The 69,730-nt window shown below is 43.6% G+C and overlaps 6 protein-coding genes across 8 annotated transcripts in view; 5 read left to right on the top strand and 1 right to left on the bottom strand.

The window, feature by feature from the left end:
- Positions 1-4,986, top strand: part of prpf19 (pre-mRNA processing factor 19) — a 6,857-nt gene extending 1,871 nt beyond the window's left edge. Inside the window, exons 5-16 of the mRNA XM_042062285.1 lie at positions 183-253; positions 603-668; positions 847-888; positions 1,205-1,279; positions 1,427-1,502; positions 1,745-1,854; positions 1,973-2,128; positions 2,692-2,761; positions 2,918-3,091; positions 3,205-3,287; positions 3,862-3,967; positions 4,229-4,986. Coding sequence (XP_041918219.1) covers positions 183-253; positions 603-668; positions 847-888; positions 1,205-1,279; positions 1,427-1,502; positions 1,745-1,854; positions 1,973-2,128; positions 2,692-2,761; positions 2,918-3,091; positions 3,205-3,287; positions 3,862-3,967; positions 4,229-4,326 — 1,127 coding nt within the window. The 3' untranslated portion in view covers positions 4,327-4,986. The remainder of the gene's footprint in view (positions 1-182; positions 254-602; positions 669-846; positions 889-1,204; positions 1,280-1,426; positions 1,503-1,744; positions 1,855-1,972; positions 2,129-2,691; positions 2,762-2,917; positions 3,092-3,204; positions 3,288-3,861; positions 3,968-4,228) is intronic.
- A 266-nt stretch (positions 4,987-5,252) lies between these two features.
- Positions 5,253-24,948, top strand: tcirg1b (T cell immune regulator 1, ATPase H+ transporting V0 subunit a3b). Its single transcript, XM_042061816.1, has 20 exons — positions 5,253-5,441; positions 6,264-6,386; positions 6,810-6,888; positions 7,007-7,155; positions 7,489-7,584; positions 7,873-8,061; positions 8,445-8,527; positions 8,661-8,754; positions 10,200-10,412; positions 10,610-10,760; positions 16,546-16,685; positions 16,902-17,059; positions 19,271-19,361; positions 20,140-20,258; positions 21,450-21,663; positions 22,012-22,125; positions 22,270-22,365; positions 22,808-22,928; positions 23,030-23,201; positions 23,895-24,948. The coding sequence occupies exons 2-20, from the start codon at positions 6,270-6,272 to the stop codon at positions 23,977-23,979; spliced, it is 2,481 nt and encodes an 826-aa protein (XP_041917750.1). The 5' UTR covers positions 5,253-5,441; positions 6,264-6,269; the 3' UTR covers positions 23,980-24,948.
- Positions 24,949-27,682: 2,734 nt separating this feature from the next.
- mcm7 (minichromosome maintenance complex component 7) lies at positions 27,683-40,380 on the top strand. 3 transcript variants are annotated; one of them, XM_042062101.1, is made up of 16 exons: positions 27,683-27,871; positions 30,522-30,601; positions 30,769-30,933; positions 31,110-31,234; positions 31,483-31,663; positions 32,031-32,168; positions 32,780-32,929; positions 33,145-33,259; positions 33,635-33,766; positions 34,172-34,255; positions 34,802-35,013; positions 35,859-36,124; positions 36,386-36,554; positions 38,234-38,343; positions 39,745-39,986; positions 40,019-40,380. In XM_042062101.1, exons 1-15 carry the CDS (start codon positions 27,841-27,843, stop codon positions 39,968-39,970), a joined length of 2,184 nt encoding a protein of 727 aa, XP_041918035.1. In that variant the 5' UTR covers positions 27,683-27,840; the 3' UTR covers positions 39,971-39,986; positions 40,019-40,380. The 3 variants fall into 3 exon arrangements, with proteins under 3 accessions (XP_041918035.1, XP_041918036.1, XP_041918034.1); XM_042062102.1 differs by having other exon boundaries at positions 39,745-39,990; positions 40,022-40,380; XM_042062100.1 differs by having other exon boundaries at positions 27,684-27,871; positions 39,745-40,380.
- Positions 40,381-42,331: 1,951 nt separating this feature from the next.
- Positions 42,332-44,648, top strand: LOC121681917 (extensin-like). The gene is made up of 5 exons (XM_042061880.1): positions 42,332-42,371; positions 42,689-42,751; positions 42,873-42,917; positions 43,391-43,551; positions 43,861-44,648. The coding sequence occupies exons 2-5, from the start codon at positions 42,700-42,702 to the stop codon at positions 44,596-44,598; spliced, it is 996 nt and encodes a 331-aa protein (XP_041917814.1). The 5' UTR covers positions 42,332-42,371; positions 42,689-42,699; the 3' UTR covers positions 44,599-44,648.
- A 1,172-nt stretch (positions 44,649-45,820) lies between these two features.
- Positions 45,821-51,404, bottom strand: cops6 (COP9 signalosome subunit 6). The gene is made up of 10 exons (XM_042061949.1): positions 51,256-51,404; positions 50,538-50,663; positions 50,115-50,246; positions 49,843-49,931; positions 49,123-49,185; positions 48,885-48,932; positions 48,464-48,578; positions 47,839-47,931; positions 47,182-47,282; positions 45,821-46,394 (listed from the first exon to the last, which is right to left on the bottom strand). The coding sequence occupies exons 1-10, from the start codon at positions 51,296-51,298 to the stop codon at positions 46,254-46,256; spliced, it is 951 nt and encodes a 316-aa protein (XP_041917883.1). The 5' UTR covers positions 51,299-51,404; the 3' UTR covers positions 45,821-46,253.
- A 175-nt stretch (positions 51,405-51,579) lies between these two features.
- LOC121681979 (F-box/LRR-repeat protein 12-like) lies at positions 51,580-53,877 on the top strand. The gene is made up of 3 exons (XM_042061948.1): positions 51,580-51,736; positions 52,086-52,161; positions 52,571-53,877. Exons 1-3 carry the CDS (start codon positions 51,636-51,638, stop codon positions 53,699-53,701), a joined length of 1,308 nt encoding a protein of 435 aa, XP_041917882.1. The 5' UTR covers positions 51,580-51,635; the 3' UTR covers positions 53,702-53,877.
- The last annotated feature ends 15,853 nt before the right edge of the window (positions 53,878-69,730 follow it).

Genomic DNA, 69,730 nt, shown 5'->3' with positions numbered 1-69,730 from the left:
AAATTTGAAACTCTAGTCGATTTATTGACAACTGGCTAATTGTGATCCATAAACCATGAGTGCCTGCATGGAACCCTAGAAAATCTTAACAATTCTGAACTGTTTAGGCAGCAGCAGGTTTTCTGAGTTTTATTACCACAATATCAGAAGGAACCCATCTCACTCATGATTTCCCCTGACAGCTCTTGCCACACTCAAACCTCAAGCTGGATTGGTGGTTCCACAGGCTGCTCCTGCTTCCCAGCCAGCCGTGGTATGTAATTGGTTGTTCTCAGTGTCGTTTTAAGAATCCTCTCCAATGTTTTTCCTGTGTTTCTCCTCATAGGTTCTCAGTACCATTCTCTCTGTTAAGGGTTTTAATAGAGTAGCGTTTTCAAGGCAGCAATTTCACTGGATCTAAACAAACCAATCTAACCATAGTGGTGGCTTTTTTAAATTTGACATGTTTATTAAGTGTTTAATTGTGGAACTGAACTAGTGAGTGTAAACCTATCTGCCTTGCCCAGTTACATATCTCTGGTGTGTGTGGTCTAGTGTCTTAATCTATACTTTCCCCCTCTGTTTCCCCCGCTCTTCCTCCACTCTATCTCCATCCTGTTTAGGGTGCTGGTGGGGAGCCTATGGAGGTCACCGAACAGGTTGGCATGACAGCAGACATCATACAGAAGGTAAGACGCGTTACGTGTGCCTTAGTGTCGTGTCACCTTTTATGTATTCTATAGTTCTATTATGCATGTCTGTGCATGTTTTATGCACTCCAACCATTTGAAGATGAAAGTTGTTTTTAATATATGCTGTGTGTGTGTGAAAAGTTAGTCTCTAAACTTGATATTTTCTTGTTTTTAGCTGCAAGACAAGGCCACTGTGCTGACAACAGAGAGAAAGAAGGTAAGGGGGGAATGAGAGACTGATAGAATTACATATTTGTGTGATTCATCCCCCAAATATACTCTCTCCTCTAGTTTAAGTGTTTAATAGAAGTGTTTACTCAGCACGGGTAGATAGCTCCTGGAGTTGTCTAGACTGCAGTAATTAATCCAACTTTAATAGAGTTGTGCCTGATTGTGTTTTTAAATCCTTTCTGGACATTAGTGGCAGAGGGGACGGGGATTCCCTCGAGTCTCACTCCTACTCATTTCTGACTCTTGAGTGCTGTCCTTTGTGCCCTCTCCCCTCACCAACTCTCCCGTTGTTCCTCCGTTAGAGGGGAAAGACTGTGCCAGAGGAACTGGTCCGAGCCGAGGATCTTGGCAAATACAGACAAGTGGCTTCTCATGTTGTAAGTGTATACACAGACACACACAAAAATGACACGCAGTACATTTTAGGATGTAGGATTGACAGTACACACATTTGGCTATTCCTGTGGCTGTATGTTCGTGTGTTAGATTTGTTTTAATTAATGATGTCTGTTTCCCTGTCCCAGGGGCTGCATAGTGCCAGTATCCCAGGAATCCTCTGTCTGGATCTCTGTCCCTCAGACACCAACAAAGTACTCACTGGTAGGCTCACACAATTTATTTTCTTTTCATTTTCATTTCATTTTTTGGATGGATGTTGAAGTTTCTGTAGTAATTTGAAGTGGACCAGACTGTACTTTTAAAATTTAGCAGCACCTACTTTGTCAAATAACAAGTGCCATTCAAATAGCTATGTCTTGTTTCCTTTGTCTAAATGTACCTCTAGTCCCTCACCCCTCTTATTTTCCTCTGATAAACTCTTACCTGTGTGCTGTTATTTCTAGGTGGTGCTGATAAGAACGTGGTGGTGTTTGACCGTCGGGAGGAGCAGATTGTGGCCACCCTCAAAGGTCACACCAAAAAGGTCTCCTCTGTCATCTACCATCCTTCTCAGGTAATCCCTCCCCCACACCGCACAACTGCATAACATTAATAAATCACTTAGGTATGACCGTAATGGATATGTCATTTGTGTGATGTTCATGTATTATTTTGTGTTCTTTTTTCCTCAGTCAGTGGTGTTCTCAGCTTCTCCCGACACCACCATCCGGGTGTGGTCCGTCACCGGGGGCAACTGTGTGCAGGTGGTGCGCGCTCATGAGGCGAGCGTGACTGGCCTCTCCCTGCACGCCACTGGAGACTACCTGCTCAGCTCCTCTGAGGACCAGGTAAAAACACACACACACGCACAAAGAGCACAACTACAAAAGTGAGTGCAGGCTTCTGCGCTGTGCCAGTTGAATTGATCATGTGTTCTTAGGGTCGTTTTTTTTTTTTTTTTTTTTTTTTTTTAACACACACATCTCATTTTGACATGATGCCTTATCTCAGACTAAGGCCTTTGTCACTCACTTGTGGACACCACAGAGTCGAAGTTATTGTTCTTCCTAGTCCTCTTGGTATGGTCCACGGTTCATGCACAGTCGGCGGACTTTAAGGAAAGCGACTTTGCGTACACGGACACACCCTCCGATGACGAAATTTGCATCAATCAGACCCTATTGGATTGACCCTAGCCTCTGATCCTTGGAACAGCAAGTTCTACAGTAGTTCTGGATCATTAAAATAGGTGCAGAACAAGGAACCAGACAGTTGTTGGTAGAAGACTAGTACACTTGTAAACCATTTGGAAAGCAGTTGACATAAACGTATGTCACTTTGAACATTTACTTTGGGAAATGGACAGAGTGATTTAAGAGATTTGTCTAAACTGATATCTGTTCTGTTTTAGTACTGGGCCTTCTCTGATGTCCAGACTGGTCGTGTTCTGACTAAAGTGACTGACGAAACCGCAGGATGTGGTGAGTATGCCTTTGTGAAATGCAAATTTACAGCAGAACTAGGAATAATTAGTAGAATAATAATTAGTAGAATAATTATTTGCCTTGTTGATATATATATATATATATCAGCACTGTTCAAGTGTAACCTTGTTTGTGGTCCCCCTCTGCCATCAGCTTTGACATGTGCTCAGTTCCACCCTGACGGTCTGATCTTTGGTACTGGCACTGCTGACTCTCAGATCAAGATCTGGGATCTGAAGGAGCGCACCAATGTGGCCAACTTCCCTGGACACTCTGGCCCAGTCACGGCCATTGCCTTCTCTGAGAATGGTTATTACCTGGCCACAGGTAAGTTGGGCACCAGCAATGTATGCAGTTTTGGAATTCTATGTAATGAGTCATCTGAAGTGATGAGCACACACTGTGTTGGTTTAACTGTTGTGATTGCTTTCCGTGTATAGGTGCCCAGGACAGCTCTCTTAAGCTTTGGGATCTGAGGAAACTTAAGAACTTCAAGACTATTGCACTGGATAACAATTATGAGGTTAGCCTCCATAACACACACACACACACACACACATAACATACATATTTAATCAAACGGTCATGAGGTTTTTCATCTTAATGATTATTATTATAGACTATGATCAATCTTCATCATTCTTGTAAATGCCCTTTTAAATGTTCTCTGTCTTGTTATAATGTAATGCTTAAGCCATATTGGTTTTATCCCTTCCAGTTTTGGGTGGAAGGTAAAAATGGTATACAGCATAAACAGGATTTTGACTATGCCAGCATTCTGCTAAATACTGCCACAGTAGATAGTAGGGTATTAATGTGTCCAAGTAAACATGCACGCAAATTATTGATGCAAATTATTTTGGAATGCAGAAGCAATAATACCACTATCTGCAATAATAGAGAAATATGAGTTACTAATTTAAGATACTTCTGTGCAATGGGAGGTACGTCCTAGTCATACTGTTAAGAGTACAGCAGTAGCTGCCATTTAGTTGCCATACCTGTGCCTTTCCCCTTGAAAAGCATACATATCGAAATTTGAGTCTATAACGCCCAGCCATATTTCCTTATTTAATAATCCTTTCTTGCTCTCGCAGGTGAAGTCCCTAGTGTTTGACCAGAGTGGTACCTACCTGGCCGTGGGTGGATCTGACATCAGAGTTTACATCTGCAAGCAATGGTCTGAGGTCCTGAACTTTGGCGGTGAGTCCACGCCCTGCTTCTATGCTTGTTCACGCAGATCAGTTCCTCCCACCATCTGTCTCACTATTCCCATGATGAGTTTGAATCAGCCCTATTTTAATCATCTCAATGTGTGCCTGTTTCCATTTCCTGTTTTTTTTATTTTATTTTTTTTAATTTATTGTTCTCACTTCCTCTCACCTTCTGTTCTTCACTGATTTCTGCCATCTTGTGTTCATTCATTGTCTGCTTTCTTCCTCGTTTTCTAATCTCTTTCTGTAGATCATACTGGACTGGTGACCGGCGTGGCTTTCGGAGAACATGCACAGTTCCTCTCTTCCACTGGAATGGACAGAAGCCTCAAGTTCTACAGTCTGTAGGATGAAGAGATAGATTAGAGAGAGAGAGAAAGAAAGTGTGTGTGTGTGTGTGTGTGTGTGTGTGTGTGTGTGTGTGTGTGTGTGTGTGTGTGTGTGGGGGGGGGAATGAGAATGAGGGGAAATGAGAAATTGAGGTGTCCAGTGGTAGCAACAACACGTTTTGTATTTTAGCATGTGTCAGGAATGATGTGAAGCAGCCAGAATCAAAAAATTCTGTATAATTTTTGGTGACCAATCATAAGAATTGTATTTGCATAAATATTGGTCGGTACCCACTGCATCTGTGTGCTATGTAAGCATTTAAAGTAGGTTTCTTTCTTTTTTTTTTTTTAATGTTTGGAATTGTGGAGGCAAGGGTTTGAAATTCGCTCCTACATGTCCAGCTATCAGACCCTTTGTCTATGATTCATTAGCTCTGATACTAAACTGCTTTTGAAATAAGCATTTTGTGTCTGTACTTGCCATTTTATGATTAGCAAGGAAAAGTACTGTCAAGTTCAAATGTGTACCTTTTTTTTTCCTTTGTTTCCTTTTTCAACTTCTAAACCTCTTTGTCAGCGTGAGTTCATAGACCTGTATATTTTGTCTTCTACCATAGTTACTTCTGTAGACTGGTATATCAATATGAATTCAAGCTCAATAAAGACATTTTTTCCTGTATTTCATGGTCACTGTTTTTGACAGATGCCAGGGCTCTCCAAATCGTTTTGTCAAGGCCCTTGCACCACAAAGAAACATCAGCATAAAAACACTGTCCAAATCACCAGTAATTCTAGATGTGGGAGGTGGACATTTTGACTTTCATTAAAAATGTTTGATTTTACGTTCTGGCAAAAATACACATTTAAACTTGTGTCGCGGACCACACGTCCTGTCGTCACGTGAATACGCGAGTAACGTGACTCCTTGGAGAAACGGGAAGTGAGTGAATCATGATCATATGTCGGCGGTTCTCGAGAACTACAGTCGTGTTCTGAAATGAGAAAACTTCAGTAGGGCACGATCGCTTTTGTTTTGCTTTGTTTTTTTTACTTACCTTGGTAGTGGCTGCTAAGTTAATCAAACGATTCTGCTAACTTGAAGGGGAAAAGGCAGCGGCGCCAGACTTAAAGGAGGTAAGTTTTGGATCTAAAATGCTTTCATTTACGTTTTTCGCTGAATTTACCCAAGTGTCAATAGTAACATCCCTGTCTTATTCGAGACTTCGTTTTCACTGAGTCAAGTAGCCTATCCAGTTTAGGTTTCGCTTAGAAACGGCAAGGTCAACGTATGAACTGTGTTTAGAACAGTTTGTTAAATTCATACTTAACTCAGATTATAAAAAAAAAAGTTAGTGCGATGTAACGCGACTGTAACTTCAAAGCATGTCACTGTCATTAACTTGCTCTGATTTGCATTTCCCTTGTCTGTCTGTCAGTAAGTAAGCCCAACTTTATACTGTTATTTGTTATACTGCTAAACATATGAAACCCCATAGTGCTAGTGAGTAAATGTTGGAAGACAAGCGCAACTCACTTTCAATATTGGATATAACTTAATACATTATTAGCTTTATAGCCGGCTAAACGCTCACTGATATGTAAATTATGTGTTACGTATTGATGTGTAATGTAACATGAGATAACAGACGATCACATCGAGGATAAAATCACCTTAGGCCAGTTGAAAGTAGGTTAAATCTTCACTTAGGTGTCCTGCTACACGTATCTGCTAGCCTTTTGGCTGTATGATGTAGTAGGCTAAGATGACCAGACTCAGTTTGAATATAGATTGGGAAATGGGAATTTTTGACACGAGTTTCAGTTCAGATTTTAATAGAAGTGGGGTAGTCCAAGATGGGTACATTTGTGAAATACTGTATATTACAACAACCACAGTAGGAAGTGTAACAAACTTCATATGACCCTCCCTCCTCTCTCTCTCTCTTCCCCTCTCAGGTGACTATGGGGTCTTTGTTTCGGAGTGAGGAAGTTTGCCTGGTGCAACTCTTCCTTCAGTCCAGTGCTGCATACAACTGTGTCAGTGAACTGGGAGAGCTGGGAATAGTGGAGTTCAGAGATGTGAGAATCAATTGCTCCTTGGAAACTTTACACATAAAGATTGCACTCACTCACACACTCTCATCTTAGCCTTTTTTGGGGGCCCACTAGCAGGTTTCATACCGCCCCAAATCCAACACACCCCTGCCCTAGATAAACCCTAAGATGGATCAGGTCCTAGCACTGATCTTTTTTTCTTTTTTAAAAAAGTGCAATCATCTGTGCCATGTAAATCAACTGTGCTTTATATTGCTAAGCTGGCATTATGAGGGTCATGCAAGTTGAATCAGGGCTTTTGTATATGTAGTGCTAAGATCACTAAGAGACAGCTTTAAATCAAATCAGCAGTGTTAAATCTCTCTTTCTTTCTTTTTCTTTTTCTTTTTTTTTTCTCTCTCTCTCTCTTACTCTTTGCTTCTCTGTCTTTGTTTCTCTTGTTTTCAGTTAAATCCCAACGTAAATGCATTTCAGAGGAAATTTGTGGGCGAGGTAAGACGCTGTGAGGAAATGGAGAAAACTTTCGGTGAGTTTCAGTTGTGCTGCTGACCTCGTTGCGGTGTGCAGACAAATGCACCCAACAGCTCTCTTACCCTCGGTCTCTTCTGACCCAGTCTTATCATATGCCCCCCCTCTCCTTCCAGCCTTCCTGGAGCAGGAGATTGGTCGCTCTCTGTCTGCCACTCTGCGTAGCCCGCTACAGCCGCCCCTGCCGACCCCCCTCGCCCCCCAACCCAGGGAGCTGCTCACCATCGAGGAGGAGAGTGAGAAGCAGGCTCGTGAACTCAAAGAGGTAGTTATTGGGAAAGACATTGTATCCATGATCAGGATAATCAGTCCTGAAGAAGACCTCTGTTTACCTACAGATATGTGTACCAAAGATCCTTGATTACTAACTGCCTCAACCCTTTCTGTGTCTACTGTACAGGACAGTGTACAAGCCATTGACTGTAAAAAGCACAATGTTTTACAGTCACCGGTGCAAGCATACTGAGTGCCATATTCTATGTTGTAAAAGTTGCTACATGTCATAATGCTCACGTAGGTACACGCCATGGTCACTATATGTGTTGGGTTGATTGTATTGTATGTGTTTGTTTGTTTGTTTGTGTGTTTAATGCCACAGGTGTCCAGGAACAGAGATAGCCTCCGTGCCCAGCTTACCCAACTGTGCCAATACAGGGGAGTGCTCAACCAGACACACTCTATAATGGCATCACAGGTCAGGACTACAGTGATTATCACCACCCTATTCTACTCACACACTCATACTCACTCATACTCTCTCACACACACAGACACACTCGCACTCACTGACTGACATGCTTTGCAAGTAAAAGTGCTCCCAGCCATCACAATGACAGTGTGCCAGTTGTAGCAGTTTGGTAATGGACATTTTGTCACTATTTTCTATGGCTATGTACAAAATCTCAAGCAGGAAGCAGTATACTCAACCATTTCCATCATCCCCATTTTCTTTAAATCTTACTGCAACTGTCATTTTGAGCAGGCACCACCACCCTCCTTTGAAAACGCTGGCCTCATAGAGAACCGGCAGGATGTGCACCTCAGCTTTGTAGCCGGCGTGGTCCACCCCTGGAAAGTGCCGGCCTTTGAACGGCTGCTGTGGAGAGCATGTCGCGGTTACATCATTGTTAACTTCTGTGATATGGAGGAACAACTGGAGCATCCCGACACAGTAAGGAACCGAGATGTGTGTGAGTGAGTTAGTTAGTTAGTAGTCAAGTCCAATAATAACAATATACCGGTAAACTAAAGTTTACATGCATTTATTTCAGGATATCTGAAATTGGATAAATGAATGTTGCCCACTGTGGTCACATAGTAAAGGCTTTGTTGACCGCACAAAGCCACCCACAGCCTAGTAGTGGGGCATTGTAGATATAGGTATATGTATTTCCTCTGCTATTGTGTTAAGTGAGAAGTAAAGTTTTTGAGTAGAGAGGAAGTGTGCGATGTCAGGCCTGCCTGGTTAATAATGCATGTCTGGGCTACACTGAAGTGAGGTTAACATTTGAAATGTATTAATGTATGTATGTATTCTGCTATCTCAAACCACAGGGGGAGTTGATCCAGTGGAAAGTCTTTCTCATCTCCTATTGGGGAGACCAGATTGGCCAGAAAGTGAAAAAGATCTGTGACTGGTTAGTAGTACTGTTTGCTGCAGTGCCTCATGCTCACTGTCTACTATCGAATAAATATTGTAACCATATCGTGCCACAGTAAAAAAATAAAGAACAAGGACATTTAGCTAATATTGTTTGTTTGTGCTCACAGCTTCCACACACAGACATTCCCATATCCGGACACTGCTGCTGAGAGAGAGGAGATTCTTAGTGGATTGGGGGGAAGGATTGAAGACATCAAGTCAGTGAGTATGGCTGTCAGGTGGAGACTTGTGGTTGAGCAGATACTCAACAAGTTCAAGTTCTATTTACAGTGTTTCAGAGGCCTAGTGTGAAATAAAAAAAAATCACCATGTGTCACCACTCTGTGCTTTCTGTCTTTGATTCTTATCTCTTACACTCCATTTTGTCATTCTCTTGTCTTTTGATCTCCTACGCTCTATGGACCCTTTCAAGAGAGTTCCATTATCAGCATCATAGTTGGCCCCACAAGACTTCCTTTTTAACATTCCATATGTTATCTTAATGTAGAGGAAGTAGATTGGGGCCCAAATAGAACGTTCAAGCATTGTTTTTGTTTTTATTGTTGAAAGGGTCTATTGGATGGGCCAACACCTGTCCACTATCTCTACCGGTTCCTTTTTCTTTTCTTTCTCTTCCTCTTCTCCTTCTCTTCTCTTTCTTTCAAGTCAAGTCAACTTTATTTATATAGCGCATTTCATACACAGAGGTCATTCAATGTGCTTTACATTAACAAAAGCAAACATGAATAGTTGATAAAAGCATAGAAGGGCTATAGTCAAAGAATAGTTTAAAAAGTAAAGAATAATAATAAAATAATAATAAGAAGAAAACACACAAGGTGATAGTACATAAAAGGGCAATAATTTTAAGAGTGTTTAAAAAGTAATAATAATAATAAAAAAGAAACTATTAACATTTTAGCTGAAAGACTTTCCCAGATTTAGAAATGTAAAAAATAAGTGTCAGTTATGCTAAATCAGTTAGCAGAAAGCATCCGAGAAGTTTGGTCTTAAGTCTAGATTTGAAACTGGCTTCAGTTGGGGCAACTTTGATCTCATCTGAAAGTTGGTTCCAGAGCTGAACTGCATAGCAATTAAATGCTGCTTCACCATGTTTAGTTCTAACAGTAGGTTTTACCTGAGACCTGAGAGGTCTGGAAGGTGTGTACTGCTGAAGCATGTCTGCTAGGTAATTTGGTCCCATTCCATTTAGTGATTTATAAACAAGCAGAAGCGCTTTAAAGTCAATTCTGTGACTTACTGGAAGCCAATGCAGGGACTAAAGTATTTGAGTAATGTGGTCAATTCTTTTAGTTTTTGTGAGAACCCTAGCCGCTGCATTTTGTATCATCTGAAGCTGTTTGATAGTCTTTTTAGGAAGGCCTGTGAAAAGCCCATTGCAGTAGTCAACCCTACTGGAGATGAATGCATGAATAAGTTTTTCTAGATCATGTTTAGACATTAGCCCTCTAAGTTTGGCAATCTTTTTGAGGTGGTAAAAAGCTGATTTAGTTATTGCTTTCATGTGGCTATTTAAATTTAGACCACCAAGATTTCAGCAAAAGTATCCTTTGCTTTAAGCCCTTTAATATCAAGGAGAGTGGCAACCTTAAGTCTTTCCTCTTTTTCTTTGGCTTTTTTCTTCTCCTCTCCTCACCCCTCCTCAGGTAATGTCCGAGACGGAGCAGTACCTGCAGCAGCTGCTGGTGAGGGCTCTGGCCCTGCTCCCCCAGTGGAAGGTGCGTGTGCAGAAGTGCAAGGCCGTGCACATGGTGCTCAACCTGTGCAGCCCGTCCGTGACGGAGAAGTGCCTCATCGCCGAGGCCTGGTGCCCTGTGAACCAGCTGCCCGCTCTCCAGAGTGCCCTCAGGGAGGGAGGGGTAAGACTGGGACAGGGGGGGGGAGGACGTTATGGCATTTATTTGTATTATTTATTTTTGTTTTTGTTTTATGTAGTGTTTGATATCAGACATTTATTTGCTCACTCCATAATTCATTTTCATTCTCAATCAATCATGTTTTCAGCATGAGTATTTTTTTGTTTTGTATTTCTCTCCATCTCTCTCTCTTTCTCCAGAGAAAGAGTGGTAGTGCGGTGGACTCATTCTACAACAGGCTTCCCACCACGGCCCCCCCTCCCACCCTCTTCCCCACTAACTCCTTCTCTGTTGGCTTCCAGAGCATTGTAGATGCTTATGGTATAGCCAGCTACAGAGAGGTCAACCCAGGTAATACACACACAGACACACACCCCATCATCAGACTCTCTCTGCTCATCTTTCTCATAAAAGTGTTGTACATTTTACCAGTAGTAATTGTAATGAATAGCAAAGTTTTGTTTAGCTGTAGTGGCTTTGAGCATGGATATCACTAATTATCACCACCTCATCATCTCATTTGAGTCAGTTGCACTTGTTACGACCTAGGGGTAAGGCCACAACAAAAGAGGGAGTCAAGAGGTTGGATCTTTAACTAAAATATGGATTTATTAACCAAATAACAAACAAACAGTGTGAGGTGGGTCAGTCATCAGTAATGCATGGATGTTGTGTGTTTGCAATGTGTCTGAGTGCAGTGTTGCATGTCCAAAACCCAAAGCAAGAACCGAAAGCTTCCTCTCCTAAGGGGAGAGGAAGCAGTCCTCTTATCAGGACTCCAGTGTACAGGTGCAGCTCATCAGCTTGTTAAGTCCTGAGCACACCTGACAACAAGTTGTCAATAAGCAGAAGGCCTAACAGGCAGTCACATCCTCCCCCATAAAACAGAAACCATAGGTTTCTGAATTTTAAATCAATCGGGCCCAAAAAACATCCAGTATGGACAACACATTAAATTACAATATGCAATTGTTAAAACTGTACACAAGTCTGCACGCGCGCTTCCAGCTTAACTCCCCACTCCTGGTACCCAGGTGAGAAACACAAAAACAAAAAGGAGATGGCAAGAAACAGGCAGACGATCACTAAGGGAAATATTAACCCCAGCAAAATGAATTATGTGCCCTTGCTCAACAAATCAAAACATGTGGATCAAAAAACAAATCAAATGGCCAGTATGAAAGTCCAAATGTAGAACAAATCTAAGAAAACCAACAAATCATAAATCAAAATATAGCTGCAAGCAGCAATGAGGGGGCCAAGCAGTATAGGCCGGAGTAGCCACGGCGACAAGATAGAACTCAGCAGACAGTCGCGATCAACACTTTCAACAAGTGTCACATCAAACATAACTGATTTTGTAGGGCTGAAACAGGGCTGAGTATTGCCACCGCCTCCGCCAGCCAGCCCCCCCACCTAATCACCCCTGCCCGTCCCACCCCGTCCCGTCCCGCCCCGCCCTACCACACCACGCACGCATTAGAATGAACTGGATGGAATATGTTGTCATCTGTATCACATCCAAAAATAAATGATCGATAAAACACATCGCAACTACAGATCAAAATGCAATATTGCTAATTGCAGCACCCCCTACAGGTCAAAGGTCAACACATTTTTTGAGCGTCCTCCTAATGGGGTCCTGAACCTTTGTAGTAAGTTTGGTTATGATACATGGCAGGGTTGCTGAGATATGAGCTCACTTCCTGTTTGGCGGCTTCGCCGCAAATTTCGATTAGCTGTTACAGCCGAATGCTTCGGTCAATTGTTCCAGAAAGCAATGCACTGATAAGGCATGGGCTGAAGATGGTCTCTGTCAATTTTGGTGAGGATCCGCTAAAATTTGTGACTTGCAAAAACTTGTACGTGTTTTTGATTAAATCCAATATGGCGGCCGAATCAATTACGATGACATCACAAGTTGGCTTGGGTCGGCCTAAGGACCTCCAACAGTATTACCAGACACCACTAGTGTGTTTTAATTCTTAGCACAACAGCAGCTACAGGCCAAAAGGCATGTTTCTAAATTACAGCGCCCCCTAGAGGTCAAAGGTCACCAGATTTCTTGAGCGTCCCTCTGATTGGGTCCTGAGTCCATGGACTAAGTTTGGTTATGATAGATCAATGGGTTGCTGAGATATGAGCTCACTTCCTGTTTGGCGGCTTCGCTGCAAATTTCGATTGGCTGTTACGCGCGAACGGTTTTAGTTCCGAAGACAAAAAGCAATGCATTAATGAGGCATGGTCTGTAGATGATATCTGTCAAGTTTGGTGTCGATCGGACAAAATGTGTGACCTCTGATACGTTTTAAGTGATTTTGATGAAATCCAAAATGGCGGAAAATCCATCATGGCGGAAAATGACGTCATTGGGTGCGTTGAACTCGGCTTGGTCCAAGGATTCCAACGGTACCTCATTTTTCAAAATCGGATCAACAGGTCAAAAGTTACGTGCGTGAACGCACGTCCAACTTTGGCCTGTTGGTGGCGCTAGAGTGCTCTAGGTGCCATCATGAAACTTGGTGACATTAATCATGGGACTGTCCCTAATCAGTGTGCCAAACTTCACAACTTTTCACCAGACGGTTCTATGGGCTGCCATTGACTTCCATTGCAAAATAATGCGCATCAGCAACTACTGGCCAAAATGCATTTTTGTCAATTACGGAGCCCCCTAGAGGTCAAATGTCACCAAATTTCTTGAGCGTCCTCCCGATGTGGTCTGAGGTACATGTACTAAGTTTGGTTTTGATACATGAAAGCGTTGCTGAGATATGAAATCACTTCCTGTTTGGCGGCTTCGCCGCAAATTTTGATTGGCTGGTACAGGCCAAAGCTTCTGTCAATTGTTCCAGAACGCAATGCACTCATCAGGCATGGTCTGAAGATGGTCTCTGCCAATTTTGGTGAGGAACAGATGAAATTTGTGACCTGCCAAAACTTTTATGTGTTTTTTATTTAATCCAATATGGCGGCCGAATCAATTATGATGACATCACAAGTTTGCTTGGGTCGGCCTAAGGACCTTCAACAGTAGTACCAGACACCACTAGTGGGTTTCAATTCTAAGCACAACTGCTGCTACAGGCCAAAAGGCATGTTTCTTAATTACAGCGCCCCCTAGAGGTCAAAGGTCACCAGATTTCTTGAGCGTCCCCCTGATTGGGTCCTGAGTCCATGGACTAAGTTTGGTTATGATAGATGAATGGGTTGCTGAGATATGAGCTCACTTCCTGTTTGGCGGCTTCGCCGCAAATTTCGATTGGCTGTTACGCACGAACGGTTTTAGTTCCGAAGACAAAAAGCAATGCATTAATGAGGCATGGCCTGAAGATCATGTGTGTCAAGTTTGGTGACGATCGGACAAAATTTGTGACCTGTGAAAGATTAGTTTCACTTTCACTAAAATCCAATATGGCGGAAAATCCATCATGGCGGAAAATGACGTCATAGGGTGCGTTGAACTCAGCTTGGTCCAAGGATTCAAAGGATAGCTCATTTTTCAAAATCGAGCCAACGGGTCAGAAGTTACGTGCGTGAAAGTATGTCCAACTTTGGCCTGTTGGTGGCGCTAGAGTGCTCGGGGTGCGGACTTAAAACTTGCTGAAATTAATCATGGTGTACTGCCTAATTAGTGTGCCAAATTTCACAACTTTTCACCAGACGGTTCTATGGGCTGCCATAGACTTCAATGGCAGAGGATTTATAATAATAAGAAAACTAAGAAACACAATGGGTGCCTTCGCAGCTTCGCTGCTTGGCCCCCAAATAACGCAGTGTTCACCACTTTAACTAGCATGAAGAGTTTCCCCCACTAACTATATCCCCAAAGCTAGCTAAACTTACCTACAGTCTTCGTGTGGATTTGCGGTGGGTTGTTGCGCACCTTAAACCAGCGGGTTTGCAAAGCGACCTGCAATAGGCAAGCCCACAAATTCCCCCGGACGTGCTCCCGAGACAAATCATCCAAAAACGATTGACACCGCATTGCCACAACACTACAAGCCCCCCTGACGCATCTAAAAGGGGAAACACCACTAAAGCCTAACAGGGAGAAGAGAGTGCATTGCAAATTAAAGTGGCAAACAACGTGTTTAAGCAACGGCACAAAACTACGAAGGCTAGGACCAACATAAGCCAAAAGGCCATTTACCTCCGACAAATTCAGCCAATAACCTGAGCAAAACAAATCCAAAAGTATCCAACCAACCTCTCTCGCCCCCCCTTCAAAGAAGTGCAACGCACTCACCAAAACACAGGCAATGAAACCTGTTAATATTGAGACAAATGTCGGCAAAACTTGTTAATACGGCTCCAGTGACCATAGACCAGCCTGTGGCAAGTCACGGAAAAACATGTCGCACATTTAAAACACACAAGCAACAACAAAGCCGACAAAATAAACATTATTGCACAATGGCATTCAAGCCAATAATGCAAACCAAAGAACAAACCTCGCATTTCCAAAATGGTATTCAAACCCTAATATGCGAGAACCTAAGACCAAAAACTCGCACTAGACCACGGCACTACACCGAACGACTATGCGAGCAGCAGTCCAACCAAATCACACCTGCTGGCCTGCACCCAAGTAGACACCAATCAAGTGCTACGACTGCTAACCAAATTATTGCACCTACCGGCGCCAAAGGACAAACTGGGATTTCCAGCGCTAGCCTACCTGATGCTCTGCACCTGAGCAGACACATCCAGGTGATCCCAACATACTATACTCCCACACCAAAAGGAAAACATGCAGATTGTCAAACGAATGTGCTACATGCACCAAATGCCAGACACTCTGGGCTTCAAATTCACTCTACCTCATGCACGAAAAACAAATGTGCGACTAAAATGTAAACTAACAACAGAAAAAAAGTTTGTTTAGATGAGCCCCCATGTTACGACCTAGGGCCTACGACCTAGCCACAACAAAAGAGGGAGTCGAGAGGTTGGATCTTTAACTAAAATATGGATTTACTAACCAAATAACAAACAAACAGTAGGGGTGTGACTTTCAAAACCGACGTGTCGAGGCTGTGTCGAGTGTTTCGAAACACTGGTTCAAAACAGCCATGTCATGTGACCACTGCTTCGAAACATCGTTCAAAATCCCCATGTCATGTGACCAAAGTTAAGTGAACCTTCGGTGCATTTCCGCGCGTTCAATTAACAGTGTAGACTTTTCTTAAGCAATAACCATGATGGTGTAGTGGTTAGTGAGGGTGTTTTTTCACGGTAGCCCAGGCTGCTCAAATGTGGTTCGATCCCCGTTTGATTTGTAAGGTATTGTTTCAGATCGTTTATAAGTTTTCTTGATTCATCATTCACCACACCGTTTCAACTAAACTCTCAGAATGGTCAAAAATCGAGAGTTTTTATAAGAAGAAAGTTATTTAGAGAACACTAGTGGCAGAAATAAGATTCTCTTTATGTGGTCTCCCATCCAGTAATTGACCAAGGGCATGACTGCTTAGCTTTTGACAAAGACTGAACACAGGTAACACAGCGAACGCCACGGACTTTAAAGACTACATCTCCAATAAGAAGCATTTGACAGATTTGTTTCACCCTAAACAGCTCTGAGGCGTCGGAATTGTTTCGAAGCTTCGGAACAATTTGGCACAATTGCTTCGAACGTTTCAGTGTTTCATTAAGCCTCGCTTTGCCCATCCCTAACAAACAGGTGGGTCAAAGTCAGTCATCAGTAATGCATGGATGTTGTGTGTTTGCAATGTGTCTGAGTGCAGTGTTGCATGTCCAAAACCCAAAGCAAGAATGGCCCTTCTAAGGGGAGAAGAAGCAGTCCTCTTATCAGGACTCCAGTGTACAGGTGCAGCTTGTTAAGTCCTGAGCACACCTGACAACAAGTAGTCAATAGTTATTTTTTTATTTTTATGATTTTTATGATTTTCCTTGAAATAACATCCAATTGATTGCATCTCAGTCCAGTAGATGGCGGTAATACACTTTGCCTGTAAACTGCCATAAAACCTGACAGAAGAAGAAGAAGAAGTAGTCAATAGGCAGAAGGCCTAACAGGCCGTCACACATTCAAAAGCCCTGGTAGTGTTTCTACCTGGTATGAATAGCGGCTAATAGCGGTGTGGTTATCCCTCTCTTCCTGTTCTCTCAGCATTGTACACCATCATCACGTTCCCCTTCCTGTTTGCTGTCATGTTTGGGGACGTGGGTCACGGTATCCTGATGGCCTTAGCTGCTCTTTGGATGGTTTTAGAAGAGAATGACCCCAAACTGAGGAGCAACACTAATGAGGTAGTACACACACACACACACATGCATGAGTTGGAGGACATAAATCCACTGGACTGGATTACCATAGTCTAGAGTGGACTGTTAATGCATGCTCCAAATTTTGTTCATAAGATGACTGTTCTCGCTCTCTCTCTCTCTTGCGCTTGCTCGCTCGCTATCGCTTTCTCTTTCTCTCTCTGTCTCTCTCTTTCTTTCTCTCTCTATCTCTATCCTCAGATCTGGCGCATGATGTTTGGCGGGCGTTACCTGATCCTACTGATGGGCCTGTTCTCCGTCTACACTGGAGCCATCTACAACGAGTGCTTCAGCCGAGGACTCAGCCCCTTCCCCTCCGGATGGCACATTCAGCCCATGGCCCAGCACTACAACTGGACGTGTGTATCACAGACACACACGCACACACACACACACATACACACATGAGATGCACATGTGTGCTCTCAGTCATGCACTCACTTTCTCTCAAGAATTCACACACAGACACACTCCCACATACATGTGCAGTCACACTCACTCTCACTGTTACACACAAAAAGGCCCACACATATTCAAATACAAGCGAGTTTGCCAAGTCACACAGAGTTTTGGGGTCAGCCGTGGCCTACTGGTTAGCACTTCGGACCTGTAACCGGAGGGTTGCCGGTTCGAACCCCAACCAGTAGGCACGGCTGAAGTGCCCTTGAGCAAGGCACCTAACCCCTCACTGCTCCCCGAGCGCCGCTGTTGATGCAGGCAGCTCACTGCGCCGGGATTAGTGTGTGCTTCACCTCACTGTACACTGTGTGCTGTGTGTGTTTCACTAATTCACGGATTGGGATAAAAGCAGAGACCAAATTTCCCTCACGGGATCAAAAGAGTATATATACTTATACTTATACTTAGTATGCACACACACACATCTCTCTCTCTCTCTCTTACTTTCACTCTCGCATCTCGCATCACATACATTAAGTCAGGGGTCTCAAACACCCGGCCCGCGGGCCAGATCCGGCCCGCGTCCTGCCCAATTCCGGCCCGCGACGTATGACAAAATAATAATGTAATCCAGCCCTTGAGGCTATTAATTGCGACAAACAACGATACTGATTAAAATAGACGATAGATCCAGGTACGGGGACAAATCTCATTTGTAGGCCTACTCTGCTCCACTATGTGCAAGACATCCAGAGCTTGATTCAAACCCAAAATCGCTGCGCAAAGTTTTCAGGAAATACTTGTATTACACGCGAGAAACACAAAGACGTGCATTTGTAATGACGCGGAAGCGATGCAGGCCATAGTGTTGCAGAAATTGAAGCAGAAATTAAGCGGAAATAGCCAGGCCTACACCAAATGTTGAAAAACGTTCACGTGTGATGAAGTCTTAGGTAAGCTTATTCACCTATTCTAATTCTGAAGGAGAATATCCTTTTGGAGATTATGATCGATCGTCTATGACAATGATGGTCACGGTGCGTCTGTGAATGGAGGTGCGTGTATACAACGGTGTCCACTAAGCATACCATGCTTGTTTCGACCCTCTGCCCAACATAGCTTGGAGGTTGCAGTGGTAATCGTGATGATAGTGTCCGTAATGGATGTGGTACAGACAGCAGGGCTAGTAGAAATAGGGCTCTAAAGAACTACAAAGTCACCCGCAATATGATGCGAACTTCTGGGTACTGCAGATTACCCGCGATAGGAACTGTTTGACCAGAATACTTTATTGTAGGCCTATATTGTAGTAATCTATTACTAAACCACAACATCTTAGGTGTTGGTATACATCTTAGGTGTTTTTCTGTTAATTTGTTATGTGGGTAATATGAAAAAAGGAAAGTAAACCTGCTTACATATGTTCATCCAGTATTTACTGAAAGGTGCATAATTTGAGGTGCTTGCCATCCAGTGACAAATTAGATGGGTAAATTTACCCCCTTCATAAACTTTTGTTTTACTCAAAGATTTTTACATTTACAGTAGAACTTTATCTCTGACCACTTTCAAGCCATGGCCTTTTACATTTTGATATAAAAATCCAATGGTGTTGCTTTCTTAACCCTGATGCCTAGTTTGCCAGGTTTAAAAAAGTTATGAGAGGAAATATTTTTATTTGGTGTGAAACACACACACATACCTGTTTTTATGTTTTTCATTTATTTTATAATTTGTATTAATATTTATTTTATCATTATTTTATTTATAAGCTAAGGTTGCTAGCACAGGTGTCTAAAACTAGATAAAAACACTTGCACTTTCTGTTTGCAGTTTTGTGTGGTATTTGAAAAAAAGAACATTGCATTTTCAGAAATAGCCGGCCCTCCAATCAGATGACGTTGGCAGAATTGGCCCCCAGCTCATTTGAGTTTGAGACCCCTGCATTAAGTCCTACAAATGTGACGTACTACATTGAGGGCACTCTCTCTGATAACCTTACCACATGCATAGATCCATACACACACCATATCAGCTTTCTGTTCTGAACACTTCCACTATGTGAGGGTGTCTTAAACCTACAATCAGTGTTCCTCACTCATTCTCAGTGAAGCTATATTACAAACTGCAACTTTAAAAGGCACCTTTTAATTTTTCTCCCAATGTTTCAGGTCCCAAGATCTAAATGACAATCAATACCTTACTTTGGACCCCACTGTCACAGGAGTGTTCACCGGACCATACCCTTTTGGCATCGACCCAGTATGTTTCATAATATAAATTACATTCTTCAACATCCTCCTAAAACCTCTTTTTAAACTAACTACACTGAAGTCATAACCATTGAGTGTATTGAGAGTCATATAAGTGTAAATCAGGTTTCTAGGCCAAGTATACTTGTGTATACAAGGAATTTGATCTCTGCATATATCCCATCCGTGAAGTAGTGAACACACAGAGAACACACAGTGAGGTGAAGCACATACTAACCCGGAGCAGTGAGCTGCCTTGCTTTAGCGGCGCTTGGGGAGCAGTGAGGGGTTAGGTGCCTCAAGGGCACTTCAGCCGTGGATGTGTTCGTGGGAGAGCAGTACTCAACCACTTCCCCCGCCCACATTTTTCCTACTGGTCGGGGATCGAAGCGGCAACCCTTCGATTCCAAGCCCGAAGCCCTAACCAGTAGGCCACGGCTGCCCCCCAGTAGGCAGCTGCCCTACTCTCTCTCTCTCTCTCTCTCTCTCTCTCTCTCTCTCTCTCTCTCTCTCTCTCTCTCTCTCTCTCTCTCTCTCTCTCTCTCTCTCTCTCTCTCTCTATATATATATATATATATATATATATATATATATATATATATATATATATATATATATATATATATATATATATATATATATTACACACACAGTCTATGGTCAATGTAAAGTCTATATACAGTCAATGGTCATCACCAACTGCAATTCATCTACATATCTCCACATGTTGCTAATTTTCCTAGCAACTTTTCTTGCTAACCCGATGATGATGATGATGTTCCCTACAGATATGGGGTCTGGCCAGTAATCACTTAACATTCCTCAATTCATACAAGATGAAGATGTCTGTAATCATTGGAGTCATCCACATGTCCTTTGGAGTCTGTCTGTCCTTCTTCAACTATGTGTGAGTCTTCGGCATATCTGCATAGACATATGAGCATTCAACATTAAACCGCAATACAGATAGATGTGATCACCACACTAGTATCAAATACATAGCTGCAAGATATGGCGTTCACTGGGTGTCTACACAAATCCAGTTTCACTTTTTTCAAAATGCACGGGGCTTCTTCCTGGCTCAGGCTACACCTTTCCCCCAAGTTTCAGAATATCAGGTGCATCTCAAAAAATGAGAATATCATGGAAGCATTTTTTGCCTTGCCCAGACTGAGATATTAAATGCACCCTGCTGAGTACTGTAACATTTGTATAAATTCAGACCTTAAAAACTGTTATGGAACACTACCTGGGTTCTTGGGCTGTGTCTGATACCTACCTCAGTACCTCAGAGTAACGGTTCTACCTACCACCTTGTCACGGTACCAAGCGGAGTTACCTTCAATCAAAGTGGGTGTGGCCAAGGAAGCAGAGGCAGTGGTTGAGAATGGACCAAAAATTGAATGACGTGGCTTGAATACAACACAAGCAGAGGGGTCCATAGAAAAATGAACAAACTAATAAAGAAAAACAACTAGCAATAATTCTTCAAAAATTCCGATAGATTTTACAGGTGACTATTTTCCAAATACAGGGTCGTAACACTCACGTTGCGCATCACAACAACATCAAGACTCACATCAAATGAAACAGAGGGGTACATATACCTGGCGACCAGCACCATTCACATAGATGGGGAAACAATAAACAATCAATTACTACATAAAAGACAAGACAGACCCTGATTCACAAGCATACAGATGTGCCCTATGCCCTAGCAGTTATATAAAAAAAAAACATTGCTAAATGAATGTTAATATTAATGTTGTGTCTGCATGTGTGGGTACATAACCACTGACATGGAGGGAAGATGAGGGCCGACAGGGCACAAGTCCTGTGCGGTCATGTCTTGACCGTCACACACCTACCATGGTTAGTTATCACCAATAAAGTTGATATATTTAGAAACTACCTGCTACCTTAGTATTTCTCAGTGTAAGATCAAGACATGGTGTCGGAAGTGGGATGTACCATTTTAGTTTTGATATACAGCAGTATGCGAGGAACTGTTTTTGGTCCAGCCATTGACTTAAAGTCTTACTTTTTTGCTGGATTGGGTAACATTCTCTTCTCTTTATCTCCCTGTTTTTTCTTCTAGGCATTATAAGCAATTCAGCTCTATATTTTTGGTCTTGATCCCAGAGCTGGTGTTCCTGTTGGGTTTATTTGGATACCTGGTGTTCATGGTGGTTTTTAAGTGGGTGATGTACGGATCTGCCGACTCGAACACAGCACCCAGTATTCTCATCCACTTCATAGACATGTTCCTGTTTGCTGAAAACAAAGAGAACGCTCCTCTTTATGAGGGACAGGTGGGTCAATTACATGAATGTGTTCTTTACTCTTAAAACTAGAGTCTGTGGGTGATGGTTGTGTATATTTAAACCCAAAAGCCAATACATTTACATGCTCCTACTAGGTGCTCTTAAAGTAACATGTTGATTGGCTGGAATGGTTAATGATTCATTCTGTGTACATTTGAAACAAGTGAAGTTGCGCAGCCAGGGCGCAATGTGTGAAAAGCTGATGGATGACTAGAGATCCAGGTGGAGCACTCTGCTGTATTTGAAAAGAGAGTACACCTTTTAAACTGTGTAGTAGAGAACATAAAGGTATAGACTGTCCTGACTAAAAGGTTATGCCCCCCTGTCTTTCTTCAGATGATTGTGCAGAAGATTTTGGTGGTGGTGGCTCTTTGTGCTGTTCCTGTGTTGCTCTTGGGGAAACCCATTCACCAGTATGTCCAGCACAAGAAAAAGAGACGCCATGTCATGGTGTGTGTGAGAAATGCTTTTATTCTTTAAACAGGTTGCGTCATACAACTTGCTCTTGGGTGTATTTAGAGGTTGGTCGTGTGTTTTTGGTCATTTTGTTAAATTGCTTGTGTGTGTTTGAATATTACATTCTGTCATTTTCAGGGAGACCGGCGGCCATTGCTGTCTGAGAATGGTTCCATAAATGCCCAGCAGGGGGAAGTAGAGAGCAGCAGTCATTCTGAAGAGAAGGATGAGGAGGTGAGGAGAGAGGAGTGTAATACAATAGTTATGCAGGATGAAGGAAAGGTCACAGACGATTGATGGCTGTAATAACTTAACTTTTTCTTGCTCAATTTCAGTCATCGCAGTCAGAGTAGGACATGTAAGTATAGATGTGTAGAATAGTACTAATAATACTAGTAGTAGAATAGTATATGTATGTAGATCTGCCTCCTTTGTAATTTTTTTTTGTCTGTCCTGAACAGTTGTTGTGTATGTGTGTGTGTTCACTAATCACCCATTAGCAATGCTAGCATTTTCTTAGCATGCCAATAATGTCAGCTGACTTTCCAAGAACTCCATTGTCTCCTAATGTGTTTTCTTGGTATTTCACCATCTCACTATGCATTAGTTGGTTGCATGGAATGGTTGCCTCTCCCACCATTCATCCAGTTCTTTGCACTTCTCTTCTGGTCTTTAGGAGTTTGATGTGGCCAACGAGTTCATGCACCAGGCTATCCACACCATAGAATACTGTCTTGGCTGCATCTCCAACACTGCGTCCTACCTACGACTGTGGGCTCTTAGCTTGGCCCATGCACGTAAGTGTCAGACACACTTTGCTAGGCACAAGTACAAATATATGTGTGTTAGAGTAGAGTTTAGATATGTGCATGTGTAAGATGTGTTTTGTCCCTTGCAGAGCTATCTGAGGTCCTGTGGACCATGGTGATGAGGATTGGGCTGAAGTCCCAGCCATATGTGGGCTCTGTGATTATGGCAGCCATATTTGCAGCCTTTGCAGTGCTCACTGTGTCCATCCTGTTGGTCATGGAGGGACTCTCTGCCTTCTTACATGCACTTAGGTTGCACTGGTGAGCTACAAAACACACACACACACATTTTACTTCTTTATTTGTGTCCACAAAAGTGCAATAATTACTCAGACAAGACTCCGTCATGGGACCCTGTTGATAATAACAAAACAGCACAACTGATTTAAAGGGACACCAGGCAAGCCTGATGCTTTTTCTCTATGAAACTCCCCCTCGCTCGGTCTGAAGCTCTTTTCCTTTTCTTTGCGTCTTCCGTCAAGGGTTTTCGCTGCTTCTTCGCCGGCTCTGCCATTATACACACGTTTGCAACAATCTCTAGCGTTTCGTTAGCCTGCCTCTGTGCTGTAAACTGATCCTGCTTCGGTCGGCGGGTAGGATACACCGAACTTGCAAGTGGGATATTCTTCCTACAAGCAGTAGGGGCGGGCGAGAGAGCCTTCATTCGCCCCGTAATGAGTCATTTAACTATATACCAACTTACGAAGATGATTAATTAACACGAAAACGTTGCCTGGTGTCCCTTTTAAGTGATGGATACACACCTTCTTGTCCAAATGTGGCAACTTCCAATAATGCATGACGTTGAACAGTACTTAGCCAGTTGTTTTGCTTTCACTGTTGTAACACTTTTGGTTGTTAGTGTGGTCAATAGACATTGAATGTACTTTTAAAACATCATCTACCCATAATAATATTTCTTTCTATCTCTTGCTGCCCTTTTCCTTTTCTCAGGGTGGAGTTTCAGAATAAATTCTACAATGGGACAGGCTACAAGTTCAACCCGTTCTCATTCACATCCTTAATTAACATTTCATAAGGGAATTATTTGACTTGTTGATTTGCCTATTACACATTGGCTAAGAATTATGTGACATAATCATGCATTTCGTCTGTACTAAGGGCTCCCACCATTATAAAGATCCAGTTTGCAGTCCCTTTTTTTGGCTTTGTTTTTGTTTGCTTTGATTTTCTGCATTTAAATTGCACTAATTCTTTGACGTGTTATACTGTGCTCTGTTATTTTCTATTCACCTCTCAAATTCTTGTATAATTTACGTAACCAAAATATTTGTCTGACCAATTTTGTTACATGCACATTGATTGTGACTGACTGACTGAAAGGCTGACATGAGCATTTGTTCTCGGTGCCATATCCTTTCCTCGTTCCATGAGCCATATCGTTGACAGAACATAGGAAGAGTTTAGACTGACCTAAGTGGTGTGCCAGCTCACAGAAGACATCTTTGGCCTGCCACTGCAATTTCTATGAAAGTTGTTGCTGATCCCTAAACTGTTACCAAAAGTGACATTGTTAGTCCCTATAAACATGTTTGTACCTCACCCTATATGTCCATTGCAGACTGACTTGACAGTGTTTTACAAACTGCTTGTATGCTGATTAAAGCATTGCGGAGACCGACGGCGACATGAGTGCAGCAAACTATGCTTTCGTCATTCAATTACTCTGACCCCATTATTCTCAGTACAACCCCACACACCAGCGTTCGAACTCTGCCGCCACCTCCGCTAGTGTGCGGGGTTGTATTGAGAATAATGTAAGCGAATGTCGAAAGCAGAGTGTGTCCACAGCGCTTTAGAAACATCATGTGAATGTGCCCCATGAATTTCTCCTTGAAACTACAGTGGTTAAATTCCACTTTAACACGCATGAACCCAATAATGAATGCATTAACAACATTCCATTTTTTTTGCATGGCTATGACATGTCAGATTGTATCCAAATTTGCCCGTGAAATTAAATATATAGAGAATATTTTCAACAAGATAGCTGTCTCCTTCCAGTGTCAACCAACCTATACAAGTTTGTAACATTAGGATAACATTGGGTGAATGTCTGATTAGTTTATCTATTGGCAATTTTAATATCTTGACTTTTAGATTACTTGGAGATTTGCCATCTCCACCCCCTTTATGTAGAGTCTGCATTACCCACACGTATAAATTAGCCAAAGAATTACACAGTGGTTGTAAAAGAGTAAAACGTAAGTTGTGTTATAAAGTGTCTCCACCATGGCATTAAATAATACAAGACTGAGCCAAGTGGCAATAGACTATAGGTAAATATCACTGGTGAGTGCCATTCAACCCTCACAATTGCTATATAGTTTGGTCTTAATTTTCTATTCGTTTGATGTATGAATTAGCAGACACTCAGGTTGTAGAAATATAGAGTATTAGCTTAGCTCCCACTTATTATGACCGCAGCGAAGCGGCGGATATAGGTTTAGTCAGATCTTTTTTTTTTTTTTTTCCTGCATGTCCAAATTTCCGTCAAGGATTCCCGGGACACTGTAAGACCGGGGTACACAAAACTTGGTGGGCATGTAACCCCACATGGATAGCATGGAACCATCGTTTTGATCTGTAGACCCCCGCTGGACTCGACCCCCCGAAAGGAGGGTAGGGCAGACACAGTTTTCTGTGAATATCTCGAGAACCGTAGGGTTTAGGAGGACCATTTTTTTTGTATGTTGATCTCAAGGGGCTATGTCAACCCATTCCATAACCACTCATTTCATGTATAGCGCCACCTAGTTGAAAATTAAAAAGCAAAAAATGAGGTGTTTTCATCACAATATCTCTGGCTGACATGGTCAAAACTGCACAAAATTGAAAGTGTAGGATCATTATGACACCCTCCGAATGCAGGCCAAGTTTTGTGAACTTTCGTTCATGGGGGGCCTTACAATAAAATAATTGATGTGTACATTTAGTGACCGTACACCAACAAGGATTCCCAGGACACTGAAAGACCGGGGTACACGAAACTTAGTGGGCATGTAACCCCACATGGATAGCATGGAACCATCGTTTTTCGTTTTGATCTGTAGCCCCCCAGCTGGACTGGACCCCCCGAAAGGAGGGTAGGGCAGACACAGTTTTCTGTGAATATCTTGAGAACCATAGGGCCTAGGATGACCAATTTTTTCCGTATGTTTGCCTCCAGGGGTCATCTTAACCCATTCCATGTGCATAAACAGACGCACACACACATTCACAGTAATCATACGTATGACACATACTCACACAGTAGACATGAATTTGAATGACCTTGAATTTCCCCTGGGGATCAATAAAGTATCTATCTATCTATCTACATATGTACGCATGCATGCACATGCACAAACACAGGCACATACGCAGGCACACACACAAGCACGCACACACACACCCACACACATAAACATAAACATGTACACGCACACATGCACACAATAATTTTTCAGAATTATGAACAGGCAAGATGGGGGTGGGGTTGTATAAAATGAATTTTACATGTGAGATCTATGAACTAATCATGTTTTGGTACTTGTTGTCTAGCAGATACCAGTGAGAATTGAGTGTGGATAATGCAATTTAGCGAGACAGTAAGAATCATATAGGCCTTTCAGCGTGATTTATTTTTGTGGAAAAAATGTGCTGGACTGGGTGGCGGTCATATTTTGTACCACTCTGCGGTACATCTAGTTCAGATTCACCCTGTCAGGTAAATGTCCAACCTGTCTGATTTCCAACAGGGCAGATGATGATAGAGTGAACTTTTCTTCTTAATCAACCTTAATCTATGGACATTTCTACTTAGAAACTACTTCATTATAGAAGGCTTTTAAGGGAAACAGTAAGTCATTTCCAAGAGGTGAAATGAAGGCGTTTTGTTTGATAGTGTGTACAAAACAAAATTGCTTGTCAGTAAGGTCAACTACTCACAAACTTCAGCAGGTGAATTTCCCACCACTGAAGAGAGAAAAGAAAATGTCCTGATATTGAGGGGATGGGGCAAATTTCCCAATACGACAGGATGGACAATAATTTCAGTGATACAGAAACTCCTCTTCTTTAAGCACTATTATCACCAAATGATCAATGCATTAAAATGGAGTAATATGTTATTTAGCAATACAATCTTATATAACACTAAAATAATCTAAAAAATGTGTGTGAAATTTGTGATGACAAATTATCGTAACAAACTCTTTCAGTCATCTGTTATGTTGACATGGAGAATTGAGTATTCATGTACAGGACAGGCAGCGCTCAGCGATATTCAACCCTACTTCGGCTAACGCTAATTTGATTAATCGGCTTTAAAGTGTTCATCCGTGTTTTACATTCCCACTTCAAGCGAACATTGGTTCATTAATAAAGAGAAAATGGTAAATGAAGACTATCACATATCCTCGGACGATTTAAAATAGCAGTTACTGAAAGTTCTTGTCTATATGCTGAGATGTTTATTGCAAGCTTTGATATTTGCCGTATACTTATCCTGAGTGTTGATCATCTAGATAAGCCAGTGACGTTAAAGTTATTATTCGGTGTTTGCGCACAGTAAAAGAAAGGCACAGTCATGCATTGAGACTTTTCGCGCTGTTACCGACACTCATATTATTGGTTGATGGTATCATGTGACTACCCAACATTTCGCGCCACAGAGAGACCGCGCCCACAGTAGCCGAATGGCTTACTATGATTGGTTGAGAGGCTAGTCAGACTCGCGCCAGTTTTTGCAGCGTCCATGCTTTCTTTCAAGAAGAATTACTGTGTGCCCATCGCCAGGATAACCAAATTGTTGTAAAACTTTTCTTTATAGAAGTGCTGCGACACTTTACAGTTGAAGGCATTACCCGTGTGAGGTGACAAGTTTTCATCTGTAATCATGGCTCCCAAGGACTACGTGGCTGAGAAGGGTTTGTGGCCTTTTTATTCATTAGAACTAGTTCGCTTTAAGGTTAACTCACTAGTCCGATGCAACATTAGCGTCAATGTTACTCGACTAGCTATGCCATGACCTACTTTCAACTCTCTGAAATCAGTTTGTCAATATTTTAGTTGTGGAGTTAGTAAGCCTGGTTACTAGAATTCGTACGTGATGACTTGGAAAACATAAAACAGTAAGTTAATGTGCATTATAACAATGGGCTACTGACGTTAAGGTTCAGTTATTAACGTACATAAGTTCACACAGCATCGACAATAACTTCTTGCCTTATGTTGACTGTGTAGAACTTTTGAACTGTATGGGATTTAGCAATTGCATTTGTAAACTTGCACATATTAACTTATTTGGTATAACACGATGACTTAATGTGGAGCTACAAGTTGCCGGGTTGGCTAACCGCTTCGGACAAGTTTCTTTACGGTGCAAAATACCCGGATGGAAAACTCAGACAAAGAATTCCGCGCGAAGACCACATGGTCTTTTCAAGAGTAGAGTCGTGCCATTCTACATCAGCACCCACCGCTGTTAACTTGTCTGTGAAAATTGGTGACCGTTAAAGATATTTCGCTGCTGTTCGGTTGTCGTTGGATGATATTGAAGTCATGCATGGACATTGTGTTTATTTGTACTAAGTTACACATGTGTTTGCCATACTGTTTCATCTAGCACTCCTGTGTAGGGATATTAAATGACCATCCTAACAATGTGACCTAACGTTACGTTAATCGCTATTTTTTTGTGTACACCCAATAAAATTGGTTAGGCCTAAAAGTAGCGGTTATTGTATGGTATGTAAGTTATGCTTTACGATGTTTTACATTACAATTTCTTCTTTCAAACACACTTCCAGTGCTTAAACGAATGTCCAATCCGGGATTCGTTATATTAAACTTACATAAGTCTGGTAAATGTATAGAAACGTGTGCACTTGCTTCGCTTGTTCAACTGCCAACTTTCGTTTTGTATGTTCATGCTCACCCTTTGTTTTCCGATCTGCCATGACGCGTCACTAACATTAAGTCACACTTCTGATCCGTTTTTAGTTTATGTTTGAATTATGTGTTTACTAATCTGATTCATAACTAATAGTTGGGCAGATCTCGCATTGCAACTGTGTTGCTTTAATGAAAATGGTAATAAATAGGGATAGGTTGGTCCGACAAGGCAGATGGGGTGGGTAATGACGCTCTACGTCCGGAGTGGTTCGCCAAGGGCTGCTGCAACTGCTGCATTGAAACGCCTTGTTCACATCCGCTTTTCAGTATGTTATGATGTAGTCCGATACAGGTGTAAATGAGAACCGGCATCGAAGGGTTTTTTTTTGTTTACTTTTAATCATTATTATATACAAGTGGAGATTAAAGCAAGGCGGTATTTGGTTTATTGCAGAAGGTACTACAACAACAACATGGGACTATTTTGCATGCGCATGGATAGCGTAAGTCTGTACAGTTGTGGCCAGGCTCGAAAGCCATGTGCTTCTTTGTTTACAAAAACAGCAGAGAGCGCAAACTTGTGTCGTTGATACCATTTATAAATCGCATCTGAAACTGCGAAAGAACACATGAATAGTGTAGAGGAAAGTGTCGCGTGCACGATGGGACTTTTCCAGGCGCATTTGATGGTATGTATGCAAAGCTCAAACGAAGGTTGTTTTGAAATCGCGTTGTTCGCGAAGTCGATTGTCATTTTTAGTTCCGAATCAATTTTGCGTTGTTTATACACAGTTTATTGTCAAAGGCTAATCATCTGCGAACGTTGTGGACCGCCTATGACGATCTTGATAATTCAATGTATGGCTTTGTTGTAAACAAGACTGAGTCATGGGGATTATCGGCCGCGATGTTGCTCAACAAAGAGGTCGGAGAGGGACAATGTCTTATTTGGTGTAATGAGCAGATGGACCATGGGCTCGGTGATGGCGTTGTATATGTATTCAAACACTAGCAATTCAAGTCTGCTCTTGATCGAAACGCCTTAAAAGCGCGACTTTATCAACATGGACAATATTATGATAGAAAAGTGGCAAATGTATCTAAAGTTGTGTTCTTTTTAAATGCCATTTTGTTGTTGAATTGATGTTTTCACAGAAACGGTTTTGGTAAAGCACTGGAATACTGTGTCTTTTTTGTTTTGTTTTCCTGGAAACAGACAAGGGGGGAAAAATCCTCTTGTTTGTTTTCGGAGGGCGTAAATCAGTCTTTGACTTGATGACACTGTGGTGTTACTTCCTCTGGGAGGAGGGGTTAGGTCACATGACCAGTGTTTGTGAGTGGACAGCTCTCCAGCGCTGTTGGCTTTTGTCAAACATAATGATGGCACACCCGCTAGGGAGACTGAGGGGGGGTTTATATACCTAGTGAAATGTAATTATTGACAAGGAAGAAACCTGTGATCAGACTGGCACGTCTTGGTGCCATAGCAACACCCATTCACATTTTCATGCTTTAGCAGTATTTGTGTTTAAGCCCATTGTGAATTGATTTTGTTGTGTAAATACATAGAACAATGACCATGGTAATTTTAACATGTAGGCCATCTTTAATTTGTTATCTATTGGTTTTTATCTTTAAATGTGACCACATTCACTAACCTTTTACTTTCCATGTTCTTTATAGACAAGTGCAAACGATTTCTTCAGGAGTTCTACAGTGAGGATGACAATGGAAAGAAGGTTTTCAAATATGGAGCCCAGTTGGTAAGACAGTGTGATTATCGTATTGTCATTACTCATGGAATTACATAACCTTGATTGGGTATCCACCACAGAATTGGGCATCCACCACAGAATGCAGAGAATTGTTTGAAAAATGCTCGTTTGCGTGGGTGGGTCTTAGCGAATGTTTGTTTTTGCCCCTGCTTCAGGTGGCCCTGGCTCACAGAGAGCAGGTGGCCCTGGTGGTGGAGCTCGATGACATTGCAGAGGAGGACCCTGAACTGGTGGAGAGCATCTGTGAGAACGCCAAGCGATACACGGCCATCTTTGCTGACGCTGTCCATGAACTGCTCCCAGAGTACAGGGAGAAAGAGGTAGTGTGTGATTTCATTTTCTCGTGTGTGTTTGCGTGCGTTCGTGCTTGTGTACACACAAACACGCACACTCTTCTATCTCTGATTATTCCCTCACTTATTTTCAAACTTTCTGTACTGCCACAAAAAGGGTTGCTCAGTCTTTCTGTGTGTGCATGCTTTTATTCCATGTGAAGGTGGTGGCCAAAGATGCCCTGGATGTGTACATTGAGCATCGGCTGATGATGGAACAGAGAGGTCGCGACCCTGCTGACACTCGTGACGCCAGGAACCAGTATCCCGCTGAGCTCATGAGGAGATTGTGAGTGTGACGTTAACTTTTGCTGATCAGTTGTATGTTTTCTAGATAAGTACGTTGTTTTTGTATAAAGACAGTCTTCAGGCCAAAGGACAGTCTTTCACCTTTTGGAATATGTCAGTATTTGGCTATGTGTTATTATGTTACTATTATTGTACTACTAATGTGTCAGTGCTGGTAATTACCGTTAGAGTAACTGTAGTAAAGTCACTTTATTGACTGACACTTATTGATGTTTGGGCTCTCTCTAGTGAGTTGTACTTCCGGCCCCCTGGCACAGCCAAGCCCAAGGTGGTGCGTGACGTGAAGGCAGACAGCATCGGCCAACTGGTGATGGTGAGGGGTATTGTGACCCGTGCCACGGAGGTCAAGCCCATGATGGCCGTGGCCACCTACACCTGTGACCAGTGTGGTGCAGAGACCTACCAACCGGTAAGAAGGACAAATGACACATTAGGTCTCATGTAGTAGTGATGAACCACACCTAGATTTAGGGTAATCTTTAATAATGTACCTTGGGGCTTTATCTGTGAATTGAAGCGATAAGAAACGATTTAGTTAATGTAATTGGGGAACAAGTAAATCTATGCCATATATAATTGTGTAATTGCTTATAAAAATGTCTCTTCATCCAGATGTTTAGCTAAAGTGTTTATATCTGGCATTTAGTTTTACTCTGTAGGTTCCTACTGGTCATGTTCTGATGTACTATAGTGTGTGTGTGCTCCAAATCTCGGAAAGAGTGTTTGTTTTTGTCTCTGGCCGACTGACCTTTCCCCCCTGCTGTGTTTGGAAACAGATCCAGTCGCCCACCTTCATGCCGCTCATTATGTGCCCCAGCCAGGAGTGTGTCACCAACAAGTCCGGCGGTCGCCTCTACCTGCAGACAAGGGGGTCAAAGTTCATCAAGTTCCAGGAACTCCGCATACAGGAACATGTATGTTTGTTCATGCTAGTACTTGTGCAGTTGTTTGCCTTGATGCATCAAAGGGATACCTCCCAAAGTTCTTATAGGCTAGTCACACTACTCAGCAGCCATCTTGGCCATGCCCCCTGGCAGCTACAACCTTGTGCAAATTAATTCGCAGCTGTCAGAACTTTCCTTTACTTTTTTCCTTAAATCTCTTTAGTCAGTCACTTGTCTTGAGAGGTTCTTTTGTTTTTCAGGGGTAAAAACACATCTCTTTTCCTCATACAACTACAAATTTCTAAAGGGTGCATTTTGGGCAAATATGATGACTCCACGTAAAATGGTCAGGCATTACATTGTGGGAATCTGTGTGTATTTATACCCTTGATAAATTTTCTTAATGCTATGGACCATTTCGATGTGATATAAAGATTTGATTGAATGAGGAAAATTAATGGGGAAATTATAGGATGGTAGACGGAGAAGTCACAAAATGTAACAGGGATTTAAATTACCATACTGCTTATAAAATGCTATAAACTGGGATTTGTTTTTTTTTTTATTTATTTTTTTTTAACCTGTGTATGGTGTTGTCCATTGGTGTTTAACCCTGACCTGTGGTTCCCCTCCCCCTCCAGAGTGACCAGGTGCCAGTGGGGAACATCCCCCGCAGCATGACCATTTATGCCCGCGGAGAGAACACCAGGGTGGCCCAGCCGGGAGACCACGTGGCTGTGTCCGGAGTATTCCTGCCGCTCCTCCGCAGCGGCTTCAGGCAGGCTGTGCAGGTGAGCTTCACTTACAGCGGGATGGGGGCGGCGTGGCCGAGTCTGAACTTCTCCGATTGATCAATGATGAGGGGGGCTGATGATGATGATGATGATGATAAATTGTCGATTTGATGCACCTTTTAAACAGAAAAGAGTGTAACTGGAATAGACTAGACACAGGCATTCATTCCCTCTGTCCTTAGCTAAATCAGTTCTCTTACTCTCACTCTCAGGGGCTGCTGTCGGAGACCTACCTGGAGGCCCACAGCATCACTCTAATGAACAAGACTGAGGATGATGAGCTGGGGATCCAGGACCTGAGTGAGGAAGAGCTGCGCCAGATCACAGGTGAGGGAACCCAGGCCATAGTCAACCAACACTGCACTGGGGCATGCAGAAGCAATCTGAGGCTTAGCACTCGCACTAGACCAGTGGTTCTCAAAGTGTGGCGTGGGCGGTTCCCTAGTGGGGAATGGAGACATGACTGGTGACAAGGAAGATCGTAGATTCAAAACAAAAAAAAACACACAAACATAGGAGTCATAAACAGACCAACATATGAATTAAAAAAGCATCTGATCCAGTGCACTGAGACGGGAAATGTAACATGGAAAATATGAATACATGGGTTATGTATGGACAATTGAACTGAAAAAGATGTCATTATAATGTCAGTGCTGTGTCAATCATTGGTCTAAATGGGCACATCCCTATCTGGTACAGAGGAAGATTTCTACGAGAAGCTAGCTGGCTCCATCGCCCCTGAGATCTACGGGCATGAGGATGTGAAGAAGGCGCTGCTGCTGCTGCTGGTCGGAGGAGTTCAACAGGCCCCGCGTGGCATGAAGATCAGAGGTAAGGGGGACATGCACTCTTGGTTCACACCCAGAACGATAACTAGAATGATAACGGCACAACAGAATTGCTCTAGCTACTATGAATGACAACGTCCACACAAACTATAATAATGACATGAACGATATCGTCGATTTCTCACTTTCAGTAATCGTTCTAGTTATCGTTCTTGGTGGTAACGGCCCTTTAGCAAGGATTCTAAACTAGGGCAGTAGGTTTTGTATTGCTTTCAGTGTTTATAAATGCTTTCAATTTAATAACTAGTTCATGATGTGTTATGAGGTGTTTTGTGATTGTGCTGTAGATGTGCGGTGTTGCCCACAAGTCCTTTTTAATCTGATGTGAAATCATTATGTGAGTTTACCTTTTGTTCATATCCATTTGTTTCCTCTGCTTCTGTCTCAGGCAACATCAACATCTGCCTCATGGGAGACCCTGGAGTGGCCAAGTCTCAGCTGCTGTCCTACATCGATCGCCTCGCTCCACGCAGTAAGTACAGTGCTCAATCCCCCTCTCGCTCTGCACTGTTGTTTGGGTATTTGCTTGGAAGTATGTGTGCAAAGGCTCTCTAACTAATGTGAGTTATTACCTTCGTCGTATAACGACTATTAACTACAAATGATGTAAATAATCCAAAGGAACTTACATATGGTGACCTATGACCTATTTAAAATGGTCATGGTCTTTGTACAAGTCTGATGAAGAGCCGACGTGCTCGAAACGTCACTTTGGGGATCGAATAAATCAAAGCAAACAGAGCAAGTGTGCCGACCTTCTTTTTTACTTTGGATCTTTTTGTCTTTTGGCTCCTGCACCTTAATTTGATGTGCGTACGTTCCCAAACATAATTATATTACATGGGCCATTGTCCTCAGCAACTCGGGGGTTAAGTGCCTTGATCAAGGCCACAAGCGCTAGCCCAGCTCCTTAGCCACTACACTATCACAGCCCCATATTTACAAGTTCTGAGTGACAGTGGTGTGGTGGGAATTGGAGGAAATGCTGATGAGCTTCTCCCTCCTCACCTGTTCTCAGGTCAGTACACGACTGGACGGGGCTCTTCTGGCGTTGGTCTCACGGCCGCTGTGATGCGTGACCCCATCACCGGGGAGATGACCCTAGAGGGTGGCGCTCTGGTGCTGGCTGACCTGGGAGTGTGCTGCATTGATGAGTTTGACAAGATGGCCGACGCCGACCGTACAGCCATCCATGAGGTCATGGAACAGCAGACCATCTCCATTGCCAAGGTAACCAGATGAAGATGACGGAACAGTCTCCATGATTTCCTAGACTCGTAGGCTCAATCCTAATGTCCACACTAACATAGTGAGCGACTTTGATTACGGGTGTTCCCGATTAATTCCAAAGGCTGCCCCGCTGAAATTGTGAAGTGCATGACTACTCACTTGAGTCTCTGTTTATGCAGACTTTACCCAAGGGAATTACCAACAAATCATATCTTTGTGACTTTGATCACAGGGTTACCCTGTTGACAGGAATGTAGCACAGTAAGTAACAAGTATGATGCAGGAGACCAGGGTTCGATTCCTGCTCACTGCAGCAATTTAATGGGGGCAGCCTACTGGTTAGCGCTTCGGACTTGTAACCGGAGGGTTGCCGGTTCGAACCCCGACCAGTAGGCACAGCTGTGTCCTTGAGCAAGGCACCTAACCCCTCACTGCTCCCCGAGCGCCGCTGTTGTTGCAGGCAGCTCATTAGTGTGTGCTTCACCTCACTGTGTGCTGAGTGTGTTTCACTAATTCACGGATTGGGATAAATGCAGAGACCAAATTTCCCTCACGGGATCAAAAGAGTGTATATATACTTACTTATACCCAAAGGGAGTCTGGAAGCTTGAAAAAACATCAGTAAACAACTGCCATGAAACATGTTTGCAACATGTTTTTGGTGTTATGAACTTAATATGTCACGGGTGCTTTCGCAGCCCTTTCATTAGCATTTTGAGCCCTTACAGCCTCTCCAACTCAAATCACTTGTCAGTCTTTGAGGGTTCATGGCTCAGACCTTAGGAGGCATATTGAGATTCTGCCATATACTATAACCGGCTTCTCCCTCTTTCTTTGTGCCCTAGGCTGGCATCATGACCTCTCTGAATGCCCGCTGCTCCATCCTGGCAGCGGCCAACCCTGCGTACGGGCGCTACAACCCCCGCAAGACCATCGAGCAGAACATCCAGCTCCCCGCTGCGCTGCTGTCACGTTTTGACCTGCTGTGGCTGATCCAGGACAAGCCCGACGCTGACGCCGATCTGCGGTTGGCTCAGCACATCACCTACGTGCACCAGCACTGCCGGCAGCCGCCCACTCACTTCACCCCCATCGACATGAAGCTCATGAGGTGAGCAGCCAGGGGCTGGTGGTGGGGTAGAGATGGATATATTATATGGAGCAGGCATGTCAGTGGTGGGGTAGAGATGGGTATATTATATGGAACAGGCATGCCAGTGGTGGGGTAGGGATGGGTATATTATATGGAACAGGAATAAAGGCAGTGTGTTCGGGCCGTCTTATCTTTAAAGAGAAGCTATGTAAAGTTCTGTGAAAGTAGCCTTAGTGCTTCTGAGAAGTAAGCAACTGTCCAATCCCATCTTTTCTCCAGGCGTTACATCTCCAAGTGCAAGAACCGGCAGCCAGTGGTCCCCGAGGCATTGGCTGATTACATCACAGCAGCGTATGTGGAGATGAGGAAGGAGGCTCGCGTCAGCAAGGACACCACCTTCACCTCCGCCCGTACTCTGCTCTCCATCCTGCGCCTCTCCACTGCTCTGGTGAGACCCCTAAATTACCCAGAACCACTGACAACGCTGAAAATGTAAGACTGTCGTCATTCTTTCATAAACAGAGCGAGGAAAGGAGATTCTATCCCAGTGGGGACAATTGGATCGCTGGATCCGAACCAGCTGAAAAATGTGTGATCCAACTTGTGATGCCATATAGACTTTTATTGTCAAAAATGAGTATTGCTTCTAGACCCTCAGGAAGATAGAAAATGACGTGGGTGTAATTGTGCTGACTTGTATATAACTCGGCACTCAGGGCAACCTTCAGGTGTTTCATTTCCTGCACTCTACCTCACCTCTGGGGGCTACTATGTGTCTGGTTCCCAGTGTTGGATAGCTCAACATTTTGTTGGTCGCAGCTGGAGGGCCCGGCCCATCTACTGCTGGCGTGGCCGGGCCCATCTACTGCTGGCGTGGCCGGGTGTGCCGATAGTGATGGGCTTCTCCTCTGGGCTGCAGTTGGAGGACTGGGGTGGTGTGAGAAGAGGTGAAACCGCAGGCTGTCTGTGGTAAAGTGCTTACAGTGCAGGTAGTGGCCATACCCAGCCTACCGCAGTGTGAGCACTTCTTTCATATGCAGCCGTAATGCACAGTACTGACATCACGTTGGAAATAATTAAATATATTAATGGAGTCCAGTGAAAACAATTTAAATTTTCCCAGTCTCCTTGTCATAGGCACTCACACTTGCGTTATGTTTGTTTTTGTATCTCTTAACTGGTAAATGATTGCATAACATGCCTGCTTTTATCTGCTTTTCCTACCGAGAGGAAACCTGCATGAGAACCATGGAAGAGGTGGTGAGATCCTGCCCCTGGGTGTTAAAAGTGCTGTTTGTGCAGGTAGAGGATTCACATACCTACTGCAGAAGCAGCACTTCACAACGCACTTGGTGCCAGATGCTACACTGACTGACCACAGGGGGGCAGCGTGTGGTTACTCACACTGGAAGCCCCCAGCATCCTGTCCAGGACTCAGGAACATAGTTTACTTTGTGCCTCATGTACAGGAGTTTGAATGCACCTTCATAAAAAGCTGCTGTTTAATTTCCATAGCCTGAAGGTTATCGTGTGTGTGTGTCCACATGCCATGGCTCCAGTCAGCTTTGCAGGGTGGGCAGTCAGCCTGAGTGCGTTGGTGCCGCTGTGCAAACCCATGCAAAACTGACTGTGCCCATGACTACCTCTGTTCCACCAATACCGCCGTGTATGTTTCAAAGTTGAAATGTGCTCTAGGTTAGGATGACACCTTCTGAAGATGGCAGGACTGTCTTGGAGGATTTGGAAACCAAGCACGGCGAAGACTGTTTGTCACACTTCAGCCAGTGGAGAGTCTAGCTGGTGTTGAGAGGCGGAGACTTGGGCAATTGCCGGCCATTTCATTGGGCATTGCACTTGTCTCGGTCTGACAGTGCCGGCACAGTTCGGCGGTGGATGGCTGATTTGTTAATTAGATGTAAACCCCCCCCCCCGGGCTTTGCAAGGCTTTTCCAGGAAATGTGCAATGTCATTCGCAAACTATAGTAGTTTTGTCTGTAACATTGTCTTTGAACTGGTCATGTTAAGGTCTAGTACTTTTGCCTGACAATCTTAGTGCTCGTGTGTGTGTGTGTGTGTGAGGTAGAGACATGAGCCGTGTCTTGACCTCTTGTGACGTTCTCCCCGCAGGCTCGTCTGCGTCTGGTGGACATGGTGGAGAAGGAGGATGTGAACGAGGCCATGCGTCTCATGGAGATGTCCAAGGACTCCCTGCAGGCCGACAAGTCATCCACAACCAGGTGAGATGCGCTACTGGCGTGGAGGCTATAGTTGGAGTTTGGGTCAAACCCACAAGCACAGTGCCTCGTACTTGGATTAAGCCCTAGTCCTGGATTAACCCACAGTGTTGTGAGGTAGATTCACTAGCTGCTTGGTGTCTAACACTGATTGGGCAAAGGAAATCTGCCTTTTTTTTTTTTGTAAGCAGAAGACCACTATGCAAAGCAGTTTGTTGTGTTTAATCAGTTGCTGTTTTGGTGTCAAGGGAAGAGGGTCAAAAGGGAAAGTCTACAAAGGCACCTTTTGTCTTTATTGAATGGACATGTTTGTTTTAACTGCGCCAGGTATGTACCTTCCTCCACTTGTGTTGTCGTGTCCTGAAGAAGGCATGCACCACTATGCATGGGCATTTTTAATCTGTTCATTTAGGGCATGTCCATTCAATGAAGACATTTTAATGTAGAGTGCCTTGTTAGGGAGGCTTTTCCTTCCTTTTTTCTTCTTGGTTTTTATGATCTCTTTGTGTGATGGTCATCTCATGGCTACTCGGCTCCTGTTTCCACATTTAGTCTGTAAATGTCCGTCCCCGTCGGACATTTCTCCATCCGTCGTCCCTTCTCTCTGGACCTGGTGTCCTTAGACTCCTCACAGATGTGTTTATGATCTGTTGCCCCCCCCCCCCAAAAAAAAAAAAAAATCTCCCTTCACCCTCGTTTCCACGGCTCCCCTCCCCGTGTGCTACTGCCTGCTAGGGGCGCTCAGTAATGACCGATGAGGAAGTGTTAAAATTCCAGGTTGTTTTTACGGCCGACTCGGCTCACACGACAGGAGGCGTAGCTGATGGAGCCCGTAAAACGCTGGGGCCTGTCTGCTCTGCCCCTCCAGCGCCGTCCTTCGCACCCATGGCCCTCTCCAGACGCTCACCTCACACCAGACGATGCAACTTTATCCGAGCGGATATCGCTTTACCAGCACATTGTGTCTTATGTAAAAAAATTTCCCTCGGGATGAATAAAAGTACCTATCTGTCTGTCCAAAGTGCACTTCCAATATGGACATCTAAGTGATCACTATGAGGAGGGGTGGTGAAATGGAAAATTAAATTCAATCTGCTTTTCACCCATGTGGTTGTTTGTCACCTGTGAATTCACCATGGCTTACAAAGTCCAGTCTACCACCCCCTCTTGGGATGGATTTTTGGCATATGTGGTTATCTAACTTGGTACTCTGTTTCTTTGTCGGTATTCCCCCAATAAATAGCAATAGTGCCAAAGAGGATTGTTGACAACAGAACAAGTGACGGTGTAAAATAAAAAAAATCTTCAGCGGCACGCAATTATATAACATAGTTTGACAGCTGATATATCTCCATCTTCTCATATGCTTAATGTTTTTTTTCTGTCTCCGTCTTGTCTGTGCAGGACCCAGAGGCCTGCTGACGTGATCTTCTCCCTGGTGCGCGAGCTGGCGGGCGAGGGTGTCGGCGGACGAGGTGGCACCGGCGGCGTGGTGAAGCTCGGGGAGGCCGAGCAGAGGTGCGTGACGCGCGGCTTCACCCCAGCACAGTTCCAGTCTGCACTGGACGAGTACGAGGAGCTCAACGTCTGGCAGGTCAATCAGGCTCGTACACGCATCACCTTTGTGTAAAGGACCTCTACCTGATCACACACACACACACACACACACACACACACACACACACACACACACACACACACACACGACTAAACTGTGGAAGGGGAGGAGCTATGAGGACGAAGTGTACAGGGCCGCCATTTTGGAGATCATCAATGGACTAAGGCGGCCATTTTTTTGTCTGTTTGCTGAAGCTCACAGAATTCTTAATGGATTTGGTAGCTGGAATATGCCAACATGGGAATGGGTAGGTCTTGGGACAACTGTGGACTTGTAAGGGATTGTGGTTTTCTAAGTTATCGCTGTCTGCAATGATTGATTTCTCTTTCAGCCTGGAAGAATTTATGCTTGCTTCTAAAGTGTTTCACTTTTAAAGAAATGTTCAATTATGTAATGAAATAAACTTTTGTGTATACACACAACTGAAGTGTTTTGTGTTTTTCTTGAAAAACCCATAATGATGCCATCTAATACCATTTTCCTTTGGAGAATTTAGTTGTTTAATATCCACCTACTGGGTTTGCAGTTGTGCTGAAAGGCCAGTGCTTGTGAGCAGTTATTTATCTGTAGGTGTGCTCTTCATACTGTATCATCATACACCGGATGCCAGCGGGCCAGTAGTTAAAATCCTTCACGGTACGTTGTCATTTCTGGACTAACTCACGTATAACTGGCCCCATTTGGTGCAGTTCAGATAATTACAAGGCCCATGAATACTGCTATAAATCAGTCGTGAAATTTCAATCATGTTTTTTGATCATTCTTATGTGTTCTGAGTCTGATTAGAAGTGTAAGAAATGACTAAGTGGCGTCCGGTCTAGACGAATGAATCCTGCTTTTTTTCGTGCATGTCCGTAAATATCAGCAAGAGGGCCACAGCACTTTTTATTATCAATTGTCAACAATGGGGAAAAATGAGTTTTCATAAACAAAAACCATAAACATACAAACTACAAGGCACAACTGCCGAGTCTTTATAAACGCTATGTCCCGAAATTACCACAAGAACGCAGAGCACTCGGCAACTCTTTCCTCCAACCAGGAACCACCAACGGAAAAAGTCTTGATTGTGAGTGACCTCAGTGTTAATGGATGGTTGACAGGAGATGCTCATCAGAGGACTGCAGTTGGTGAGCGGTGATCTTGGAAAATGTAGTAAAATATAATTTCTGCACTTGCATTGCCGTGCCTCAGGAACACCTGTTTTTCCTAAGTACACATTCAATCTTTCAGTTTGTTTTGACATTTACTGGGGCATGACATTTTTGGCATTTTTGACATATCCATCAGATGAGAATTGATGTCTTTCAACAATTTATTGCAGTGTTCTCCCTCATGCTTAACTTGACTTCTGTGTCATCATGCGGGCATGTTGATACACGAACTGAAAAATCAAATGAGGTGTACCGTGACAGGCTTATGAAATAGGCTAGAGGGACATTTTTAAATGCATCAATGACTGATCTTAAATTAACCTTAAACAGTTTTAGGTAGTCATACATTGGTTGTTATAAAATAGCCTAATAGGCTACAGATTTATTACACAGCTCAGGCTACATCATGTGAGATTGCCATGGTCTCCGTTTGTAAACACTATAGGGGAAATGTATACAAATGAACAGCTTGTATAGATTAATGTGTTTGACATGCATCATCATCAGTAACCATTAGTGGGTGTTTTGGTGCCCCAAAAAGGTTGAGAGAACCTCTGATCTAGTCTAGAGTGGTATGTGTAGGTTTGCTTGTAATTGTGTCCTTTCCTTGATAACACTTTATTTTACAGGGTCCTTTTTCCAGTGTACTGTATCTACATAATGAAGTACAGTCTAACAGCCAATGTAACAATATATCACATACTCATGTTGTCCATACATAACCTACTCTTTCATTTCCCTCGTGCACTTGCCTTGAGTGGAATCTCAATAAGTTGGTTAATGTTAAGAGTCCCAAAGGTCACCCCATAGCCACGTTTTGTCTTTCCCTAAAGAGAGGCCACTTTGGCAACGTATTGTAACAAGCACTTCTTATAACACATGTAGTAATGATCTGTAGAAAATAGCAGACATATCTACATCAATAGTTGCCAGGAAGACAAGGCGCCAGTTGATCTGACGCGTGTGCAGGTAGCCTATTATATTAATTATATTTTACTACTTCTGTCCATTTTGGTATGCTTGCCATTAGGCTGTATCTGCTCCACGTAGACTGGTAGGCCTAATTGGTACCAGAGGCATCTGTACGGGTTCTTTATGACGAGAAGGAGGGGACTGAAGGCAGGGCTGGGGATTACCTGCAGCCTATTGGACAAACGCCTTCCATGTCTCCGCTTGTTAGAATAATTTACATTATACTGCACGTATAAGAGTGCAGAGTTTGCAGCTCAAGGCAAAGGGGCCTCGCATCATACAAACAGGTGAGTTGTTGACTGGTTTATTCTGTAGAGCAGTGAATAGTAATGCTTCATATTTTGAACAATAGTTTAAAAGACATCAAAGTTACGGCGTAATGATACGCTTTTGAATTTCTTGCCGTTTGTTTAGGATTATTCACCTGTTGCTGTAAACATTTCCATTACATGTTTTTTAATCACATGCGATAAATTGTTAGATTGAGGTTTAGTTTTTTATTGTTATAATGGTGATAAATGTAGCCAGACCTTGCTTTTTTATAGTGACATTGGCAGCGTTCTGAGAGTGGTTCAAACCTGCTATAACTACCTCCCATTTGCAGGTGGTACAAAGATGTCCCTACTGTGGCTAGTGGGGGTAGCATGCTGTCTCACAGCACTGCCAGGTTGGCAAAATCCTAACAGTTTCTTACAATACATTTCTGGAGAATATAGTGTACATTTTGCAAACTATTCAAAGTTCTATATTTAGACATCACTGTAATATTGTAATACTTCTTACTACAGGGTGGATTGATGCCAAGTCTTTGTTGAACGTTATTCAACCAGAAGGTAATTTGTCATTGTTTTTTGATTGTTTTTTTGTCTCCAAGTAATATGATGTGGGAAAACAAAATTTGGGAGGGATTGTTTAATGTCCTCAGTTGTTCAGATAAAAAAACAAAACAGGTGGTATGATTAAATATTGATCATAAATCTTTTTTCCATCTGTCTCGGAATTATTTCATGAAGAGTTTTCATGGACTGGGTGTGGTATCGAAACAACAACATGCCATTAGCCTAAAACTGTTTCCTCTTGACTGTTGGCTGAACAAAACAAATCTGAATCTGAAATCTAATTATCCAGTGGGACAGAGCCTCTTTGCCTTAATGTCATGAACTGACTTGAACTGACATGACAAAACTCCATGGCAAAAGATTTGGGCAAAAAATCTCACTTCCATGATTAAACTCAGGGGTTTTCCCAACCGTACCTTTTTAAAATGTGTGCATGTACATGTATCTCCCACTGTTCCGTATACCAGAGACCCTGCCTGCTAGTGCATTGAGTATTGACTCGGAGAAGGCCAATGACTTCCTCCACCACTCCCGACCCAAGAGGAACGTGGACCAACGCTGGTACCGAGCCTCTCCAGACTTCCAGTCCTACTACCGCTACTACACAAGCATCGGACACACAGAGGGGGTGAGAGGCAGGGCTTGGGTCTGAGGGACTGGGTTGAGTAAGTGGACTGTAGTTAGCCTATGGTTATGAAAGCAAGAATTCTGCATTAGCGTGTGATGTGGCACAGAAAGCGTAAGGTTGTATTGTCTTTAATAATGCTTCCACAGATTAGTGAAGTAATTGTCAATAAAGGACTTCTTTTTCATTCTCTCATCTGTCATTGTCTCAACTCTCTCTCTTTCTCTCTTCCTTCATTCTTTGAGCCTCTTCTTTCTGTTTCATCCCCTCCCTGTTCTCGGTCTCTTTCATTGCCTCCCTCTGAAACTGCAGCTCTATGAGATTGATAGGCTCAGGATGCTGTACCAGCAGATGCGCCACCTGGAGCATGTGTATGGCCCCAATGCCTCCTATTACCAGAACAAGCTGGGGATGCCCACCCTGAGGTGTGATCCATCGAAGGACAAGAAGTGCCCAGTACCCCCACCCCAGAAGGGCCCACCTCCACCACCCATGAAGGGTCCCCCTCCTCCAGCCCCACAGAAGGGGCACCCTCCCCCACCTCCCATCTCACATGATGCTGATGTGATCTACCTGTGCAACGCCAAGGACCCTCTGTGCAAGCCCCACATTGTCTACCTGCCCACCGGGGCCGTTCCAGTGCTTTGTGACCCTCGTTACCACCCATCCTGCAAACTCCACAAAGTACCACCTCCCACCTTGCCACCCCTGCCTCCTCCTCCTCCTTCTCCCAAAAAGTCGGAGCCCCTCCCTCCGCCCGTGCCAATTCGCTACAAGGGCATGGAGTACGACTGTGACCCCTACTGGGATCCCGACTGTTTGATTGACCACCCACCGCGCCCAATCAAAGGCAAGGCTATGCCCCCTCCACCCCCACCACCCCCCGAGGAGGAAGAGGAAGAGCCTGAGGTAGAGGAGCCACCACCGCCAGCACCAGTGGCCAAAAAACACCCGTACCCATACCATTATCCCTACCCTTACCCCTACCAGCACGAGCTGTATGACCCGTACCTTCACTCCTACCCAGGCCCAGACCCAGACAATGAGTAGAGCCTGCCACCACTGAACCGCAAGAAGAAGCGGACGAAGACGACCACATGGTAACCTCTACTAGTATGGGGGAATGGTACTGAAAGCCTGTAAGACCTTTAACGCCAGTGTCTAAAGAGGACACTGTATGCAGATCACAGTGAGTTCAGATGAAGGTATTAACTAAGTTCTTTTGAGATTTTAAAGTCATTGTTGGCCCACATTACTATGCACAATTGTTAGGCGTTGTTAGGCCAACTTTCCAGAGCTCCTACAACTGTAATTGCATTATGTCTTAGTCAACCACCACTGATTTTCTGACAGGTATTCTGAGGAAACAGAAATAAACATTCAACTTATTTCCTCTCTTTCAGTGTCTGACTACAATATGACAACTTTATAACTGTGTGACTACAACATATAACTCTATAACATTGATGTTTGTAATTGAGCAACAGCCATACGTTTTGACTTCCCCTGGAAATATACTGTTGCCACTGTAATGTTTATAACGGGAAGCTCTAAACCCGAGATGGTGATTTAGGAGCAGTAAGGTCATATTAAAGTCTTAAAGGTTTTCAAGCTACAGCCGCACGAAAATAAAAAACGAGACGCTTATTAAAAACAGAGCAATAACCAAAGCCTAGGAGGGGATTTGGGTCAATTTCTGCCACCTTTGCATTTAATGCCCAACTAAAAGCTGACTCGTACCACGTTAATAAGGCTACCCATCTCCTATTTTCCAGCAGTGGCTCGTAATTCGTTACCCCCTGCCTTGCAAAGAACACAGGGCACTTTACCTTACAACAGCCCTTAAATGACTTCAAAGGAAACAGTAACTGCAAACACATTCTCACCTACGGGCCTGTAGACTGCAGAGCCGCTGACATAGCAGCAGGTGAGGTTTACAAGAACGCTCTCATGATTACGGGTTTTGTTCCTCCTGTTCCCCCAAGAGAGGGTCTGCCTGTTGTTAGTTCCTGTGCTATATGAAGAGTAGTGTCATACCAGTGATGTAAAGAAAGATGGAAATTCTAAACATATAGAATTTAGGTTATGAATATACAAGTTATGCATAGCCTGTGTATATCAACACACTTCACTGACCCATCCAAAATGAGCACCTATTCTTACATAAGGTTACCAAAAGAGCCTGTAGACTGTTTATTGGAATAAACACTTTCTTATAATTGTTATTTACTATTCAATAACTCCAGAAACATTTCACATCAGAACACATAAACAAAATCAGTAGACGTTTATTTTTCTCTCAAGAACAAACAGAATAATTTCAGCAACAACAAAAGAAAGAAGCAAAAGGATACAATGGAAGTTTGTGTAAGTTCAAGTGTACCAGATGCCAACATTATGCACACTCGAACACATAAAAAAGATGAGTGTGTCTGTGTGCAATTACGTTTACAATTGACCTGCCTATGTTGTATTTGGTACAGCTACTCATCCAGTCTTTAGCTGTGCTTGGCTGCTTTACATCACCCCATAACTGTGACAACTAAATCACGGATTTTTTGTTTTTTTGTTAAATAACTGTTAGTGAAGGAACACCAGCGAGCAAATGAGGATCCGCAGTGCATGCTGCCTCTTCTGAATCCTCTCTCTCCTATAGTCAAAGGCCTCCCATCCTTGGGGTATGTAATAGTTTTTTTGTTCCTCCTTCAAAAGAACAGGCCCCTCATTCTTCGACCGATGCCTTGGCGGTCATAGAGGACGTTGAATTTATTGATGAACTGGTTCATGCTGTTGCAGGTCTTTGTGATGGTGCCCAGGTAGGCCATCAGACCTACATCATTGCATTGCTGGAATAGAACAAGGTAAAGTTATTCAGAGGGATATACAAAGAGACAGAAAGAGACGCTTATCCACTGGCGAAGTGAAATAAAACCTGTGTCCAGGAAAAGAAGTCTTGTTTAACCACATACATTCACTATATACAATGCATTCTTCACGTTTAGCCCTGGGAACACTACACAGACTATACTAGTACTATGTTAAAGGAAAATCCCGGTTTTTAGCACTTTAAGGCCCTTTTCTGGTTTTGGATGAACTAGAGTGGTGGACACCGAAATTTTGACGATTGGTCCCGTCTCGACTTTTCTGACTCGTTTTGAATCGCCTTTGACTGCTCAGGGTGGCTGCCAACAGGCATACTGTAGTAGGCTACTCAAACATGTCCTAAAACAACCCTTAACATTCGTTTTCAAAACTGTGCAACTCACCGAGTGGTTAGTGGTGTTCGTTGATGTTCCAAAACAAGTAGCGTAGCGAAATACAGTTTCTGTCGTGTTTTATTTGGCATTTTGTAAAATCCCATTGATTTCTGTTGGAAGACTCATTGCACGTTGATATTACTGCGCCACTGTCTGTGCGTCAGGTTCAAATATTGAGTGGAAGTTTATACACGGTTGTGAGGTGTCTGAATAAATAGTTCCACAATAGGCCTAGCAAATAAGACGGCTGGAAATCATACATTACAACTCCACTAACCACACTTTCACTTCCTTTAAGTGAAATTCCGTTTCCCTGTGTACATGGCAAATGCTGAGTTGAGTTTGAGAAGAGACATTTGGTGGGGCAGCAACTCACATCATAGAAGTCAGTCTTGAACTTGAGTGTGCTGAGCACAGGCAGTCGGTGGCACAGAGCATTGGCCTCACGCAGAATTTCATGGTTAAAGGGCACCTCACCTGGGCAGGGTCACACCGCAGAGAGGAGAAAATGCAGTTTATTACCACAATCTCTATGTTAATCAATGGCAAACAGAGCAAAAATATAATGATTTAGTCCTTCTTCTTTTGTAAATTAGAACACTGCACCTCTATCTATAGTGTAGCAATAGATTATGTCAGATACAAGAAGATCAGAAAGTTTCCTAATTGTCATTTCATATTTCCCCTCAACCAGTGAGTGGAAAATAAAAGGTTGTATTTGCACATAAAACTGCACCAATAGAAAGTACTCATTTAGCAGACGCTTTTATCCAATGTGACTTACAAAATGAGGAATAACTTTAAAGCCGCATTTTGAAGGACACCTTATGTAACATTAAATGCTACTACCAGAGGATGAGAGTGTAGAAGTTTAAGTATTAGTTAAAGTGCTGCCGAAGAGGGTAGTGGGAGAAAGAGAAGGAGGAGGAGGAGGGAAGGGGAAGGAGGGACGAAAGGAAGTGCATATGGTAGGAGCAAGTTAGGTGTGTGGGGTTGTTAGGAGTTAGGAGAGGAGATACTCCATTCTGCCTACCTGCTTCCACTGCTTTGACGTACTCTAGGATCACCTTCACCCGGCTGTGGAGCATTTTGATTGCACTGTGTTGGGCAATGAGGTGCTCTGCCACTAAAAAACAGACCAAGGGCCATTATTTCAATTATAGGTAAAATGCAGAGTCCTAAAGAAAAACTCCGGTCTAAAAATAACATAGGGGGCCCAAACTTAAACCCGGTGCAACGTGGCGCCAAGCTCAACGCAAGTCTTGTTCCACTCTTACACCCAAGGCAATGATAAATTTTTCGCCATGCACTCCAGTTCAATTCAGAACTGCACCCATAGGAGCGTCATTTAAAAAAACCAGTAGGTGTGGTCAGGCACATGATCCAAAAATCATTATCTTAAAACCAACCCAGGGCCCCCCCAGGGTCTATTTTTCTATGGTAGTGAGTGTAAGCTTTCTTTGGGGACCAAAATGATGTTACTCAGAGTAGTTCTGAATAAGATCGGTATATGCAATTATGACTATGGACTAGGCTTAAAAATATCTTTACAATACTCATCAACAACCACATAATACTTTCAGACTAACAATAACACTTCCTTCAGTGTTTCATTACACTTAGTTGTTTGTTTGTTTATCAGTTGTGGGCGTAGTTACCTGTGGAGTTCTCCCCCGTTCCGGTAGCAGTCATGCGGGCCACGTGGTCCACTCCTATCCGCTCTGCCTCCTCTGTGGCCAGAGTGTAGCCGAGCTCCGCAAACAGCATGGTGGCCTAGGACCCAGAGCATACAGAGGGAGGGGGATACTTAATGCACACACTGGCCTTGGTAATGGTGCAGGGTAATTTACTTTCAATTTCATTTGTGAAGCGAACTTGGGTGACTTGAAAGGCACTTTATAAATAACATTTATTATTATTATTACTAATTACCGGTAGTATCAGAAATTCTTAGTGCATGATATGAAGCTCTGGAGGATATTTTAATCTTCATATGCTGATTGGACTAAAAACCCAAATACAAGTGATAAATGGCTATGTTAACATCTTTGTATGAAGTACTCATAAGATGTAAATTACCTCTCCATTGATGATATCAATGACAGATTCGTACACACTGACAGGGAGCTTTGGGGTGAAAAAGACAAAAAAAGAAAAGAGAAACTGAGAAAATGAAGCAGACTTTTTCACATCACCAAACGTCCCAATTCACTAACACAGATTATTAGTGTTAAGTTATTGTTATCATACTACGCACAAACTAACAATTCATGTATTCATTTATCATTTAGATACTATCCTCCCTAATGCTACTCACATCAGTATGCTTTGTCATGGGGTTAAGTTTGAGGAAGAGGGGACTCTCAATGATCTCGCACACCTGCACATGAGACAGAGGAAAGAATAAAGAGACATTAAATGAGCCCCGGCTGTGGCGCAACTGGCTGGGGCACCTGCACCGTACGCCGGCGACCCGTGGTCCTTTACGGATCCCACCCCGACTCTCTCTCCCTCGCTTCATGTCATTCTCCACTGTCCTGTCATTAAAGGCATAAAAAGGTAAAAAAAATATACTTAAAAAAAAAAAGGGACATTAAATGAGCCCAGAGGTGAACATTTGCGGCGGAACGTGTTTGTATGAACAGATACATTTGAAAGATTTTGTGTAAACATTCCATCTTCCATGGTAACTCTTCATCCAACTTCTTACATGTCTGCAGAAAACTACCTCCTCAAACTGTTTGCCAGTGTTTGCTGAAAACTCAAGGCACTTGTGGGTGTGTGGCTGAAGTTGATGCCCTCTGTAACTCATCTTGAGACATTTAATTTTCTTTTATCCAATCCTGAGTGATGTTATTTGTCTTTAACTATTATGTTGCTCTAACATGATAACTAAAGTATATGCATTGTATTATTTATATAATATATAAGTGACATTTCTACAACAACAGACTTAACTGCTCTGTGTAGTTCTGTGCATCTGCACACATCAAAGCACCAAAAAAAAAATCCCTTGTCTTGTATCTAATCCACTCACCTGCTTATGAATGTGGATGTCTGATTGGTCAGGGGGGCCGCCTGTTGTGTACCAGCCCAAGAACTCCATCTCCTTAAAAACTTGTTTAACTAGAGGGACAAAGGTGGTGTGGGACAAACAGTCTTAGAATAGTGACAGAATGATGGACATGTTTACATTACTTCTAATTTGAATCTCAAGATTCAACCTTAATATGGGTAGGGTTAAATTCAATGCATATAGTGCACATATTCGTAAACAGAAATACAAAACACACAGGTACACATACTCACATTGTTCTTCTTTTGTATAGTAGTACTCTTTGTCAATGTGTACTCTGTCATCCACCGTATGGGACAGAAGCTCAAAGGAGTTCATCACCTCAATGTTTCTACCCTCTTGCTTTCCAATTAGGGCACCGATCACTGAAAAAGAATATACACCACTAATCATCACATTACTGTTCTTGTAACAGGCTTCACACCTAAAATTCATATACTAATGTTAGTCTGAAATCAAATCAATAAAAAGACTATCTGGTGAGCAAGTTTTCGCACATTCCACTCAGAACCATTTGTTAAACTGTATGAGATTCTGTAGACATAATAGACAATAATAATCAACTTTTCATCATACTTGGCACAGAGACTGTGGTGCAAGCTTGGTGAAGATGAACTGACCATGACGTGCGAGTGCCTAGGCCATTCTCCACTTACCCTGCATTGGGCGTCCCTCCTGGGAGCGAATGCGTATCCAATGATCAGAAATGTTGAGGATGACCAGCGGGTGCAGGGCAACAGACACACTCCCGGTCACTCCGGAGGCCATGACGCTGGGGCTTGCTGTGTCATTATGAAGTGAGTGAGATGTCATTTACCATACATTTACATAGTGAACCCATCCTAAAGACGCAACAAGTTTATCCCGTTTTCCGCTGAAGTGCACTATAAAGAAGTAGCGCAACATTCCTAACACCTAACACTGACTCTTCTATACAACGTCGTGAGGTGGTACAAGCACAACTTTGCATACAAATCTATGGATCTGAGTTTATGTTGACAGTGTGACTGTGGCTAGCTTGTTGTCATTGATGATTTTGCTGATCTATGGGGCAGTTGGACAAATAGGCCCAACCAACGATTTCAATCATGTTGTAACCTAAACAGGGACGCACCGGTAGTTATCTAGTGGCAGAAATAAATTACATTCAAAAATGCTATAGCAATATAAAGCTAACAGTAACCATTTGCCATTCAATCGGGTAAGTTAAACAGCTAAGCTAACTTAGGTAGCTAGCCATTGCATTGAACAACGTTCATGAAACAACTGTGCAAGTGCCTCGAAGTCGTTATTCCGTTAGGCAATGCAGAATGACTGACTGTCTGATATTCTCGAGGAAGACACTATTTCGCTCTTAAATGTAAATACACTTACCTGCCCCGTCCACTTCCATTCCACCACCATTGCTTGTCGCCATCTTGTCTGACTGACACCTGCGCAAGCGCGCATGGTTTTGTGAAGCCGAAAGAATAAGGTACGGTAAATTGTGCCATCTGCTGGCCACACCGCTTTAGTATTAGTTCTGCAACACTGTTGTTACAGCTTAGCTAAAAACAACCGAATGAACATAGAAGTTAATTTTTATGTTAATATAGAGCATAGTACAGAATACTACAGTAGCTGAAAGAAGGCTGATATCTAAGGCACTTTATTTGGCTAAAATCACGTATATAAAATTGGTCCGTCTGCATATAATGACCGTGTGATCATTGCCGACAAGTCAACAGTGGTTCCTTCGCCATATTGTTTACAAAATGGCTGACATTAAAACTTGTACATTGGACTACTTCCCTGAAAATATTTTAATTGACATTTTATCTTATTTAAACATTAGGGAGCTCGTGCGCGCTGGCAGGTAATTCATGGGTAGCAGAACTGTTAACCACCATGTGTTTTCTTCAAAGGTTTCTCTTTGTGCTTAGCCTAGCGATATTTCACGATGAAATTGTTAGAATATGTAGGCTATTCGTGCATGATGTGAGCTCGGCGGCTTTCTACCTTTTTGTGTTTTCACAAAAGATTTTTGTTTAAGGAACACAACTTCGTGTTTTAAAATGTCATGCTCACTCGGTTCTGTCTCCTTATGTAGCCTACTTCACATGCTTTGTTCTTTCATGCCATTGTACTGCTTCCTGTTTGATCCAAGCTGAAATGTTTTATTGTTAATAACCCACTGAAAGTTCTGTTTATGTTGATGTACTTAGGGTGTGTAAGAGATGGAGACGTTTAGTGAAAGACCAAAGACTATGGCGTGCTGTTGATCTCACCACATGGAAAGGGGTATGCTAACACCAGTTGTCTCTCTTGAGTTGCATCAGTTAGCCCTCACCTCATCCACCCAGATAGCAAGAGGCTGGTGGACCACCAAGGGTAGACACTTCTTTTTAAATATATTTATTCAGTTTTACTTATTCTTGCATTTTAAAAATATTTCCTGTTTTCTTTCTTCTTTTTAATATTCACAATAAGTTAAATTAGGTGATGGTGGTCCAACAGCGGACAAGAAGTGGCATGTCACTGGCAGTCCGAATCTGTAAATCTGATTTTGCTATCTGGGCAGTGACATTTCTGGATTTCATATATTCAAAATGTTTGGTCTTTCAACTAAGATGTGGCTATTCATGTTGTCACAGTAACCCATGTTGTCCCACCTTTTCCATTTATCTTTCCCCTTCCTCATGTTTCCAAGATCACGTTGCACTTGCTGTGGGTTCTGCTGCGCCAATATCTGGGCTGTGGCCTACGTTGCTTGCGTCTGCGAGGCCTGCTGCTGTCTGCCAGGGCTGGGAAGTTATTGTCAGAGTCCTGGCTACAGGCTCTGGCCTCTAAGTGTCCTCGTCTGCGCAGACTGTCCTTGTTCCACGCAGACCTCAGGGGCTTACGGAGCTGCTCCCTTCTGCCTCGGACAATACAGGTGCTTGAGCTGCATGGATGCGAGCTGCCCCCTGGGTTTTTCACCCAGCCTCCCCCAGAGGGGGATGAGGGGGAGACCGCAGCGTCGGCCAGCGTTAAAACGGCTGAGGGAGATGAGGGCAAGCTGAGCAAAGGGCAAGGCTCTGCCGCGTCAGGCATCGCCATTGAGACACTGGTCCTGGACAACGTGCCGTCCTTCACAGACCAGCACCTGCAGAGCCTGAGCTCCTGGGAGAAGCTGACTCGACTGGAGCTGCGTGATGTCATCCGCGTCACGGCAGCGGGTGTGCGTAACTGCGCGCCCAAAGAATTCGTCCTCAAGACCCCCACCGGCGGCCTCTCCCGTCTGCGGCGCCTCGAGATGGGCAACTTCGGCCGGCCTGGCTCCCAGATGCAGATGGCCTCCCTGGGCCTCGGCGTGGGCTGGCCCGGACTGGAGGAGGTCAGTCTAGGGGGTCGGGAGGTGGGGCCGGGGCTCCTGTGCCTAAGGCGGCTGCGCGACCTGCATTGGCTGCGGCTGCGCGGCTGCCCGCTCAGTGAGATGCAGGTGCTCCGCGGCTGCCGCATCCTACGCGGCCTCAAGCGGCTGGAGTTCTGCGAGGTGGACTTCCAGGTGCACCAGCGGCAGCCAGACAGGGAGGCTGGCGAGTGGGGAGGTGGGGCAGCGGAGGGCGAGGAAGAGGAGGAGGACAGGGGGCCGGACAGGGGGCCGGACAGGGAGCCAGATGTCGAAGGTCGCGACGGCGGAGAAGGGGAAGAAGGTGAAGGACACGAGCATGTGGCGGAACCAGGGGGGCCGTATGACGAGACAGACCCGGTGCCAACAATACGCCGTGCCCTGGCCAAGCTTTTGCCCCAGTGCACACTAGTGTTCACAGGTTGCAAAGTGACGATGCGTTATGACTAGTATCCTCTCATGAAGGGTTCTGTGGATGCAGCAGAAGTTTCACATTTATGTGTTGTCATGACTATCAAAGTGCAAACGCCTCTGTATGAAGGACAGGAATTTCTGTCTCTCTGATGTTATGCTGAGAAATAAAGTATTTCTGAGAAATTAACTGTGAAATTTCACAGGGTTGCCCAGCGATGTGTCCAGGCTGCTTTTTTGTAATGTTTTAACTTTTCAATTCTTTTCATTTACTTCATATGGCTCTCAATGTTGACTTTTTCAAATCTAGTTTTTTTTTTCTTACCCTATATGGTCCTTTTATAGTGATTATTTTGATCTGTCTGACATTGTTGAACGGAACACTTGTGGTTATCAGATTTCATCAGTTACTGCGTGTACATGGACATTGAGTATCCTGTTTAATATCTAAATATTCTAAAATTTTAGATTTTTCGTTCGCGCATGTAAACATATCCCAATTTCAGAGTCTCCAATAAGCCCTTATCCCGGTTTTGGGAATTCCGGCTATAGCCTACTAGCAAGACTTAAAAAAAAAAAAAACAGGAGACTGTTACTTATTTCAGTTCCTGACAAAGACGTGCAAGATACATTGAAGATTAGTACCAAAGATAACACGGTGATGCTCTCTAGAATCTTTGCCAAGAAAACTAATACAACCCCAATCAGAAAAAGTTGATGTTGTGTTAAATGCAAATAAAAGCAAAATGCAAATCTCATAAACCTATTTAACTGCCAAAAGGCACATAGACAACATATTGAATGTTGAAAGTGACAAATGGCGTGGCAGAGAAAGAGAAAGAAGAGGAGGAGCAAAGGGGGCTGGACAGGGGGTCAGATGTTGAAGATCGCTATGGAGAAGGTGGAACCAGGGGGACCGTATATAACAAGACCCGGTGCCAACAGTACGCCGTGCCCAGGCAAAGGGTTGCAATGCACACTCGTGTTCACAGGTTGCAAAGTGACGATGCATTAAGACCTGTATCCTCTCATGAAGGAGTTCTGTTGATGCAGCAGAAGTTTCATATTCCGTGATGCCGTGATTACAATGCAATTGCGGTACCTGAAAAGATGCAGAACAAATTTTAAAAATTTCATGTAACCTTTCATTTAGTCTCTCTTTAGAGGCAGAATTGGCTATTTTAGTGTACCCAAAGGGATAGCCTACTTCTGCAGCCTTCCTTCTTAAAGAAAGATTCAAGAGCTCTGGCCAGGTGTTTAATGAGTTTTCCAAGATCTTTATACCCCTCATCAAAGAGAATCTCAGAAGGACGAAGAGTGGAGTTTGTATGGGACTGCTAGGAAGTCAACAGCTTAAATTCCCACAAAGGACAGAAGTGGGCAAAGGGGTCAAGAATAATAGTGGATGAAAAAAAAAACACACTACTGGAAAGGTTTCCTGACAATGGATGGAAACAATTACAACTCTTCTACTTTCAGACCTTGCATGGCTAACCTAGACAGACTTGTTAACGCAGCCATTGATGCACGTGATTGTAGATCCTGGATTTTTGATTGATTGATTGATATTTTATTAATCATTTACAGGAAATTGCTTTGTTTCAGCAGCTATGCATCATCAGAGCACCACAACACACACACACACATTGCATCCATGACCATGGAATGTACATTGATACAGAGCACAGATATTGTAAAAAATAAATTAGTCTGCTGTAATTGTAAATGTACATTTATAATTAATAGAAGGTTTTAAAAAAAATGAGGTGCACCTAAAAAATAAATAATACATGCATATTGAACAGTGTTATGGCAGCTGGCAGGAAGGACCTTCTTTTTTGGTAATTTGGAATGTGTAGAGAAATTACTCCTTCACGTTGTTTGGTGTTTGCTTTCCTATTTTGTTGTATTTATATGAAATCCTCTTATAGTTAAAGGAACCGTATGTAAGAAATGTATTTCAATTCATCATAAAATAGCCCTGATATGTCACTAGACATTAAGAAATCATGTTCATTTCAAATACTTATATCACTGACAACAGTAGTCCGGTCAGGATATTGTCATTTAAAAAGTGAAGTTGCAGCCCTCAACTGATGTTGATGTTGTGTTTTGTCATGTCATGTCGTGTTTTGGCCTGATGCGCCACCCTCCACCTAACTGCTAAACCCAAAGTCAGTAGTGTTTCGGCATCCTGGGTTGGCAACCTTGAGTCAGGGGGGAGGGGGAGGGGATACACCGCTCTACAGTGATTTGAAAGTGATTGCAATACCGGTTTTGGCCACAATCTTACATATGGTTCCTTTAATTATTTTGCACATTAAGTTATGTGTTTTTTTTCCTTCAGAGGGCCCTTTCTATTGTAAGCTACTTGAGTTATACATACCTTCCATTTCTTTCATAGGTCTCTGCTCCATCCGTTAGGGTTTATGTCATGGCTGTTTCCTCTTGCATTCCCTGTGGTCAGTTATCTTCTAACTTGTTCAGGCCTGGTATGATTTCACAACATGTATTTCGGCTATCACCACTCCGATATTTTTATTTTGCCTTTAACACACACACACACACAAATGTGTAGGTTGGGCTCACTAGCTTACTTGAAGTCGGCAAACCAGTTTCCTGTTCATTGACATTGCTGTCAACAGGCACCTGAAGATGCTTGAGTTGAACCAAAACGTTAGCCTGGGTCTTCCCATGCTGCCTTGCGCGCGATTTGATTCACGCTGCTAAGGCAGCCTGGAGACCATGGAGCAAATTTTCGCCTGAGATAGGGAACCAATCACAGAACAGGTGGGAAAGCAAGACGATGATGAGCTATGCACAGACGCATTTGATATGGCATTTGATATTCGCTGCTAGCAAAGCTAGCAAAGCGGTCATATAGGGATTGTCAAAGTTTTTTTTTTTTTTTTTTCGTCATCTACTTCCTGAATTTTTGGTCAACGATACCCGGGACACCGAACCACCGGGGCACATGAAATTTGGTGGGTATGTAGCCCCACTAGACTTTTACGGAAAATTTTGTTTCGTCCCCGGGGGCCACTCCCCCCCCCGTGCTGGGCCCCCCGAACCGCAAAAAAAGCAGTTTTTCCTAAATAACTACCTGAACCGTGGCACTGAGGATGAAGAATCTTTTATGGTATGTTGGTCTCAAGGGCCCACATCAACCTGGCCCATAATCACTCATTTGTGATTTGCACCCCCCCGGTAAAAAATGAAAATGCAATATTATTCTGCTTTAATCGCCCCTATCTTCAGTTAAGATGTTCAGAACTGCACCATATTTTATGTGTATGATTGACCTGGCATTCTCTGGGGGTATGCCAAGTTTCGTAGAATTTCATCCATGGGGGGGTCTAAAAAAATTAGGTTATGTGTACATTTAGTGACTGTACACTCATTGGCCTGTAGATGGCGGTGCACACATATACACATGTACACACAAACAGGCACCCACATACTATCGGTATTAGAACGGCCGATACATAATTACAAATTCAGTAGGATTAAAAGAAAGCCAAAATAAATATTCATCATCATCATCATGGCTGCATTTCCAGTATTGGCGATAAGTAGTCGTTTGTCCACTAGATGGCGCGTCGTTGCAGTGAGACGTAATTTTGTTGGAAGTTAAAAGTGGGTTGGAAAAACAATGGACGCTTCCTACAAGGACTTAGTTTACCGCAGAGAACGTCTAATAAGGATAGGACGATGTACACATGAAATGTAATTCCCATTTCTTCTTGAAGCCGAAATAAATCTGAGGATGTTTATCGGACATGCTTGGTTTTTACTGCAGGTAGCCTACGTTAATCTTATAATATCAATAAGGACCTAGGTAATGTTACCGTTAGCGTTGGTTGAGTGATGGAGGCCAATTTGATTGATTGCATTTGTAGAAAACTATAAATGTGGTTATACCAAGCAAATTGATAGCAGCACTGTAATTGTATCTTTCGACTGTCATTTGTTGCACGTGCTACAAAAATCATTCTGTGCAATGGAAGATTTACCAACGTTACACCGGCCTGATTCATTTGTATGCCCAAACTAGGAGTGAGTGTGTGTGAAAGTAACTGAGTGAGTGTGTGTGTGTGTGTGCAAGCTGGGCAGCTGTTCACACAAATGTTTACACAAACTTTATTTGAAAAATACATCAAGACAAAACATCCACAAAACAGAATGGAAGTAGCTTGAATGGGAAATGTGTGCAGAGCAGTTTTAGCAGCTTCATGCCAAAAGAAGTGTAAAGCCGATTGTTATGTGAGCAACTTCAAATGTACATGTACAAGGTGTTTAGATTGGTATCTGATGGTTGAATTAATTCCTTTTTCCTAAAATTATGACTATGTAGTGTGTGTTGTATTGTTGTGTTGTGTTTGTTTCCCATCGTGTCAGTTCAGACGTGCGTTGAGTGAATATGTCTGTGTGTGTGCGTGTATGTGTGTGTGTGTGTGTGTGTGGAGAGTGTGCGCTCACACTGGCCAGCTGTATGCCTGAGGCAACTGTAGCATGACTTCACAATATGAAGATGTGATAATAATTAATAATCAGACTCATGATTTACTATTAAAAGATTTTTAGTCATATAACTGCTTAAATCCAGCTTGCTCTAAAACAAATAAAAATTTGCAAATGCTGCAAGATAATGATAAACAACCAGTGTGAAAAAAGTTAGACTTATAATGTTTAAAACAAACTTAGAATTGAAGTGTGTTTTCTTAATTAAAAGCATAAATTGTTTTTTGCTAGAATAACCTGTTGATTTTGCTTAAATTTAGAGAGTGTTTTTCTTAAACAAATAAGAAAGTTGTTTATAAAACTTAAAATGTTTTGCTAATATTTACATAAAATGTGTTTGCTTAGATATAAAAAGGTTGTGTTAGAATTAAAGTGTGTTATGCTAAATGAGAGGTGCTTTGAACAAAATAACGGGAAAAAGACAGAATCTAAGAACATAATGTACCAGTTGTATGAAACTGTTTGTCAGCAAAACAAAAAGCTGACTGGCAACTAAGCAAAAAAATAAAAAAGCAGAACCAATATTTCATGGCAAGACATATACCAAACTTGGACATGTTCTGCCTGACCGAGAGGGGTATAAAAAGAGAACAGCCCCTTGTTCAGGGTTCTTTTTGTTCTTTGTTTTTTCTTTTTCCTTTTATTTGGATCGAGCATTTAGCCTTTAGACAGTTTTCTTTCTTTGTATTTATCATTTGTATTTAATAAAAGTCACCTTTTAAGTAACCTTTGATTAGGGGTTTGTAAAAAGACCGTCTAGCGTTTTCTCGTATTTTTCTGCCTCTCCTGTGTTGCTGAGAACCCCGGATGCCTTGCAACAGGGCCTCTGCTCCAAAGACTTGACTTTGCTCCGGGTAAGTAGGGCGTCCGTTTGAGGGCTACTTTCTAAGACATTGTATATGGGCAAACACATACTGCGCACGCACATACACAGGAGTAGTGAACTCAGCCAGGCATTTGGGAAGGAAAGTCCTATGCTCCAGGGCAGACAAAAAACCAAATAGGCTTTGTTAGCAAATTTATTTGTCGCGACAAATTGTTTGTGAAGCTAAGGTCTAGGACCCGTTGTGGTCTAAATGTGTCATATGGCGAGATTATGGTCTATTTTATTTCATTTCATGAGTGTGTTTGGCACTGTTTTCCCTTTTTCTTAATTGGATTTGTTGTTGGTTTGTGATTTATTTTATTATGCATGCATTACTTTAGTGGTTGTTTGACCGTGATTTAGAATGTGGGGCAACGCCCCCGTTTGCTCTTAAGTGCCCGACCACAGGTGATTATGATATGAACAGCTGTTGGTAATTGCCGCGCCAAATCACAGACTGTTTAAAAAAGCGAAGGAACTGGAACAGTGAAAAAGAGCACGTGAACTGTGCCTGTTGCAGCCCTGTTCCCCACGTTTATTGCTGGGTAGTCGCGAGTGTCTTATTTGGTTGCCACGATCGTATGGATTATTGTCTGTTTGTGTCGAAGCCTGAAGTTTGCTGATGTGCCAGTCCCGCTATCAATCCGTTGGCTGTGTGTCCTCGTCTTCCCCTCTGCTGCGCTAAGATTGCTGCCGTCCTCTGCTGTGCTGTCAGGAGCCTGCCTCGTCCGTCCTGAGCCTGTGGTTTTGTGGAGCGCTGTTCAACAGGTTCCCAGTTTATTGGTGAGTGACGCCCTGTGTCAGGCTATGCTGTCTTCCCTTGTCTGAGGTTAAGATCAATGTCTCACTAAATCGGAGTGCTCCAGACTGTCTACCGTAGTCATATCCCTATATATACATATAGCCTATGCATATTCACGAATTGCAGTGATTTAATTTGGTATTGCACGATTGTTGCTCTTCTAGTGTGGTGCTGTGCTTATGCTGTGTTTGTTATCTATGGAGATACTGGCGGCCCTCTCTTTGTTTGTGTGAGTGTTGTGCCGGTCTGTGCGAGTGATTGACTGGTGGCCTGCTGTGTAGACATCACTGACTGGTGTGATACGGACTTGTGTTAGAGGAACCTCTTATGGACTGTGGGCTCCTAGCTACGAACTTCAAGTGGACTTTTGAATCTGTCGTCTGATGTCTAGCTTTTAAGCTTGAGTGCGTGCGTGTGCTTGGTGTACCCCTTTTTATTATTGTAATCAGAGATTGTAATAAATATATTTTTATACAAAAATTGTTGTCTGGGTAAACCTGCTGTGTTGCTCCCACCAAACTAAACAAACTAGTGAGTAAAATATAAGGTTATTTTGTTTAATAGAGTCCCAGCTCTCCAATTGGGTGGCGTAGTCGAGCTACATTGCTTGTATCACATTTGGCAGTAGTCGGCAGGATTTGGTTTGGAGCTTCACACAGGTCACTCAAACTGCTTAGTAGTTTAACTTTTGTTTACACATTTTTCTTGTCTATTTTTAAAAAATGATGATGATGATGATGCCAATTTATGCGGGTGCACCTTGGATCCCTAAATTTAAAGGGGCGGGTGGTGATTTAAAATTCAGTGAGTGGAAAGAACAAATTCAGGGTTTACTGCAGGCACGGGAGTTTAATGGACAGCAAAAAGTCAGTATAGTATTGGGGGTATTAACAGATGAAGCTAAGCGGGAGGTTTGTGTTTTAGGGGATGCAGACCGTGATACTGTAGCAAAAATTTTGAAACATCTAGACACCCTGTATGGAGGTCCCTGTGGCAAACTTAAGATCTCAATTTTTTAGCTGCATACAAACTGCTAGTGAGAGTGTGAGAGCCTATGTTCTCAGGCTGCGGGAGTTGTTCTGAAGAAGCGAGACCCAGATGGCCCTCTTGCTGAAAGTCACCTGTTAGACCAGCTCTTGATGGGACTCCGTAATGCAGAGCTGAGGAGCACAATCAGGACCTATGCACGCCGTAACCCGGATGCCACCTTTAACACAGTACTGGAAGAAATATTTTTGCTGGAACGTGAACAGCGGCCTAGGGCTGGACATGAAATCGTAGCTCAAGCTGTGGGTGAGTCCTCTGCTTCTAAATTAACAACAGGGAAGGATGACTGGGCTGAGTAGCCGGTGTGGCCGCACTGGACAAATTGCCAGGTTCTGTAGACCCCCATCCGAGTCTAATGCTGATTTAAACTAGTTTGTCCTGCTACTGAGGTCCAAGTAGCAGGGAAATTGGGGGAAGCAGCACAAAGGACCATTTTTGTAGGTGACTGCCCCAAGGTTGAGGTGAAAGTAAATGGTGTGCCTCTGATTGGCTTGATAGACACTGGCTCGCAAGTGACCTTAATGCGACAGAGTATATTTGATCAGCACTACCCAGCAGATGCCCTATCACATGGTGTGGCCCCCAACAAATTGACACTTAGAGCGGCCAATGGGTTATCCATCCCCTATCAAGGTTATGCAGTGATGGATTTTGAAGTAGGTGGTGCCAGTATTCCAGGGAGGGGGGTTGTTATTGTAGCCGACCACTGTCTAACTGCCCCATTACTGATTGGTATGAATGTTATCACAACCTGCTGGCGTGACATACTTAATCAACCACAGGGCCTGAAGACTGTTTTCCAGGATCAAGGGACAAGGAAAGCCTGGACTGGGGCATTTGCTGTGTGCCAGCGGGCAGCTGTAATAGAGGGGGAAGATGGTTACATGGGGTTTGTGTGTCCAGCAAGCCGTAGGGGCCTAACCATTCCAGCCAGAAGTGAGGTGGTGGTCTGGGGGTGTGCACGGATGGGTCCGAGGGGGCAGGACTATTGTGGGTTGATTGAAGTGCTGCCTGACCTAGGGACTTTCTCTGTGGCAAAGACTATTGCGTTTGTCAAAAATGGCCAACTTCCTATCCGTATCCAGAATGTGACCTCTTGTCCTGTCTTTATAGGCCGCTACCAGAGACTGGCGAAAGTGTTCCGTGTGGACTGTGCTGATGTTCATGGTCAGACAGACCTAAGCCTGACTGTGAAAGACGATTGGACTGTCGCGGTGAATATTGTGGAGGCCGGAAGGGGAGGACAAGTGGAACCACCGGTCGAGGTATTAAAAGATTTACAAGGCCGAGAAGACTTGACTGAACAACAGAAGCAAGACTTTAAAGCCCTTCTACAGAGGTGGGTCAGGGTGTTTGCCCTCCTTGAGGAGGACTTTGGGCATACTGACGCGGTGCAACACCAAATCCACACTAACAATGCGCCCCCAGTAAGGGAAAAATACCGCCCCCTACCGCCTATGATGTACCAAGAAATGTACGTCCTGCTAGCAGATATGTTCGAGAAGAAAGTCATTCAGCCCAGCTCCAGCCCTTGGGCTGCACCCATCGTGATGGTCCGCAAGAAAGACGGCAGTTGGCGCTTTTGTGTCGACTATCGTAAATTAAACTCTTTGACTCATAAAGATGCCTTCCCGCTCCCCCGTATAGAGGAGACTCTAACCTCTCTGACCCAATCCTCCTGGTTCACCACACTAGACTTGGTTGGAGTTGACCCCCGAGACCGACCCAAGACCACCTTCACCACCCCACTAGGACTATACGAGTTTCAGAGGATGCCCTTTGGCCTCTGCAATGCGCCGGCCACGTTTCAGCAGCTTATGCAGCAATGCTTGAGTGGCCAAATCGCTGACTCTGTACTCGTTTATTTGGACGATATTATAGTCTACTCCCCAGACTTTTCCTCCCACTTGCGCCACCTGGAGGCTGTCTTTGAGCGACTGCAGCACCATGGGCTCAAACTGAGGGTAGATAGGTGCCAGCTGTTACGGAGGGAAGTAAGGTTCCTGGGCCATGTGGTAACTGAAGAAGGAGTGAAACCAGACCCTACCAAGGTCACTGCTGTGACAGGATGGCCGGTTCCGACCACCATAAAAGAGGTACGCGCTTTCTTGGGCTTAGCAGGTTACTATCGTCGCTTTGTTGCCAATTTTGCAAAGATAGCACGCCCCTTGAATGCCCTCTTAATTGGAGCTCCTGCAGATAAGAGAACAGGATCTCGCCGGATCTCTTGGTCTGACGAATGTCAACAAGCCTTTGACCACCTGAAAGCTGCTTTAACCGAGGCCCCTATCTTAGCCTATGCCAACTACGCAGAACCTTTTGTGTTATACACTGATGCCAGTCATGCTGGTCTGGGAGCTGTCTTAGCCCAGCTACAGGATGGGTGTGAGCGAGTTGTGGCCTATGCCAGCAGGAGCCTGCATCCTAGTGAGAAAAATGATGCTAACTACAGCTCCTTTAAATTAGAATTGCTAGCCTTAAAGTGGGCCATAGTAGAAAAATTTAAAGACTATTTGATGGGGGCCAAAGTGATTGTTTACACCGACAATAATCCTGTAGCCCACTTGCAGACCGCCCGCCTGGGGGCTACGGAACAAAGGTGGGTAGCCCAACTAGCTGCCTTCGACTACCACATGAAGTATCGTTCCGGTAGGGAGAATGCTAATGCAGATGCCCTTTCCAGAGTACCTGTTGAAACCCCTCTAGGTGCTGATGTGGCGGCTGTGGCAGATGAACAATCAACAGGACAGCCAATGGAAGGTTGGCGAGCCAAACAGCTTGAGGACAAGGACCTGGACCTAGTGCGGAGGTATGTGGAAAGTGGGAAGTTTCCAATGGGGCAAGAGTGGCGAGCTGCTCCGCTTGGGGTGAAACAGCTGCTGCAACAAAGGGCAAGGCTGGTGATGTGGGATGGTGTTTTGTGTCGTCGAGTTACTGACTATAACACCCATGAAGCTCGACTCCAGATTGTCTGCCCTACTCAACAATGCAAGGAGGTGTGGGAGAAACATCACAATGCTGTTGGACACTTGGGAGTGGAGAGAACCATAAGTTGCCTACGTCGACACTTCTTTTGGCCAGGTATGCAGACCCAGGTACAACAATACCACTCCCTGTGTCCCCATTGCCAGGTGAGAAAAGTTGATGCTACGCCTAAAGCGCCCCTGAAACCCTTTACTGTGTCCTTCCCCCTTGAGGTTATCGAGCTGGACTTCCTTTCTTTAGGGAGGCCCCATGACCCATATCAAAACATTCTAGTAATGACTGATATGTTCAGCCGCTATGCCTGGGCTATCCCCACGAGAGATCAGACAGCGAGGACCACTGCTAGGGTGGCAATCTGTTATACAGACCTTTGGGTGTCCGATGAGATTCCATTCGGACCAAGGCCCAAATTTTGAATCCCAGCTGGTGGCCGAACTATGTAGCCTTTATGGCATCGCTAAGAGTAGGACAACTCCGTACCACCCCCAGGGGAATGGCATGTGCGAACGACTTAACCAGACCCTCCTGAGTATGCTGCGGACTTTGGAGGATGAAAAGCAGAGTCGCTGGCCTGAACATCTCCCTGCCCTCGTCCAAGCTTACAACGCCACCTTACACAGCTCTACCGGGTACGCACCTTTGTACCTGATGTTTGGACGGCATGATCGATTGCCTGTGGATGTAGCCCTGGGTGTAGAGAACCAGCAAGTTCGGTATAGCTGGGACAGTTGGGTGGGTGAACACCACCAGCACCTGTTGTATGCCTACTCTTTAGCGGGTAAGTCTATGGGCCAGGCTGCAGAGCAGTATAAAAAGCAATATGACCGCCAGGCCAAGTCACTTCCTTTAGCTCCCGGGGAACGTGTGTGGCGAAGGAATAGGCGGGATGGGGGAAGAGGGATGCCTTGTGGGAAGTGGGATCCAGAGCCCTATGTAGTGGTAGAACAGTTGAATAAAGAGGGTTTAACCTACCATGTTAAATCTGAGCGCACAGGGAAAGAGGGTTCTGCATAGAAATTCTCTTAAACCTTGTATCAATCCACCCCAAGGTGCCCTCGCATTGCATCCTGAGCTGCCAGTACCTCCTGTCTGTGAACCCCAACCTCTGATGTATGTACCATGGGTAGACCCTCTTGATCCCGATGACCAAGGTAATGATGTGGCCCCTAGGAGGTCTGCCCGTTCCAATATGGGACAGCCCCAGTGAGATATAGAGACACTTAGACGCTTGGATACCTATGGTTGTCAAGGACTACTAATGCAAAAAAGTGGGGACATATTTCTATGTTGTCAGGGACTGCCAACGTTAAAGAGTAGGGGGATGTCATATGGCGAGATTATGGTCTATTTTATTTCATTTCATGTGTGTGTTTGCCACTGTTTTCCCTTTTTCTTAATTGGATTTGTTGTTGGTTTGTGATTTATTTTATTATGCATGCATTACTTTAGTGGTTGTTTGACCGTGATTTAGAATGTGGGGCAACGCCCCCATTTGCTCTTAAGTGCCCGACCACAGGTGATAACGATATGAACAGCTGTTGGTAATTGCCACGCCAAATCACAGACTGTTTAAAAAAGCGAAGGAGCTGGAACAGTGAAAAAGAGCCCGTGAACTGTGCCTGTTGCAGCCCTGTTCCCCACGTTTATTGCTGGGTAGTCGCGAGTGTCTTATTTGGTTGCCACGATCGTATGGATTATTGTCTGTGTCGAAGCCTGAAGTTTGCTGATGTGCCAGTCCCGCTATCAATCCGTTGGCTGTGTGTCCTCGTCTTCCCCTCTGCTGCGCTAAGATTGCTGCCGTCCTCTGCTGTGCTGTCTGGAGCCTGCCTCGTCCGTCCTGAGCCTGTGGTTTTGTGGAGCGCTGTTCAACAGGACTGGGAGCCAGATTCGTCTGCTCCCAGTTTATTGGTGAGTGACGCCCTGTGTCCGGCTATGCTGTCTTCCCTCGTCTGAGGTTAAGATCTATGTCTCACTAAATCAGAGTGCTCCAGACTGTCTGCCGTAGTCATATCCCTATATATATAATGGGTTTTAAAGGGGCCATTTTATGCAAAACTCACTTTTTTCTGTGCTTTAGTATTTCCATTTGGGTCTCTGATGCTTCTACAAACACTCCAGGTGCGAAACAAAACAGTGTGTTGAGTTTTTGTTGATTAGTTGAGAGAGGTTAATGTCAGAAACTATGCGCTTCTGTGAGCTAGTCAGAAATCTCCCTTATTGAGACGTCATTACAGAGCCATATAGACCCTTTCAACAATAAAAACAAATGCTTGAACATTCTATTTGGTTCCTTCCTCTGCATTAAGATAACATATGGAATGTTAAAACGGAAGCCTTGTGGGGCCAACTATGATGCTGATAATGGAGCTTGGGCCCTATTTTCGCGACGTAAAACCTGCCACAAAGTGGATTATTATCCTGACGCAGTTTATTCCTATTTTATTCGGGATGTTTCGCCATATGCTTTACTTTTATTAAGGTTTGTGCCCAGGGGTGTGGCAGAAGGTGTGTTCCGGTGCATGATCCAAAATTGCTATTTTACATTTGCTATATTGCTATTTTAAGATGTTATTTTATATGGGCGGGCGCACAATGCACCCTGCTTCTCTCATCCACAGGAACAAGCACCAGCGCACATCCATACAAAACATTACAAATTACACGATTATAATGAGAAACATAATTAGATTAAAGATATTACGAAATACATCTCACAATGAGTAGTTATTCACCATCATTAGCAAATTGGTAATGACGGATAAAAGTGATTATGTGAGAGGCACATATGAAGCAGAGCTGAAGACGCACTGTCACGAGATGTAAGCAACTCCTCTGCAGGATAAATGTCCTTAGGTTTTTTATTCGGTCATTTGAACATTATTGGGGTAAGTGTTGCTTTTTCCAGGCTATGTTTTCGATAACCCATTGCCAGTCCATAGTGAAAGTAATTAACTGTGTGTGACCGGATCAATAGTGGAGATTGTTTGTGTCGACTACGCCACCCTGGACCTAATGCCCAGGGACTCCAGAACAATACTAACCTGACCCTAGCCAGATGAAAGTCGTTCCGCTTAGCTCCGTCTAGCTTCACTCACATCCATCTGAGACCTCTTCCATTGAGAGTGATTTCTCCAACCAACTTTATGGTTTAGCCAATCAGGACGCAGGGCGGGAGTTTCATAGATGTGACATAGCGTAGAAGCGACTGTTATTAGCGTCACGGGTTGGCTTCGATGTGAGTGGTTGAAGTAGCACGTCAATAGATGACGGACAAGTGGCTTATTCAATCATATGCAAGCATTTTTTGATTAGGCCCAGCCTTCTGAAGCAACACTTCAATGGATCGGTTCCAGATGGATGAGTGGAGCTAGGCGGAGCGAAATTCATCTGGCTATTGCCAGGTTAGAACAATACACCAGGTATCCTGAACCCAGTTTAGTCATCAATATGCACAGGTTCAAATACAAAAAGGCAGACACGTGAATTCCAATCAAATCAAATGTCCGTTTATTGAAAGCACTGTTGGGGAGGGAGAGGGAGAAGTGTGGTGTGAGCTGTTGCTGAAACTGAATAACTGGCAGGTTATAAAAATATACTTTATTTTAGTGTTCTTATTGTATCTTTTTACTGTCGTGTAGGATGCATGACATGAGTTAAATAGCACAAGCAATTCTAACACATCAGCTGGGAATGTTGCACACACCAAAATAAAACAGAAAATTATACTGGCAGGCGGGGCTTACCTGGATGGGGGGGAAGCAGACCATCAAGGAAGGTGTCCACAGGTGCACTCCCACTGCAGAAAAGTGTTACACCATTGTCACAGCAAGCCACCACCGATATTCCATAGTACACTCCAAAGTGAAGTTCACAAGCCCGGCACCAGGTGACTAGCTACCCCCCGCCGAAGATAACCCACAGGCCTGCCAACACATAAACTGATCAAAAAAGGAGCACAGCAAGCACAAACACCAGCATGTAGATTATACCAATTAAAGATGTAAAGCTATTGAGCCAGGGAAATAATCCTCGCTGGGATAAAAGCTAGGCATGCAGACACACTACAAACTCAGAAAACACGATCACACACACACACACACACACACACTAAGGCAAAAGCAAAACAGACCAGCAAACAAAAACAAACAAACAAACAAAAACAAACAAACACAAACCCGCCTGGGAAATCCCAATCAAGCAAAGAGCAACACAAACAGGTCCGCTACCGCGACACGGAGGAGCTGTGATGACGTAAACACAAAAATAAGTGAAAACTAATGCTATGGACAAGACAGCAGCGTGACCGCACTAAACAAGCAAACTTGACGAAGCCGCTACCAAACACTTGCAGTCACTGATTAGCCAGTAGGCCTAAAGAACGCTTAAAACAGACACGCCGTGCCGTCGTCATAAGCTGCAGGGGAGAGCTATCTAATGCTAGACAGGTCAGGTTCCATACAGCCACAGCAGAGTAAGGGAGACGCAGAGCTGGCGATTGGCTCCTGCGTAAAAACCCAGGGACAAACCGAGCGAGAGACAGAGAGGAAGACAGTCCGACCTACTAGGCACCTTTATACCATGGCCTAATACCAGGATCTGAATGAATGGATAGCTACATGCCTGCCCCGCCCCCTTCGTTAGAGACCAGTGTGTAAGGTAAGCAGGAGGAGACAGACAGAGCGAGAATGCAACTGGCTACATGTGTATAACCATAGACATAATATACATAGACGCCGCATTGGCTGCTGGAAACAAGAAATGCGGCCGCCATCTTGGACCGGTCATACTTGGACCGGTTGCAGCAGAAGACACAAGATGACAGCACTGTGCAGCATGTTCCTTCTCAAATCGGCGGACCATACTCGGGGGATTTACTTTTCACAAGTAAGATTTAACATAACCGTACTATTGGTTGTATTTTGTGAATAGAATATTACCAGAGAGCTGAGAAGGAGCAATCTTTGATATTACTGAATGAAAATCGTAGCCATCTAGCTAGGCTATGTTTACTCGGTGTTCACCCGGCTATGAACTGAGACTTGATAAGTCATATTCCATAACACTGACTTAGATTACAACTGACACAAGAAGGCTATTGTAGAAATAAATCATACTAGATTTGGCCGGCGCACAGACTAGCCTATTGGGCAATCGCTAGCTGCTACTTGTAGCTTAAGTGTGTTGGTGGTAGCCTCACTATTTCCTGAATAAAGTAACTTTTCAATAGCTCAACTTCTTTATTTATCAAGTAGCTTAGCCAGACAAGCTACACTTTTCTTGTCATGTTTAATTTAGCTCAATTTAAAGTAGCTTCCTATGTAGTGAACTAGCCTACTGCTGTGTTTGTGTTAGGCTACTAATACATTTGACTGGGTGGTAGTTTTGTGTAGTGTTTTATTCATGGCAGAGTAACTGATAGTTTAGCTCACTAAAATGTCGAAGTAGATTGCCCAACACTGTATTATTCACATGTCATTTACCCTAACAAGAATAAGATGCCTCTCAAATTCCTTTTCATTCATTTATTTATTATTTTGTATCTCCAGAACAACTGCCTTGTTCAAGAAGACTGTGAATGAACTGAACGGTCTCCTCACACCCCTGGAACTGAGGAAGGTGCAGCTCTTCATTGCAGTACTGCAGGGCATCTGCTACACTGTGACTGAATGTTTGATTTATGAGCTCCACCTTCATCACCTGCATTCGCCACTCTGTGTCCCATTTTCCCATCGTCTGGTTGACTCAGTCCTCTTTTATGGAGTTTACCCAGTTTACTATGCCATCTTATTTGCCCACCTGCTGTCTGAAGCGCTTTTGTTCTCAGCCAAAGTGTACCCAAGCAATTTTA

This window comes from Alosa sapidissima, chromosome 14 (genome assembly GCF_018492685.1).
Source record: "Alosa sapidissima isolate fAloSap1 chromosome 14, fAloSap1.pri, whole genome shotgun sequence".
Lineage (NCBI taxonomy): Eukaryota > Metazoa > Chordata > Actinopteri > Clupeiformes > Clupeidae > Alosa > Alosa sapidissima.
Note: the sequence above shows the minus strand (reverse complement) of the source record. Positions and strands in the feature narration are given on the sequence as shown.

Coding starts and splice junctions, on each gene's coding strand:
- tcirg1b (XM_042061816.1), top strand. CDS start 6,270: ATGGGGTCTTTGTTTCGGAGTGAGGAAGTTTGCCTGGTGCAACTCTTC. Junction 19,362..20,139: donor ACCCTTTTGGCATCGACCCA/GTATGTTTCATA, acceptor TGTTCCCTACAG/ATATGGGGTCTGGCCAGTAA. Junction 23,202..23,894: donor CATGCACTTAGGTTGCACTG/GTGAGCTACAAA, acceptor TCCTTTTCTCAG/GGTGGAGTTTCAGAATAAAT.
- LOC121681917 (XM_042061880.1), top strand. CDS start 42,700: ATGTCCCTACTGTGGCTAGTGGGGGTAGCATGCTGTCTCACAGCACTG. Junction 42,752..42,872: donor CTGTCTCACAGCACTGCCAG/GTTGGCAAAATC, acceptor TTCTTACTACAG/GGTGGATTGATGCCAAGTCT. Junction 42,918..43,390: donor GAACGTTATTCAACCAGAAG/GTAATTTGTCAT, acceptor TCCGTATACCAG/AGACCCTGCCTGCTAGTGCA.
- LOC121681979 (XM_042061948.1), top strand. CDS start 51,636: ATGGCTGACATTAAAACTTGTACATTGGACTACTTCCCTGAAAATATT. Junction 51,737..52,085: donor GAGCTCGTGCGCGCTGGCAG/GTAATTCATGGG, acceptor TGATGTACTTAG/GGTGTGTAAGAGATGGAGAC. Junction 52,162..52,570: donor ATCTCACCACATGGAAAGGG/GTATGCTAACAC, acceptor CATGTTTCCAAG/ATCACGTTGCACTTGCTGTG.
- cops6 (XM_042061949.1), bottom strand. CDS start 51,298: ATGGCGACAAGCAATGGTGGTGGAATGGAAGTGGACGGGGCAG. Junction 50,247..50,537: donor GGAGGGACGCCCAATGCAGG/GTAAGTGGAGAA, acceptor ATTCTTTTTCAG/TGATCGGTGCCCTAATTGGA. Junction 47,283..47,838: donor CGTCAAAGCAGTGGAAGCAG/GTAGGCAGAATG, acceptor GACCCTGCCCAG/GTGAGGTGCCCTTTAACCAT.
- mcm7 (XM_042062101.1), top strand. CDS start 27,841: ATGGCTCCCAAGGACTACGTGGCTGAGAAGG. Junction 31,664..32,030: donor GTGCAGAGACCTACCAACCG/GTAAGAAGGACA, acceptor GTTTGGAAACAG/ATCCAGTCGCCCACCTTCAT. Junction 36,125..36,385: donor ATCGACATGAAGCTCATGAG/GTGAGCAGCCAG, acceptor TCTTTTCTCCAG/GCGTTACATCTCCAAGTGCA.